General features: G+C 36.0%; 4 protein-coding genes, 1 long non-coding RNA gene and 1 pseudogene across 8 annotated transcripts in view; 3 read left to right on the top strand and 3 right to left on the bottom strand.

The window, feature by feature from the left end:
• The window catches only part of LOC146946296 (CBL-interacting serine/threonine-protein kinase 1-like), a 7,253-nt gene extending 4,440 nt beyond the window's left edge, over positions 1-2,813 (bottom strand). The window contains exons 1-2 of the mRNA XM_085744430.1: positions 2,225-2,813; positions 1,951-2,013 (exon numbers count right to left, since the gene is read on the bottom strand). Of these exons, the coding sequence (XP_085600556.1) occupies positions 1,951-2,013; positions 2,225-2,416 (255 nt within the window). The 5' untranslated portion in view covers positions 2,417-2,813. The remainder of the gene's footprint in view (positions 1-1,950; positions 2,014-2,224) is intronic.
• Positions 2,814-10,694: 7,881 nt separating this feature from the next.
• On the top strand, positions 10,695-13,463 carry LOC146946295 (uncharacterized). Its single transcript, XR_015028233.1, has 2 exons — positions 10,695-11,232; positions 13,259-13,463. It is a non-coding gene; the product is annotated as an uncharacterized LOC146946295 (long non-coding RNA).
• A 25,070-nt stretch (positions 13,464-38,533) lies between these two features.
• LOC146946294 (uncharacterized) lies at positions 38,534-40,298 on the top strand. The gene is made up of 3 exons (XM_085748186.1): positions 38,534-38,714; positions 39,067-39,716; positions 39,813-40,298. Exons 1-3 carry the CDS (start codon positions 38,534-38,536, stop codon positions 40,296-40,298), a joined length of 1,317 nt encoding a protein of 438 aa, XP_085604312.1.
• Positions 40,299-41,997: 1,699 nt separating this feature from the next.
• Positions 41,998-43,445, bottom strand: LOC146946293 (uncharacterized; annotated as a pseudogene).
• Positions 43,446-49,602: 6,157 nt separating this feature from the next.
• LOC146946292 (cyprosin-like) lies at positions 49,603-54,211 on the top strand. 3 transcript variants are annotated; one of them, XM_085744428.1, is made up of 14 exons: positions 49,603-49,656; positions 49,865-50,206; positions 50,326-50,386; positions 50,466-50,560; positions 50,662-50,774; positions 51,154-51,322; positions 51,404-51,443; positions 52,134-52,198; positions 52,277-52,390; positions 52,632-52,693; positions 52,786-52,942; positions 53,298-53,417; positions 53,659-53,756; positions 53,878-54,211. In XM_085744428.1, exons 2-14 carry the CDS (start codon positions 49,865-49,867, stop codon positions 53,960-53,962), a joined length of 1,521 nt encoding a protein of 506 aa, XP_085600554.1. In that variant the 5' UTR covers positions 49,603-49,656; the 3' UTR covers positions 53,963-54,211. The 3 variants fall into 3 exon arrangements, with proteins under 3 accessions (XP_085600554.1, XP_085600553.1, XP_085600555.1); XM_085744427.1 differs by having other exon boundaries at positions 52,632-52,696; XM_085744429.1 differs by lacking the exon at positions 53,298-53,417 and having other exon boundaries at positions 52,632-52,696.
• Positions 54,212-66,079: 11,868 nt separating this feature from the next.
• On the bottom strand, positions 66,080-70,345 carry LOC146946291 (putative WRKY transcription factor 47). Of its 2 annotated transcripts, none has more exons than XM_085744425.1 (6): positions 70,184-70,345; positions 69,727-69,810; positions 69,342-69,512; positions 68,646-68,897; positions 68,420-68,533; positions 66,080-66,979 (listed from the first exon to the last, which is right to left on the bottom strand). In XM_085744425.1, the coding sequence occupies exons 1-6, from the start codon at positions 70,301-70,303 to the stop codon at positions 66,434-66,436; spliced, it is 1,287 nt and encodes a 428-aa protein (XP_085600551.1). In that variant the 5' UTR covers positions 70,304-70,345; the 3' UTR covers positions 66,080-66,433. The 2 variants fall into 2 exon arrangements, with proteins under 2 accessions (XP_085600551.1, XP_085600552.1); XM_085744426.1 differs by having other exon boundaries at positions 68,646-68,894.
• Between the last annotated feature and the right edge of the window lie 1,744 nt (positions 70,346-72,089).

Raw genomic sequence — 72,089 nt, 5'->3', positions numbered from 1 at the left:
TTTGTGGTTGTAACAATATGCAAGAAATGAGTTAATTGCGGTGTTGGAAGTTACTATCTTTCGTTGTAAGTTGTAACATCTCATTCATATTTTCATATTCGGCTGAAGACAAAGACAAAACACATGATATAAACTTAGGGGCAAATGGGTCACACATAACGTGCATCCATGATGAGTGTATGTTGTATTATAGACATAGGAGAGGCAATAATTGTTTGAATTGTGGACCTAGATGCTTGGAGTGTTCACTATTAATTCAAGTAGGTTAGGTTACGTTGGTGGCCGTTCGATCAGATCAAATAGTTTGTATTTTAATGAATATTTGGATTTTAAAAGAAATTGAAATATTAATCTAAATTTGGAACGACTGATCTTGAACGATCTTGAACAACCGATCTTGACCAAACGGACACTAAATTTATGGAGGAGTAATTGCATTAAATGCAAATTAATGAGTGTGACATTGTCTAACAAGGGCATAGATGCTTCTTTCACACATTTTCCTATTTCTGGAATCTGAAAATCACATGCACTTGTATGCATAGTTTTTTAAAGAACAACACATAAAAAGCAAAAGTAACAAATAAATTGCTTCTATGGTTGAAATTTTAACAATTTTAGCAAAACCGGTACAATAATATATTTTTGCACCCTGGAAGGAATAAATTATTCATAAAGGGAGACAATAGTCCCTGCTAAGACAACTTTTACATTGATCCTTAAAATCTTCAAATTTCAGCCATAATTAATCCTCTTACCATAATAGACATAAAGTACTTCTTAAAAGAAAATTAGACATAAAATACACCAGCCTCTAAAGTGTAAAAGATTACTAAAATAAGATTTTATGGTTTTTAAGGGTGAGGAACTATGAAGCACCGACACTCTTCGGATTAAACGCATCATGGTGTCGGACTCGTGTCGTGTCTGATACGATACGACACATATAATAATACTCCTCGTATTATGTGATTTTCTCAAATTATTAGCGGTGTCAGTATTCGTGTTGTGTCTGTGTATGTGTGCTTCATAAGTGAGGGATTTTTAAAATAAATACAATTTTTACATTCATATATTTCATCATCCATACTTGTTTTAAAAATTAAAATATAAATAATCAACACATTATGGGCCTGTTTGGTTTGGCTTCTGAGAAGCAATTCTAGCCCAAAATCAATTCTCTACAGTGCCAAAAGCAATTCTAGCCAAAAACAACGTGTTTGGTTCAGCTTTTCAGAATTGCTTTTGTCCTCCAAAAGCAATTCTCCATGAAGCTACAAATCCTAGCTTCTAACTTTTCTAGAATCAATTCTCCTTGAACAACATGTATAGGTTTGTATATTTTATTATTACAACACGTTATTTTACTTTATTGCCCTTTATCAATTCTCATTCTTTATCAATTCTCCTTTAGCTATGTCTATTTTAGTAATTATACATTCAAAAGCAATTCTACATAATTGCATCCAAACATAAATCATTTTGTTTAATCAATTCTCCATAATTGTATCCAAACATAAATCAATTCTCTCAGAATCAATTCTGTCAGAATCAATTCTATCAGAATCAATTCTCTCAGAATCAATTATATTCAAAGCTGAACCAAACGGGCACTATATAAAGGTTAATGTTTATATAAACAGTTCTAAATTTTGGTAAAAATAAGCAATAATTTAGGATTCGCTTGTGTATCAAAACAGTGTGTCATTGAGGAAGAAAACAAACAACGTGGGAGAAACACAAAACCGTGTTTTTTCGGTGCCACCTGTTATTTTATACTGGAAATCTGTTCATCCATTCATAAACTGAAATTTATTTATTTTTTTTTTAAAACTCGATATCCGACCTACCTAAGATCGATGTAAAATTAGCAACCATTCAATTCAGATTTCTTATTAATTCCAGATAATTGCAGGGACATGCATGGTAAGATGAATCATAGGATGTTACCTCGTATAATCTAACAACATTTGGATGTTTCAGAAGCTTCAAAGTTGATATCTCCCTCTTTATCTGAAATTTTCAACCATCACAAATCAATACAAACTTAGTTTTTCAATCTTTCTATGAAATAAAATATAAAAAAAATTAAAGATTAACATGTTTAATTCTAACGTTAATCCAGAATTCCAACAAGCCATAATAGATACAAGAATATAAAGTTTCACAAATCAAGCAAAAAATTGTTTTCAAGAATAAAGAGATTAAAGAATGAAACACAAACCTGATCAGTGTTATTAAGATCAACAATCTTATTCTTTTCAAGAATCTTAACAGCAAAATAATTTCCACAATCAGTATCCCTAGCCAATTTCACTTTTCCAAAATTTCCTTCACCAAGTGTTTTTCCCAATTCGTATTTCCCTAATTGCACTACTTTTCCTTCAATCCTTCTTGCTTGGTTTATGATCACCATTCCCAACGACCCTCTTCTCTATAACACAAAATCAATGAAAACAATCACAAAATTCTATTCTTTTTGTGATTTTATTTCTTCTTGCATCTGGGTTTTTTGTTTTATGCAATGCTTGATTTATGGTAATTTATTTGCATTAATTGTGTAGTAATTGTGAGTTAAGAGGGTAACAACAAGTGTGCAACTAAGAAACAGGTGGAATGGTAATGGAAAACGAATCGGCTATAAATAAGGATAAAAATAACAAAGTGAAAATATTAAATTGAGAAAAAAAAATGATTATTAATAGGATTAGGAATAAGAATGGATCAAATGGTTGAAGAAAACAAATACAACCCAACCCAACACTTTTCTTTGCTTTCTTTTGTTGTAGGCAGCCTTTGTTTTGTTTGTATCTGCTTTTTGTTGCTTTGAACTAAAGGGCTATTTATACACTTCAAAAGCCATTTTGTGGCTGGATACATAATTTACCATATAATAATATTATTTAAAAAAAAATTAAAAATAATTTTTTTTGTTGAGAGCATTTAAATAAACAAGACTAAAAATTTGTTTTTTTTTCATTTATCTTACTTCTTTTTAGTTTCACCTTAATTCCTTTAGACTAAGGACATGATTGATCGATGTTGTTATATCTTCTTTCAGTTTAATATTTGATTTTTGAAGAGACAATAAGATATGATAAGTTACATGTTCTCTCAAAAAAAAAAGATAAGTTACATGAAAAAAAAAGTGTTAATCCCCTCTCCTGTAACAAAAACAAATGTTAATTATGTTACTTTATGATATTTTTAAATCTAATTAAATATTTGGGGATGAGTTAGGTTAGAAACCAAAATGGTAGTTGGTCCCATTTTTTATATTTTATGAGTTTTTTTTTTATGAAATCATGAAAAAATGACCTACTTACATAACTATTTTTTAATTTGAAAATATTTCAATAAAAAAACAAAAAAAATCATTTAACATAATATTAGTTTTACAAAATATATAAAAAAATATTTTCTTTCTTTTTTTTTTGAAGGATTTTCTTTCTTAGGAAGTCATTAGATTCTATAACTCATAAACTTATATTTTAGAAAAAATTGAAACATAATACAAATGAATTGAAAAGGAATTGAGAACTGTACTTGCAGTAAGTACAGTTAAAACTCTATAAATTAATAATGTCAGGACCAGAGAAATTTATTAATTTAGAGAGTTATTAATTTATGGATAAATTAATAATTATTAATTTAAAGAGTTTTTAAGTAATTATATTATACATACCAAACAAAAAGGTAAATTAGTCCATGCCTCTTAGAATTACGTTGCAGCAAACTTTGGGACTCAACGTAAATTAGTAACTACTATGTTCATATGCATTGGAAATCAATAATGACTTTTGAAGTACAGTAAATGTAAACAAGAGGAACAAATGTATTCAATGTATTCTTAATATATTTTTTTAGTTTCTATGAATTATTAATTTATGATTTTCTTGGGACCGAAAATTATATCTAGTTTTTCAATTATTATCTTATTATTTTATCTAGTTTTTCAATTTTTTACATTGACCCAAGTCGGGACCGGACAAATTTATTATTTTAGAGAGTTTATTAATTTACCGAGAATTAATTTAAAGAGTTTCTACTGTATAATATTGAAACTAGGATTTAATATCTGATTAGGCCATGTCTTGGAATGATCTCAAGGGTGTCATTTATGGCCTTTTTGGGCCTCTTATTCCGCGACTTACTCCATATATCACTTAAGATAGGGAAACATGTATATCATTATACATGAATATTCCAACCGAACATTTAGCCTCAAGGTTCGGGTTTGGGGGTTTCGGAGGATAAGGAAAGATGGGCACCTTAATGCAGGCATAGCAGACCCTTATCTGAATGTTGGCGGTCCACCCATCCACCCCCCCCCCCCCCCCCCCCCGAGCACTAGTCCTGGTTAAGGGCGAAATATTTTGTATTAATATTTGCGGTTCATGGCCCCCCAAGCACGAGTCCTGGTTAAGGTTAAGGGCGAAGTGGTTTGTATTAATATTGGCAGTCCACAGCCCCCCAAGCACGAGTCCTAGTTAAGAGTGAAGTGATTTTTCAAAGGTGTAGGGCGAGTTTGATTGAGATGGCGCGGGATCGCACATTTTGATCCGACGGCTCACCATCGGTGACTGTTCATTTCTGATGTTGTGTTGATTTTCCTTTATGGCTAATTTCTCTTTCTGACGCATGCCTCAATCAACAAACATAAACATATGGTTTCCCGAGGCGCCTTTTGATGTTTGTCCTTTTAAAACATTTTTTCTTCATTTCAGTCTTTCTTTTTCCTTTGTTCTCTACTAGTTTTCCCTCCTTTGGATCTTAGTCGCATTTCTTCTTATCGATGTGTTACTCGTTTTTAAGCTCTCTTTTTCTTCTTTCAGGTATCCCTTTTTTCCTATATTCTTATTCTAGTCTATTTTATTGTATTTTTCGTAAAAAATTTTGATTATAGAGTGTGGCGAATTGGGGAGGGTAATTAGTTTAGTTTCCTATGAAGAGAAATGTAAACTGTGGAATGCATATTATAAAGAACACTAAACGTCCTGACGAAACCATCGATTGGGTTATGTTTGAGCAAGCGTATTACAAGCATTCTTTGTTGGGCGAGCTTTCGAATGGTTCTGGTTGCTTTCGAGTGGTTATGATAGTACTTTATTGTTCCCCAGGCTAGTGTAGGAGGGGAATCTGTAATTCCATGTCTTCCAATGAATCTGACGTGGAGACTTCCGCAGAGGATGTTGTTCGTTTGGATTCGTTTTACACGGATGCAAAGCATATCACATTCGTTGTGAGTAAGATAGATATCTCGCTTACTGGGGGGAGATGATGTCATCCTGGAACCTTTGCGTACCTGGCGAGAGGGTTTGCTTACAGCGCCCTCGGGGAGTTAAGGACGATATCATCCATATGTATTCGTCCGTTTTTTAGGATCTGGAGGTAATGGTTCCTTTTACCCGCTTTGTTCCCAACTTACGCCTCCCATTATAAAAACTGGAAGGAGAAGTAATTTTGGGTTCGTGGAGCTAAGGATTGTCCAGAGGCTGTTGTGACTGTCAATGGTGAACAAAATTTTCCTTTGTGTTGGACAAGCAACCTAGCTTTCGTGATTGGATATGATTTTGATAAGCAGGCGAATTACGAGAAGGACGTGATCATTTTTATTAAGAGGATGTTACCTCTCAATATTTGAGAGTTGTTGAATAAGGAAGGGGAATACAATAGAGTTTGAGTCTTATTTACGTGAATATTTATCTTTATGTCTTTGTTTTTCTTGCTTGAATTATATGCTTACTCGTTTCCTTCATTTCTTTGTAGAGTCTATGACTTTTATGTCGGCCACTGAGAGGGAAGAATTTTTGGAGAAGTCACGTGACAGAAAGGATGGGAAAGCTGAAATCATGTCCTAAGTGATCCTTCGGGGGTGATTCACAAGAAGGTGAAAAGAAGAATGAAGGCACTTCATAAGTGCAGGTAGATACTAAAACTGTTCAAGGAGAGATGTCGCTTTTAAATAAGAAAGGAAAGGCCAACAAGGGCGAGACTTGCATGAAGAAGGCGGGGATATTTCAGGAGCCTGAGACAGGGGCGTCTCTATGAGACATGAACTTTGAACGTGCTACGTTTTTCAAGGAACACTTTGTCTTGTCAGAAGTTTTCGAAGATATGAGAAAAGTTGACCATTTTGGGTTGTTTAAGGACGTTAGTGTCTCTTGTCTTTGCTTGACGGTGTTGCTGGAGGTGATGGAGGAAAAGTATCCATCAGCTGTGCTGAGAAAGGAGAAGTTCAAGGGGCTCAAGCAAGAGAGTGAGGAGCTGAAAGGGAGGGTCAACTAAGGATGACCTTGGAGGAAAAGAAAGGCGTTGAGGATGCTAAAAAGGATGTTGGGTCTAAGCTTTTAGATCTTACCAATACGCATAAGGCCTTGAAGGAGGGTGTTGAGGAAAATGCCTAGAGGATTGCGTGGTTGCAAGCGAGCATGGACGGGGCGAAGATAGAAGTCGTCAAAAATATGGAAAAAGGTTTCAATATGTCTAAGTCTCAAGTTAAGCTTTTGTACCCTTCTTTTGATCTTACTTGGTTGGAATCATTCAATATTGTGCAAGATGGCGAGCTAGTTTATGAGACTTGATAGGTTATGTTGTAATTTTGCTCTTTTTTATTAATGGTTCTATAAACGCAATGACATTTTTATGTTTATTGATGTCTCATTTGTTTCTTATATTTTTATCTGGCTATGTCTTGATGTTTATGCTTTGGATCGTTTAGTGATGTCTCGTAGGTTTTTTGTTATCTTGGGAACTCATTCTCGTAGTTGTTTTTTTTTCTCTTGGCGACATTTATTATCTGGTCTCTTTTGAGTTTTTACCTTTATTGTCATTTTTAGTTGAGGTGACATCTTCCTGACCCTTGGAGGGGATTCATTTTTCAGTGATACCTCTTGGGCTTAGTATTTGAATACTTATATTCGTAGCGACACCTTGTGTAATGGCATTTTCAGGAATCTCTTTTAAGAGTTTCCGAAGCCATAATAATTTCTCAACGTCTTTATTGATTGGCTTATTTTTAGGGAAGAAGTCTTTTGGATTGCTCCTTTATAGGGGGGTATTATGGGATGTTCTGTTACATGGGGAGTCTTATGGATTGCTTTGTAGGGGGAATCTTATGGGTTGCTCCTTTATAAGGGGAGCCTTACGGATCACTCCTTTATAAGAAGAGTCTTACGGATTGAAAAAGAGAAGACAACGAGCGTGTGTTGGTTTTTAGTGATCGAATGAGTAAAGTTTTTTATTTGTTTGTTATAACACTATTATAAAACAAACTGTGTAAAAAAAATATTGGCCCCCTACATACATAGTCTGCAGGCGCATGCACCCCTAAGCCTAAGCTCAGGGTTTGCAAATGATATTGGTTTTAGATGTAGCCACATTGATTTTATCTTTTTAAACGACCAAATTGAAATATATTATCAAACCAAACAAGTCCTTCCGACACAAGATGTGTAAGAATAGACTTAAGGTTAGTCACACAATTACATTTTACAATAAAGTCGAAAAGAAAAAAAGAGAAACTAGCTAAGTTACATGTGTGAAACAAGGAATATGGTTAAGCCTCCAATAATGGTAGTCAAAATCGAACATTTCAACTACCAAAAAGACTGAAGCTTAACTTTTTCACTTAAAGATTGAAAGTGGTCCTCCTTGTTATGAAAAATTCGTCTATTTCTCCCTTTCCAAATAACTCACACAATTGATACCCAAGTAATATGAAAGAGGAATGATATTTGTACAACTAATTTTAAACAACTATAGTGACAACCACTTTTTCTCTCTTCTTATTGAATGAAAACAATAGAGAGAGAAAGTAGAAGAAATAAAATATAAACACATGTGAGTATGAGAGAGAGTTGTTTCAAAAGTTGTCAAAAACTGGTTGTACAAATATCATTCCTCATATGAAAAACCAATCTATCGTATTTGAAGAAACCCCCTAAACCGCAAAATTGAGATAGATGATCCAATAAAATGCCATGAAATGTCAATGAGAATCCTAGCCGGCTTGATATTAAAGGTCAAAGGTTACCATAGATATCACATCTCACGAATAAATGATCATTGTGTTCAAATTTTGCCACCACACCGATACTTGTCCTTCCCTATGTCTCAATCGCTCCCTTCCTCTCCATATCGAGCACATTAACACCTTATGCCATAAACTTCTCCATTCCTCCAACGCCCTCTAGCAATATAAAAAATATGTTTTATAGCTAGTTTCTTTTTTCTTTATTTGGTATTAACCCTTCGGTTTCTAGGAAACGAGTTTTGATAACCCGAAGTTCGATCGTGAAAAAAATATCATCTGACCAAGAGTTTCACTCAGAAATCTAACATCTATGAATTCTTCTAAACAATTCGTCATTTAATAAAACTCATTAACCTATTTAGCTCAATCAAAACTTTCTTATTTATTGTCCTCTCATTTTATGGGTCTATATCATATTGAAACCACTAAATAGACCTTAATTCAACTATATCATTTATTTTATTTATCTTTTAAGTTTGATATCTTAACTTTTAAAAATTTCAATTGAATCCTTGATATATATTTTTTTTTCAAAATAGTCCTGTGTATTTTACAATGTGATCCTTTAATATTTTACTAAAAGTGGTACCAATTTATCTCTTTTTCTAACCTAATTTAAACATAAACAACTACATTTGAAGCAAATAAAAAATTAAAAGAAAAAATTGAAACCTTTTTTATGACAAGTTAGTAAGTTATATTAGTTGTCCTCGTGAGCTTAGCTCAACTGGTTGGGACAATGCATAAAATATGCAAAGTCTGGGGTTCAAACCCCAGCCACTACCAAAAAAAGTAAGTTATATTAGTAGTGAGAGCTTGTGCTTTAAATCTCTAAATTCGGTCCCAGTTCAGCCACTCAAAAACAGCATAAATTTGGAACATAAATAAAATTTACAAGACCAATTCAAAACTAAAAAAAAAAAAAAATAGCGTAAAAGTAAAAAAATGTAATTTAACCAGTTTTATTTATTTTTCCATAAGCAAAGAATTTATTTATGGAAGTACAAGGAGACGTATATTTATGGAAGTACAAGGAGACGTATTCACAAAGAGATTATTTAACTAGTTATTTAACTAGTTTTATTTACAACAAATTGAATTAAATTAAATGGTTAAATACTTAAATGGACCATTCTGAAATTTTGATTGGTTCAACAAGGGATTCCCCACACGTAACCATACTACGCTTTCACGTTTCAACTTTGGAACATGATTCTTGAGGTTGCTTCATGTTAAGCGGTATCCGTAAATGTCATGACACATTAAAGAGTGTGTGTTGGATACATAAGAGTTAAAATATTCGATTATTTCTAAAGTGAGAAAAGTCATATAATTTACTTAACAACCTAACCAATTTGCTTTTTTGAAAAAGGCTGGTAATATATTTCATGACTTATTTTTAACACACGTTTTCCTTTTTTTTTTGTTTGGTACAATTTAACACACGTTTTCTTTTCTTGTTTGAATTGGAATTTGTACAGGTCTTTCTTTTTTGGACATAGTGGACAAAATTGACATGGAAATCTCGTTTTAGGATGATGGAAAAGAGAAGCAAAATCCCTTAGCATCATCAGCAATAAGCACCAAAGACCTGATCATATGTTTGCTTCTACAACCGAGAATATTAATAAGGGTGAGAAGAGAGATAAGGATGGAAGAAAATAGAGATTGTGGGAGAGATAGAAGAATCAAAGGACACATGGCAGATAGTGGAAATAGGTGGAACCTTTGATTAGGGTGAGTCACTACTTCAAAAAGAACTCTTTTTTTTGAAAAGACTAAATTTATTAATAACAAATCCTTGTTCACGACGAACAAAGACAAGTGAAACAAGATTTACAAAGCAACGGTGTCGTATATAGGCGGAACACCTAAAAAGAGACACGGACAAACCAAAGTCCATGTATAAAACCTCACAATAAAAGCCATATTGATCACACCAGAAAGAGCTACCAACAACACCCAAACTATTACGTAAAACAACCAAACCGAACCGCACAAACTCTCATGAACATTAACACTGGCCCCAACCCCCAACCTAATAGACCACTAAAATCTGTCCACATCTGCAAGCCACTGCATCAATATGAGTTCCAAACAACAAGCAAACAAAACCCATGACTAGAATCCATTGAGCAAATCAGCCCCTACCACAACCTTCCACCACATCCGCACTTCGTCCGACACAAGCCAATACAAAACCAACTTTCAAATTCCAACACAAGACCTCCCCACAACATCCCTAAAAACCAAACAAAAGCCACAACAACCCTAAAAACCAAACAAAAGCCACAACAACATACACCAACACCCCTACCATTGCCAAAACCCAAAACATAGAGACAAAGCCGAAACCACTTTCAACAGTCGCACCTCGTCTGACTACAAATCTATACCGGACAATCTTCCTTACAAAATTCATCTTACTCAAACTCCATCACCGCGTTAAAAATTCAAATCCTTCAACATTCACAAACACCATCCCTCGCCACAATAATCACAACCAAACAACCCCCCCAAAGCCAAACAAAACCAAAATGACGACCTCCGCAACACAATGTCAAAGGATTGTGTTCTAACTAACGATCCTTCTCCAACCAAGCGAACTTTGAAACAATCGCACCTGAGGCACGATTGAGAACATTGTGACGACTGTAACGCCCTACTTTTATTATTTATTATTTTATTGAGATTAGATGTCTTTTTATAATTTAGTCGACTTATTTTGATGAGTGATATTTTGTTATGTTATACGCTGGTATTTACTAGTATAATATATATGTTATTTGGTGTAGAAATATATTTGTTATTTTGTGTGGAAATATATATGTTATTTGGTGTAGAAATATATTTGTTATTTTGTATGGAAATATATATGTTATCTGGTGTAGAAATATATTTATTAGTAGCCCCTATTGTATATATTTAATGGAAGAATATATTTAGTGGAAGAATATATTTAGTGGAGAAATATAATTATTAGAATAAGTAGATTTGGGGGCTGAAATAGAAAGAAGAGAGTTATTGGGCCTAATTAGATTTAAGAAGAGAAGTTAGTATTATAAATAGAGGAGATATTTGGTTGAAAGACTAACATATGCCAAAAAAAACAAGGATTTGGAGAAAACAAGGTTTAGAGAGAAGAGAACAAGAGGAGAGAAGAACCAAGAGAAGGGCTGCCAATCGATGATTCTAAGGTAAGGGTGAGACTATCATTCGGTAATATTAAGTCTGTAATTCTGAATTAGCAATTAACATGTTCTAGGATTAGTTTGTGAGAATTTACGAATTAGGGTTCTGAGAGAGAATTGATGATTAGATGATGAGAAGTTGTTAGATTGATGTAGAAATTGTGTACAGACCTTAGATAATCCATGGGTAATCATAATCATAGAGCTTGAAGTGAATTTATGTTGTTCTTGAAGGTTTTCATGAAAAATGGGTCAAATGGTGATTTTTGTTGAAAGGGTGTTTTAGTTCAAGTTTTATATGGATTTAGGTGTCTTTTCATGTTTAGAAACGTTTAAACAAACTTTGGGACCAAATTTGGGCTTAGGGGATTCAAAATTGGGATTTTGGGATGAAAAATGGAGTTTTCCCGAGAGCTATCTCTGACAGCATTCTCTGTTTCATGTTTTTGCATCTTTTTCACATATTTCACTTTTGAATTGGCTTTAGGTGTAAACACGAAAGTTGTAGGTATGGATGTTAGCTTTTTAATGCCATTGGTTTGACTTTAAAAGGATTTATAGAACTTGAGTTATGGTCAAATTACTGCACGTAGGTCACAGTGAATTTTTATGGACTTTCAGCACAACTTTTCCGAATTTAAAATGAAAACTGGTATTGATCGATACAGAATTGGTCTTAGGCGTAAACATGAAAGTTTTAGATACTTTTGTTAGCTTTCCAGTGGCTTTAGTTTGACGTGAAAATGATGTTTGGTCTTTGAGTTATGATGAAAATACTACAAGAAGGTCTTAGCGAAATTGCACATTGACAGCATTCTCCGTTTCATGTTTTTGCGTTTTGTTCATATGTTTCTGTTTTGAATTGATCTTTGTTGTAAACATGAAAGTTGTTGATAATGGTGATATCTTTCCAGTAGCCTTGGTTTGACATGAAAATATGTTGTGCATGATTATTTATGTTCTTACAAAGATGCATGATGAATTGTTGATACTTGAATACGATGATATATGATGAATTATTGATGTTTGAATACGATGTTATATGATAAATTGTTGATGTTTGTATATAATATTAATGATGATCTGTGAAGTTGTTATAAGATGACTAAGAATATTAGTGATGTGCGATTGTTATATATGCACTATATGTGTTATTTATGATGCTTATGTTGATGTGATGCTTAAGATGCTATTATTATCATTTGATACTGTTATGTTGTGATGCTGATATGAAATGACTTTAATTTATAAGTGCTGCATATGTTGCCGTTGATCTTATTTAAGATGTAAATGTCGGTCTAAGTCAAAGAGTTGTAAGATGTTCATGAAGTTTCTAAGACGTAAGATGTTGAGTCCATGCATACTCATTTAAAGATGGGGGCTTATGCCCTGGAGCTTTTGCTCAACGACGATGAGGGCTTCGATGAGGGTTTATGCCCTAGGAGCTTTTGCTCAACGACGATGAGGGCTTATGCCCTAGGAGTATATTTATGCTCAACGACGATGAGGGCTTATGCCCTAGAATGGTACCACATGCATTTGCATTTCATGATGATTCGAGATGGTTTAAGACGTTAAGAGTTGCATAGTCGAGTCTAGATGCATTGTCAAGTCAAGTTGTTAAGTTGTGATGTTTTAACGAATTACCTTGTGATGATGTTATGATTATTAATGATGATATGTGATGATGTTATGATTATTAATGATGATATGTGATGGTGTTATGATTATTAATGATGATATGTGATGATGTTATGATTATTAATGATGATATGTGATGATGTTATTGATGATATGTGATGAAGATTAAGACTGTCATATGATAAATAGTGATCCTAATCAATGAAGTTAAGGTGTTAGATATACATTGCTAAGATGAATTGATGATAACGATGTATTTGAATATAATTGTTGAATTATATGAAGTTTATGTTGTTAAATGTAATTGATGAGTTATATGCTTAATATTGTTGCTTGTGAAATCTCACCCCTTCTGCTTGAAAATGTTGCTCTTCATATGGGTAACTTGCAGGTAACCAAGATTAGTTGCGGTCGTGAGTGGACTCCTCACAAGTGTGTCTTAGGTGCTCTGATACGTAACGGGATGGGAATTTGTTATTGCTTTCTGTTCCTTACGTATTATTTAAAAAGTTTTCATGAATTATTATCGAACTAAGTTGCTTTGAGATTTTATGTTGAGACCCTTGTGCCAAAGATTATTTAAGATGTTGAAATAATTTCCGTTGCGAAGTTTTAGATATTACATTGATGGATTTTGAAGGATAAATTATTATTTATTCCATTTATGATTTTTAAGAAATGTAGCATTCTGTTTAAGTTGTTAAACTCTGATTTTTATTAAGAAATTTTTATGTTGGGAAAACGGGGTGTTACAACGACCGCCGAAGAATGTTGTCCGGACCCATTTTAAAACAACGACAAAGGTATGGTGAAGCCCACCGGCAAACCCAACCAACAAACCCCAACCAATCTCAAAAACAGATAGATGAACACGACAACACAACAACACAAAGAAAATGACTCTCTGGTTAAGTGTGAGAAACAGAGCAATCCACGGCCAAAACGGCGCCGACAGCTGCTTAACAACCCCATATTGGGTTTCTTTTTGGGTGGTGTAGCAGAGCGACGCATACACACCACCGGTCTTGAGGCTACATCGTGAATACTAGGTTTGGATTCCAAAAAGAACTCTTTAATACCGAATTTGGATCCTTTCCATAGTACTTTTCATTTGATTTCTCTCTATTTTTAATCTCAATCATTAAAAATATCATTCACTTTTCTTTATAATTGTAATTATTTATCTATTTTCTCTTAAGTTGAATGGTTAAGATTTCACTTGAAAAATGAGAAAACTTGAAAGAATTCTCAATAAAGATAATCAATTTTCCACCAACCAAACATATTGAAAAAATATTATTAAATGAGTCACATTAATAATTATTGTAGTTTTTTTTTTTTTTGCTAAGCAAGGAGTAATGGCAGACATCGGGAGGAAACATCGACATACCAACTAGGTTGGCATCTGGGAAACCTCCGTCCTATGCCGCCAAACTCTAAAATTTTATTAAAAAAAGGAGAAAAAATATACAAGAAGAGGGGGGACTAGGCTAAAACCCTCAGAAAAAACAAACAAAAAAAACTGAAAAAAAAAACTACTACAGACTAAGAAAATCTGTAGTTAAACAAACCAACTCTATCACGAAGAAATCCATATGCAACTGACGATCAGCCGGAAGAGTATCTAACCAAAATAACTTTGAATCTCATGACTCATAGTCATCAATTTGTCTGCACAGCTGATACGGACATTCCAATATAACAGAATCATTTGGAAGATGGAAGAGCACCCTTTGCGCGGGTTTGATAGGACGTGCCAAGGACTTGCTTTTTACGAGTTTGCTTCTGAGCCTTGGTAAGAACTTGAGTGAAGCCTTCATCAGCCATTCGTTGATCATATTCACGGATTCTGGCCCATAAATCAAGACCATCTTGAATGTTCTTGCTAACATGTTGTTGTACGAGTGGGACCGGAAACGATAAATTTACCTCTGCCTCATCTGTGATATTGTTTGCTGCGTGTTGGAATAAAGAGGCCCCATCAATAGCCGCAACATCTTCTTTACAAGCATCCTTTCGGACTAAAGTAAGAACAGATTCAGTATACTGAGGCAGTGTACGCTGAGGGATCAAATTTTCCTGAGGAGAAGATGTATCCCCTTGTTGCGCCAAATTTTCATCTGCAATAATTATTGTAGTTAACTACTACAAAATGTGGAAAAATAAAACTTAAACCAAAAGTTAGTAAATTTAACAAAATAATATTGTGGGTTTTGCAAAATATAATAACACAGTTCACCATGCGAATGGTATATTATGTCGAAACATTAGTTTTTCAAACTAGATTGTTGACCCGTGCGCCGCACGGGTCGAATAGACTGTAATATATAAAAGTAAAGTATAAGAGATGAAATAATTGGTATCCCGTGGTATAAATATTACTTTTGTATCTTTAAATTTGTTCCAATCAAAATATTCTTTCTTTACCATAGCCTATCTTCATGCCTGTGAGGATTAAAATGAACAGCAAAAATAACAAATGTAATAATATTCAATTTCTTCTATAGATTCTATCTGAAGGCTATAAGATTTGTTCATGAATGTAAAAAAAGTATTGAATATGAAGTCAGAATAGAGATTTATGGTTTATGAAGAAAAAAAAATAGAGATTTATGCTACTTCGAGAAATTGAATTGTTTTTCTAGGCAAGCAAACTTATCATTTCATTAAGAATAAAATCATTAATACAACTTCTAAAAAAAAAAAAAACATGAATACAACTTGATATAGTCTCATAAACTTGCCTCCTAGTAAGCTCTACTGTTATTATTATTACCCCAAATTTTGCCTCGCAAGAAGTTGTTGTTCGCGAAAAATCATGGATAGGTAAAGAAAAAAAAGAGGAAAATATTAGGGTTTTTGTTGAGATAGCATGGATAATCACAAACTAATGATGCAAATTTAGAGCCAAATTTAGAGCCAAAATTTTAGGGTTGAGGATTAGCATTTAATTATGCAAATTTAGAGCCAAAATTTTAGGATTGAGTTGTTGCAAACCTAATAAGGGATTAGTGGAGGGAAAAAATTAGGTTAAGTTGTTGCAGACTTAACAAAATTAACTAGACTTTTGACCCGTGCGTCGCACCGGTTTTCTCGACTATAATAGAGACCAATAAATAATCTTTAACCTGTAAGATCATTGATATGATAGAAAATATTTTCTTAAAAAAAAAAAAGGCAAGCGGATAGGAATGAAATTGGTGTGCAATGCATTTTTTTAGATGGAATTTGTTAGGTTAAATCATTGCAAACCTAATAAAGCAAATGAGCGGGAAAAAATTAGGTTAAGTTGCTGCAGACGTAACAAAATTAATAAATAAGGATATATTTACAAATATTTACATTATAAAATATACTTCAAATTGTCCCCGTGAGCTTATCTCAATAGGTCGAGACATTATATAGTTTATGCAGGGGTCGGGGTTCGAACCCCGGACACCCCACTTCTCCACATTTAAATGTGTGAGCTCCAGCCACTAGGCTACTAGACCAAAAAAAATAAATATACTTCAAAATATAAATGTAAATATTGTATAATAATTAAATTTAATTAAAATTTATTGTAATAATTTTATACATAAATAATTTCGATCATAAACTTGGAGTTGAGGAAAATGGTAAAGGCTAACTATTTCGTTTTTAGAGATTTGTTTTAAATCATAAAAAGATTTTTCTAATTTGCACATTTTTGATCCAAATTTTTCATCAATGTCTGATGAGCCATCTGTGTACACTTCTTCTTTTAGATCATCATTGATAAGTGTTTTTTTTATACATTTAATTGATGTAGAGGCCAATTCAAATTTGCAACAAGAGATAAGAGGATCCTGATAATATTCAACTTTACAACATGAGCAGAGATTTCTAAATAGTCAATGTCATATATCTGAGTAAACCCTTTATCAACCTAATATGCGTCTTAAGACATATGATATTAAGACATATGATAAAGAATTCAGTAATATATATTAGGAAAAAATAAATCTTAAAAGTCATGCTTTTAATTCTTCAAGTTTTCTTTCCTTAAAAAAAATCATTAAGTTTTTTTAAATTATTGTATTTTAAATACATAAATTTTATTTTTAAATTCCTGCCACAAGTTAGCAAGATCCAGGAAAATTGATCAAATGATCGCTTTCTCTCTCTAAAACAGATCCTCCCACCTCTCTTTAAAAAACTCAGTCATCCTCAATCTTTTTTTTTTCCTCTTCTCCCAAATAAAAATCGGTTTATCCATGATGTTGATGGTACGACCGGTGGTGCTTACCGTTCTTATGGCCACACCACCCTTTTCCCGTCGGTTGTCGTGTTTGCTGCTCTAATACTTGCTAGCTAGATATGCCGCCTTCCTCTGTTTTCTGGCGCCGCGTGCTCTGTGTTCCGGTGAAGGTGTATTGTTTTGGTTCGTTCTGGATCAGCTCTTGATGTCACGATGGGATCTCTTTTTTTGAGGTTTGTTTTGGTGGTCGGCAGCGGCGCCGTTGTTCTGCCTTGCTTCCTTTCTATTTCCGGTTGGAGGTGGCAAACTTCTCGGTGGTGGGTCGTCGCGAACTGGGTGGTGCTTTTGCAGCTCTGTTTTCGGTTTCTTTTTCACCTTGGACTGCCTTGGAGCTCTGGTTTGTTTCAGATATGTTTAGATTTGCAGTGTCCCTGTTGTTGTCTTCGCTGCTACCGCGCCGGAGAGTTTGGAGGTTGCTTTTGTTTTTGTTTTTCTGTTCCGTATTGTGTTTTATTTTGTATTGTGTTTGTATCTGTTGTTGGCGTTGTATTTCCTTGTGGATCATAGACTGGTGGGATTGGATTTGGTTTTTTTTTTTTTTTTGCAGTGGTCTGTTTTCGTGAACCTGAAAGGGTCTGGTGTGTTCTGAAACCCGAAAGGGTCTGGTTCGTTTAACCCGAAAGGATCTGGTTGCTGACGCATTGGACTCGTCCCTCGATCCGAGTTCTTACACGTTGTTTCGCTCGAAAGAGCATTTTAAGCTTGTTGTTGATCGGAGAGTTGTTGGCACTTGGATTTTGCACCGTGTTGGCGGTCGGTCCATTCGCCTTAGTTATACTCTAACTGTCTGATGCAGATGTTCACTTTTCATTCTTTTTTGTAAATTGGTTTCACATCCGAACGCGGGTTCGCTGGGTTGCGCTTTTGATTAGTGAATTTTTGTTATGATAGATTAGAGTTGATCCACTTGGACTGATTTATCACTTTATATTCTCAATTGGATTATTCCTGGGTCAGTTCTTATGTCCCTCAGTCTTTGTATCACTTTCTTTTTATTTATTATATTTACTATTTGCCCTAAAAAAAAAAGGCCCAAGGAAAATTACATTTTTTGCACCAGTCATGATTTTCAATCTATCCACCGATATAATTTTACGTGGAGCATGGAGAACGCAACCATCCAAAAAAAAGCTAATCTTGTCGTTGGATGAAAAATCAGAGCAAAGACATTATCCAACTTGTATGGACCATTGTACACTCATCAAGAGACTTCAAATATCAAAGATTTTTGTTCTGAAAATGTATGGCAAATAATACTCCTATAGTGATATTACCAACCCTTTATGGTTGGAGTTGAGGATCCATATAATTATTTGATGCGGGTCCATGGCTTTAAGTAGTGCCATGTGGTGCACTATGCACCCCAGCTCCACCACCAAATTTAATTTTCTTCATTACTTGTTGTGGATTGTTGAGTTTACACACAAATTAACGTGAAATTCACATGGACGGTTTGTTAATTTGTAGTTGAAGGAAATGCGTATGTGTGGTGTCAAATAGTTAGTAATCAAATGCATGTCCCTATATGACCATCCAAAAAAACAATGATTTGCTTTTCAAAATATAGTATCATTTTAATTAAGAAAAACAATGATTTGAATCATAAACCGAAATGACGAACATCAAGATCAAAGTTAATAATTCATCGATTCGGGAACGCAATCAAACCATTCAAATAATCAAACTATGAACAATACTAGAAAAATATTAGCACATTCTTTAATATATATTTGGCTTAATAGCAGTTTTAACCCTTTAACTTTCCCAAAATTGCGATTTTGGCCTCCTAAGAAAAAAAACTACAAAACCGCCGTAAGTTTTGCATCTGTGGCAGTTTTGGCTCCCAAAGCCAATTTTGACTCGGTCTACGCTGACGTGGCAGCTAGGCATGGCAACAAAACCCATACCCGCGGTTACCCACCCGAACCAAACCCAATTTGACGGGTTTTCCCCGTTTTGACTGGGTTTGGGTATGGGTATGGGTTTTCCCCGATTTCAAAACACGGGTATGGGATGGGTAACGGGTATATAGGTACCCACCCCGAACCCATACCCAAACCCGTCCCAAATGTAAAAAATTATTTTATGTTGATATGTCGATGTTATTTTGTTTGATAATTGTCATGTTAATAAAAACTACCATTGATATTTAAAGATCAACTAAATCATTCCGTCTAACAAATGTTAAAGTGAGCGCATTGTTGGATAATGTATTACAACATTGCTCTTGGGGATGCCAAAAAACTTCTATTTTTTAATTAAAAAAATTATTCAATGCGGGGATGGGGATGGGGCGGGGATACCCGAACCCGTCGGGGACGGGGATGTGATTCAATTTCTCATCCCCGTTGGGTATGGGTAGGGTAACGGGTAAGTATATGAGAATCGGGTATGGGGACGGGGAAGGTAAAACCCGTCCCCACCCCGCCCCATTGCCATGCCTAGTGGCAGCCTAAGTGAGGTACCACGTGTTATTTTTTATTTTTTTTCTTGGGGGGCCAAAACTGCTACAGTTGCAAAACTTAGGGGCGGTTTTGTAGTTTTTTTCTTAGGGGACCAAAATCGCAACTTCGTGAAAGTTAGGGGGCAAAAACTGCTATGAAGCCTATATATTTTTCAATCACGGTTTTTTATTTATTTATTGAAATTCATGAGTTTGCAAAATTTGGTGGATTACATATAAATTTGATGAAATACATCTAATTTTTAACAAACAAAAAAGAGTGTTTTTTTTTAAGGATAAAAAAAGAGTGTTAAACAACGCATGTTCAAGAGTAGTATGTTGCTAACATTTAAAACGATATATATTCACGGTTGAGCAGTTGACCAGTCCATTTGGTTTCGATTTTTAAAACATTATTGGTTTTAGTTGTGTAGCCACAAACCCACAATTTGTTTTGTTGGGAACATTATTTATTTATTTATTTATTCATGGTTGCTCATTATATCTATACATATAATTTACACGTGAGCTGCCTTGTATATTTAGATATATAATTGATGAGTAAATTAAGGCCAAGTAGTCTACATACATCCCCTTCAAATATGAACCGTGCACGTGATCTTGCAATTGTATTGTAATAATATGCATGAATATTGCTTTGAAAAAAAATTACGGCAGCATTGGTTGAGTTGCATTCGCTTCCTTTTGGATGATAAACAAATCGTCTTGCATTCACTTCTTATGTTCCACTTTATATGTCATTCTAGTAATGCACATAGATTAAGAAATGTAGTTAATGTTGTATAGTAATTGTGAGTTGTTTTATAAAAATATCTTTAATTTAGTGCTATGGAAAATATAAATTAAAAGAATCGAAAAAAGATAAATTAATAAATAGTAAGAGGCATAATAGAAAAAACATTAATAATTCTTTGATATTGTAAAATAACATATAATTTGGAACAAAGAAATTTTACTAGAATGAAATATAATTTAAAACAGATAGAGTATTTTACTAGAATGAAATATAATTTAAAACAGATAGAGTATTTGATAAAATAAAATTTTAAAATCAATTAAAGCAAAATATTTGTAAAGAGGGGTGACAAAAACACATGTTGATATATGTACAACTTCCCTGCTTCCTCTTTTTAAGGAAAGTCAACTTCTCTGTTTTGTGGGGTTGTGTTGGCTCAACCACAATTTAATGGAAAAAAATACATATTGATATATTTTATTTACTAGAGTGACGATCCGTGCGACGCAGGAGTCTTAGTGATTGTAATATAGACCAATAAATTATATTATTTATTTCCATTGATGTTAGATAAGTCATAAGAAAAATTGTATTACGACTAACATAGTACGATAAACATTTATATTTTCTTGAAAATGAGGTGCACACAAACATTAATTTTCATAAATTACAAAATACTTCTATATTATAGTTGATGAGACCTGTGGGTTGTCTTACAAAATACTTCTCTATTACAGTCGATGAGATCCGTGGGATGTACATATCTATTATACTATTTTGTATTTACTATTGAGTAAGTTATTATTTGTATATAAATATATGTTAACTAAGAAATTCTATAGCGGGAAAATGGGATCTGACTTTTTCTTTGGAGACTAAACCACTGTTCATCATCTTCGTGAAAACCATCATCTAGCCACCGCCATGCCTTCAACTTCGATTCCTTCTCCCAAACCCTTCACTATTCCCTGGAAATGCCTTCATGATGATGTACCAGTATTGTCCGCACCTGAACCCAACCCCAAAACCAGAAATCAAACCTTGACCCAGAAAACTTTCGCACAAGTTCTCTCTAATGTGTGTGATATTCCGGATTCTCAACTTCCCAGACCTACTCTGAAAGGTGATAAGTTCTCTATTCTTATCCCTGATGATGAGTACGACATCGGATTGGATGGTTGCAAATACAACCTGCACGCGCGTGTTATTTGGCCTAAAGGCTCTTCTCCTTTAACAGTGATGGCTCTGAAGGAGAAGCTGAAACTTGCTTGGAAGGATCTAAGTCCTTGGGGTGTCACATCAATTGGAAAAGGGTATTACGAATTTGTCTTCACATCGATTGAGGATGCTAGAAGGGTAAGATCAGTTAACTCTTGGCTTTTGAATCCTGGAATTCTTAAATTGTTTCCATGGACGAGAGATTTTAGTCCTAGTCTACAAACCAATACCTCTGTGCAAGTATGGATGCGAATCCATGGTTTATCCCAAGAGTACTGGAGAAAGAGAATTATTTTCGCAATTGCAAGCAGTGTAGGAACGCCGATCTGTGTCGATTCAGTGACAAGTAAACCAGCTATTGAAAGAACCTTTGGCCACTATGCTAGAGTGTTGGTGGATATTGATGTGTCCATGGATTTAAAATACGAAGTTCTGGTAGAGAGAAAGGGATTTGCATTCTTTGTCGAATTTGAATACGAAAATCTGCCGGAGTTTTGTAGTTACTGTAAAATGATTGGTCACAATGCAGCTGTTTGCAGGAAGGCCAATAAGAAGGATGAAGCTCGCAAAGGAAAGGCTTCAGTCACGGATAAAGGGAAAGAAATGGTGAATCAGCAACAGAAAGAACAGGCACAGAAGAAGCAATGGTCCCAAAAGGAACCTGCAGTTGTGGTTTCAGAGAATGAAGATACAAACAAATTTGCAGCTTTGCAAAATGAAGACAATGATGCTCCAGAAGGGAGAAGTGAGCCAGCAGACATCACAAACCACATGGAAAATTTGGTTGAGAGCCCTATGCCTGCTGAAGTTGATACCAGAGGTTATACAGAGAGGAATTTGGAAATCCACCAGCTAGACCAACTGTCTGAGTCCGATAATGATGATGAAAGTTCTCAAGCTTCAGAATTTGTTGACGCCACTCAAAGATTAGACACTGAGACCATGTTGATCGAAAATGCTGTTCCTGTCAGAGTTCAACAAGACATTCAATTTCTTAATGACGCATGGGCCAACCTGGAGGATGCAGATGAATCTCAAATCAAGTCTCAACAACAAGCAGTCAGTGACAAAATGGATGCGGAGGCAGACATTGATCAGCAAATTCAGCATGAGGTACAACATAACATTGATAATTCTGGTTTTCAATCAGTTACTAGAAAATCAAATAGAAAAAAAACAACCAAAGCCTTGACCTCTTCCAAAGCCAGCAATACCCACCTTACAAACTCTAAGGTTCTACCTAGACATTCTCAATGAATTGTCTATACTGGAACATTAGAGGGCTTGCTAATCATCCCTCAAGATTAGCTCTGAAAAACCTTATACTAGCAAACAAACCTAATTTCATTTTTATTTCTGAACCTTGGATTCACTTTGATAGCTTCCCCACTAACTGGTTTCATAATTTTAACTATAAACCTTTTGCCTTTAATACTAGACCTGACAACATTCCTAACTTATGGTGTTTATGCCTAAATCATATTAATCCCACAGTTATATCATCAGATAGTCAACAAGTTTCTTTCACCTGTGTCCATAACCACCAACACTTCTGCATCTCTGCAGTCTACGCTTCCACCAACCATATAACCAGAAGACATCTTTGGCTTACCCTTCAAACTTTACAAACTAACCTTAACATGCCTTGGTGTGCAATTGGAGACTTTAATTCCATTCTTGGTTCTCATGAGAACAGAGGGTCATGTCCACCAGTTAGAGCTCCTATGAATGAATTCTTTGACTGGTCTGATAGTAACAACTTCATTCACCTCCCAACTAGAGGAGTTCAGTTCACTTGGTCAAATGGTAGAGATAGACACAGACACACTGAAAGACGATTGGATAGAGTGATTTGTAATCAAGACTGGATTGATGCTTGCAACTCTTTGAATGTGTCAACTTTGGTAAAACATAAGTCCGATCATTTTCCATTACTGCTTGAATTTGATAACTCCACTCAGAATTTTGTATCTCAATTCAAATTCATGCAAATGTGGACTAAGCATAAAGACTGTCACAAGGTGATTCAAGAAGTCTGGAACACTACCATAGTTGGCTGTCATATGTTCATACTTAGTCAGAAGCTCAAATTGTTGAAGACAAAGTTGAAAGTCTGGAATAAAACAGTTTTTGGCAATGTGCATAATTTGGTTAGAACTGCAGAACAAAACCTTGCTCTTCTTCAAGCTGATATTGATATGAATGGTCTTACTGAATCCCTGATGGAACAGCACAGAGATGCCCAATTTCAACTTGAAAATGCTCTGCAAATTGAAGAGGAATACTGGAGAGAGAAATCTAAGGTTGCTTGGCATTCTGATGGGGATAGAAACACCAAATATTACCACAGACTTACCAAAATTAAAAACACCTCCAAACTCATAACCACCCTCATGAATGGTGATGACATGGTTTATGATCCAGATGAAATTTCAGGTCTCATTACAAATCACTTTAAAAATATATTTGCTACTAACAATGTTGTGCAGGACTTGCAGGTTAATCAGATGATAGATGAATCTATTCCTAGCCTCATCACTGATGATGTGAATACTCTTATGACCAGTCTTCCCACTCCATCTGAGATTCATCAGGCTGTGCTAGAAATGAACAAAGAAGGAGCTCCTGGTCCTGATGGTTTTGGTGCAGTCTTTTTTCAATGTTACTGGGACATTGTGAAGAATGATGTCATCAATGCGGTTTTAGAGTTCTTTACCAAAGATTGGATCCTTCCCAATTTCAATGCAAATACAATTATCTTAATCCCCAAAGTTCCTGATGCTATTAATGTTGGCCAATACAGACCAATTGCTTTAGCAAATTTTAAATTCAAGATAATCTCCAAAATTCTAGCAGACAGACTGGCTCCCTTTATGAATTTGATCATCTCTCCACAACAAAGAGGCTTCATTAAGGGTAGAAATATCAAAGATGGCATATGCATCACGTCAGAGGCAATCAATCATCTTCACCAAAAAGCCTATGCTGGTAACTTAGCTTTCAAGGTAGACATTTCAAAGGCTTTTGATACATTGGAGTGGAAATTTCTTCTCAGGGTGTTAAGCAAATTCGGTTTTAGTGATAGATTCTGCTCTTGGATACACACAATTCTAAACTCTGCTACTCTTTCAATCTCTGTTAATGGTAAACAAAATGGATATTTTCACTGTAAGAGAGGAGTTAGACAGGGGGACCCTCTATCTCCGCTTCTTTTTTGTATTGCTGAGGATGTGTTAAGCAGAAGTATCTCTAATCTCGTGCAACAAGGAACTGTGGAGCTCATCAAAGGTTCAAGATCATCTTCTGTTCCTTCACACTCTCTCTATGCCGATGACATCATGATATTTTGCAAAGGTAAAATCTCCTCTATTCATGCCCTCATGCAGCTTTTTAACTCATATGCTCAGGCATCTGGTCAAGTCATAAATCCTGCTAAATCAATTGTGTTTTATGGATCAATTTCTACTTCAAGAATCAATCAGATTGTCAATTTAATTGGGTTTAATAAGGGTTCCCTCCCTTTTACTTATCTAGGGGTCCCTATTTTCAAAGGGAAACCTAAGAGATGCCATCTTCAACCTATAGCTGACAAAATCAAATCAAAACTTGCATCTTGGAAAGCCTCGTTGTTGAGTATTGCAGGCAGAGTTACTCTGGTCAAAAGTGTCATTCAAGGCATGCTGGTGCACTCTATATCCGTCTACTCTTGGCCCAAGAAGTTGCTTAATGACATTGAAACCTGGACCAGAAACTTCATTTGGAGTGGGGATATCTCCAAGAGGAAATTAGTGACTGTTTCATGGAAAAAAGCCTGCAAACCGCTCTCTGAAGGTGGCTTAGGCATCAGGTCTTTATCACTCCTCAATGAATCAACTAATCTGAAACTTTGTTGGGATTTACTGAGTTCTAAGGAAGACTGGGCTATTCTTCTCAGGAGTAAAGTCATTAGAGGCAGCAGAGTAATCTCTCATCATATCTTCTCATCTATATGGAGCAGTGTAAAGAAGGAGTTCTCAATTATTCAATCTAATTGTGGTTGGCAACTTGGTAATGGCAATAACATAAACTTCTGGCTTGATAATTGGTGTGGGATTCCAATAGTCTCACAGCTGAACATTCCTCATCATCTGCAAGAGAACTTAAACGCTAAAGTCATTGACTTCATCCTTAATGGTCGGTGGAATTTATCAGTGCTTAACAGATTACCTCATGTCAAATTTCTCGCTGAACAAGTTACAATCCCTTTTGAAATATCTGAAGATAAAAGAATCTGGCAACCAAGTAACAATGGAGTTTTAACTTTTAAAAATGTTTATGAGTTCAAATATGGTGTGGGTCAAAATATCAGGTGGGCTAAAGATTTATGGTGTTCAGACATACCTCCAACCAAGTCATTACTGGTTTGGAGAATCATGCATAACAAGGTTCCAACAGATGAAAACCTTTGGTCTAGAGGTTTTCAGTTTCCCTCAATGTGCTCCTCTTGTTTCAAACATTGTGAAACTACTTTCCACTTATTCTTTGAATGTAACTTTGCTAGTCATCTGTGGAACTGGTTGTTCTCTATTACTAACATAAGCATGCAATTCAGCAACTCTCTAGATTTTTTGAAAATTTTGGATAGAAATTGGTCTCCTCAATGCAGGACTGTTATCAAAGCCTGCATGTTCAATATTATTTATGCTGTTTGGATCAGAAGAAACCATGTGAGATTCAAAGATAAGCACATGCACTGGAAACCTGCTCTTAACATGATTATTGCGCAGACCTCTCTTGCAGTTAACATCACCAAAGAAGTTTATAGAGGGGACATGCAGGAATTCAGAATTCTTAAAACTTTCAAGGTGAACATTAAACCCCCCAAGGCTCCCATAATCAAAGAGGTAATCTGGGCACCACCGATGACAACTTGGATCAAAGCAAACACAGATGGAGCAGCTACCAAACACCCTAACAGAGCAGCGGCAGGAGGCATCTTCCGAAACTCAGAGAGCATATGCATTGGTTGTTTCACTCAATCACTGGGGGAGCAAAACGCTCTATATGCTGAGCTTGTAGCTGCCATGACTGCTATTGAGATTGCTCACAACAACGGCTATTCTCACTTTTGGTTAGAAACAGATTCGCAATTGGTCACTTTAGCTTTCAACTCTTCTTTTGTGGTTCCTTGGGTCCTTAGAAACAGGTGGCTTAACTATATGTATAGGATTAGACAGATGAGATTTTTTGTGTCGCATATTTTTAGAGAGGGCAATGCTTGTGCCGACAGTCTAGCAAATATTGGTCTTTCTTTAACTTCTTCTGACTTATTTTGGTCTGACAGTTTACCTGACTCCATTAGAGGAGAGTACAATAGGAACAGGTTGGGTATGCCCAACTTTAGATTTGCTACCTTTTGAAAAGGTTTTGGTTTGGTCCCCCTTTTCTTTTTGTACTCTTTTTTTGTTTTAATCTAATGGTATGATGCTTTTGCATCAGTTTATAAAAAAAAAAAAAAGAAATTCTATAGCCTTGTATTTACAATTGATAGTAGAAATAAGGAAATTAATAATAGAAGAAGTTCATTCCCTAATATTATACATATTGATAAGAATGATAAATGTAGAGGGTTCTAATTAAAAGGGGTTTTACGAAGAGAGAGGGAGTAGATGATGAGTTTTGTGAAGGTTGAGAGATATTAGCTATTGATTGATGATATATATATATATATATATATATATATATATATATATATATATATATATATATATATATATAGAGAGAGAGAGAGAGAGAGAGTAAATGAGAGGAAAGGGATCATATAGAAAGAAAAGAGAGAGGGGGAGAGAACTAAAATGAATTATGGGTAATTGATGACAGAACATCATATGATATTTTTGCTATCCTTTTAGAGTTTGGGTATGCTCCATTTAGTCCATTTAAGTCATGGATGCATGGCACATGGCAAACAAATATCCAAGGGTTGAGATTAAAAACATGCTCCCCTTTCTATGCAATACGCTTCTTTCTATTGTCACTCACCCCTCATAACATGTTTCCTCTCCCCTTTCTCTCAATTATAACGTCTCCACCATGGATGTTGAATTTCTTTTGATTTTATACCAAATAGATTAGTATAACGTCTCCACCATGAATGTGAATTTATTGATATGAAGAATTTTTGAATCTGTCAAGTGAAGAATCGTTAATTTATTCATATGAAGAGTATATTCATACTCATATGAAGAATTGTTAAAATCGATAAGCAAATTATGGATGCTCAATTTCTGCAAGCTGGAATTTTTGAATTAATTGTTGCTTTATTCTAAACGGCGGCGAGCGGTGACAATAGAAAGAAGAAGCGTACTGCACAGAAAGGGGAGCAGTAACGTGTTTTTCTTTTTAACAAATATGTAATCCTCAATTTTAATCTCAACCCTTAGATATTTGTTTGCCACGTGTAGTACATCCATGACTTAAATGGACTAAATGGAGCATGAGGTAAATGGAGCATACCCGAACTCATGTTTTTAGTACTTTTTCTTTGTATTTGAAGACAAATAAGATGAGAGATAGAGGAGTTGTCAATACATATTATATTGTTTTGACTCGAGTCGTTGTAATATAGTTTTATTCTAGATCATGCAACTTCATACGTGTTTTGAGTGTTTTGTAGTGAGAAATCATGTAAATCATCAAATGAAGACATCATGTGAAGGATCAAGGATAAAGAATTAAAGATTAAGGGTTCTTAGAAGGTTATTGAAGACAATACAGAGTGAAGAAAATTCATTTCAAGTTCCTAGGAGTTTCCAGATGAAAGAACGATTGAAAACGGGAAGAAAACTCAAGAAATCGCACATAAGGGGCTTCCTCAGGCACCCCTGCACCTGCATCATGTGCCCCTGCGCCTGGGACAGCATTCCATGCTGCCTGAGGTGCCTCTGCGCCTAGCATGTGTGCCCTTGCGCCTGGCAGCGGGTAAAAACTGCTTTTTTCTTGTTTTCTAGATCGACGGATAAAGCCCAATTTTCTTCTCTTAATCCCTAAGTAACTTAATGCTATAAATATAGACTCTTTCATTTTATTCATTCATAAACATTGATGGTTCAGAGGAAGGGTCAAACATCAGAGATTCAAGGCGAAATTTCTCCTCCTTTTATTCTTTCTAGGGTATGTTTTTCTATTGTTTTGTTGTGATGTTTGTTGCTATGAGTAACTAAACCTCTTGATTAGGGTTTCACGATGAACCCATTCTTATTTGTTGGAATTTATTGATAAATTTTTCATTCAATTTATTCTTTTTATCGTGTTGAGATTTATATTAGATTATAACCTTGTAAATCGATCCGTAGACTTAAAGTAGGTATTGACAACCCAAAATTTTATCAGTTTATTGACTTTTCTAATTATTACTCCCTCCGTTTCAAAATGAGTGTCGTTTTAGGTGTTTACACACATATTAAGAAATGTAATGATTAAAAGAAAGAGAATGGTTATTTTACCAAATTATCCTTATTAACTATTGATTAGTTTTAAAAGTAATACATTGGAAGTAGTGTGCAGAGTATTAATTGGAGGGTACAATTGAAAAGAAAAAGTTATTATTGCATTGGAAACTAAAAGTGATATTCATTTTGAAACAATTTTTTTCTGGCTAAAGCGACACTCATTTTGAAACGGAGGGAGTACTTCTTATTAGTTCATTAGCTTTTTTAATTAATGGAAAGTCCAAGTTGACTCCCAAGGAGAGGATATAGTGTTTAAGCTTGGACGAATATACAAGATAGAAACTCTCGGTAGAGAGGATATAAAATTAACATCTTGGTTTAAGACATTTCAGAAATTGTTCTTGTTTGACAAAGGTTCTTCGGTATTCTCTTAATTGTTTCACATTCACCAACTTCAATTCTGAGGAAGAATTTTCTTATATAAGGCCTGTAATCAATCTGTTGATGAGCTTGTTATCACTATAGACATTGTAAAAAATCTAAGTTGATGTGCAGATCGAATATGGAATCTACTTTGCGTGATCTAATGTGATTCATAAATGATCCTTCTATATGATTGAGTTGCGCGTTTTCTAACCAAGCCTATACCACTTTAATGTGCTTATGGAGATTCTTCCTTCTACTAATGAACAATGCAATTTTTGTCTTGGTTGCATCAAAGAGACCATATAAAGTGATCAACATAGACCAAAGGATAATCGATAAAAGAGGATTTTAAGTTTTCTCAGTGCAGTGGTAGGTATACCGGTTTTTATCAAAAAATAAAATACCGAATTCACAGAGACCACACTTGGTTTGATTATGTTTTTAACACAGATTTTGTGAACAAAAGTTTTATAAAAGTGACATGAATTAAAGTAAACTGAAATAGGATAGATAAAATTGTGCTGGGATTAAATTTCAATAACTATTCCTCGTATGTTTTCTCTTAATCGATTGTATATTTTTTATGATTCAGATATAACACCACCTATCACTCAATGTAAGTCTCCTGCTAAGGTTAATGACACAAAACCCATAGAAACAATTGACTCCCGATGCATCAACGGAAAATAGGCGATTATTTCTATGGCATAAACTCAGAAAGTTATACAAGAATATAGACCTACCCGCAATTTCTCGGGCGATAGCTCCTATACATAATTTAAACCATGTCTCCTAGATAGCTAGGTTTACTAGGCTTTGACTAAATCAAAGATCAATTGCAGAACACTATGTGAATCGCTTTCACCATGCTCAACTCGCCTAGAGAATCGTGATTGTTTCCTTATGTCTGTGATTATTTTTTTACTCAACATTGGTGTTGTCATGCTTAAAACCTATAGAAATGTATGGGAAAAAAACATAATAGATTCCTGGTATAGTTTATGAATATTAAAGAGTCTCACATTGAATAAGAGATGGTTTGACAATGTGTTTATAAGTGGGGGCAATCCTCACCTTACAGACTGATTTTGTGGGATTGTGTTAGACTCAACCACGATTTCTAAGATGATATCAGAGCCTCTTTCACGATCCATTCGGCCATCTGCTATCAAGTTTCCGTTATCAGGCCACCCACCATTTATATCCACTCTCCAGATGTCCAGTCCTAGGTGTTAGGGGGTGTGTTAAAGAGTTCCACATCAGATGAGAGCTGATCTAACAATGCTAATAATGTGAGGAAATCCTCACATCAAAAGGCATTTTTGTGGGGTATAAAATGTGAACAAATGCCATCACTAGGAGTAGGAATCGAACCGAAGTCAACAAGCATAACACTCACGTGTTTTACCCCACTGGACCACGCCTTCATTATGTTAAAGTTACAATGCTACAAGTATATATTAGATTTTTGCTCTACACCCAGCACTTTTCGCTCGCACCCTGCAACCATTCCGAAAATACCCCTGCGCTAGTTAACTAGCGCAAGTGTAAAAAAGTGTAACGAAAGCGGGACTTAAATTTTACACTTGCGTGACTTAAGTCACGCGGCGTGAGTTAACTCAAGCAGAAATTAACTCTTACGTGAGTTAACTCACGCAGAAATTAATACTTACGTGAGTTAACTCACGCAGGTATTGTTTTTCATAGTAACCATCATCTTCTTCATTTTGTTTTATTTGTTTTTCTTCATCTGCAAAGTTGGTGTGCCATCAATATGCAAGCAACCACATCAAACTACTACAAATTTCACATGCAGCATAATTGTTTGTGGTCTTCATCTCCTCTACCCCACCCAAACCACCAACCAGAAACAAAAACAGTAAATAAAAAACTCATACAGTTTTCATCTACCAAGTACACTCTAAGGAAAAGGCCTTTCAAGTTGAGTAACGAAACAGTTAACATAAAACAAAGGAAATTTGCTCTGCTATCACTATCGATTTTTAGTTTTAGCAGTGTAATTTGATGATAATTTTATTTTACCTGTCATAATTTTTTATCATTGTCAAGCAAAAAGGCAAGGAAATTATTAAAGTAGGATAAGGATGTGTTAACAAAAGATCAAATGTAACACTAGATAAATGGTGCAGATTTTGGGATTCCAGAGCAAAAGAAGAGGTTATAAGATTTTTTTTTTAAAGAAATGCTAGTTTTAAGTTGAGGGAAATTGTAGACAAAGCAGAAAAAGTATATAACTTTTGAATAGAAATAACAGGCACAGATAAAGACCTGCGTGAGTTAACTCACGTAAGTATTAATTTCTGCGTGAGTTAACTCACGTAAGTGTTAATTTCTGCGTGAGTTAACTCACGCGGCGTGACTTAAGTCACGCAAGTATAAAATTTAAGTCCCGCTTTTTTTACACTTTTTTACACTTGCGCTAGTTAACTAGCGCAGGGGTATTTTCAGAATGGTTGCAGGGCGTGAGCGAAAAGTGCTGGGTGTAGAGCAAAATTCTATATATTAACATTTTTTGTGCGTTATATATTAAAAAAAATATTTTTGGGCCCCAAAATTGGGGAGGCCCAGCTCTATAGAGCTGTTTGCACCTCCCTAGGGACGGCCCTAGTTTTTATATTGGCAAAATAAGTCGCTAAATGCCTATGAAAAATAACAATAATTTGACACTTTATCAATAACCAGGGCCGTCCCTATAAAACTGGAGGCTCGGCTCTCATAGTAAAAATAGACCTCTAATAAAAAAGCGCACAATTTTTTTAAAAGATTAATCTTCTATTTAAATTGAAAATAACACTCGTATAATGATTATTAGCCACCGAAATCAAAATTAGCAATTATTTTTACTAAAACTTGTTTTTTAACTTAGAAATAGAAACATGGAACATGATTTTTTACTTAAAAATTGAAACATGAAACATGTTTATTTTTCTTTTTTGAGTAGGAGTGGGGATATTTAGCAATAATTTTTATCTTGAGGCCCGTCACTTTGGGAGGCCCAGCTCGGTTGAGCTCTTTGCACTCCCCAAAGAACGGCCCTGTCAATAACTCAAGTAAGTATAAGTTGCACTAAGCCAAATGATGAACTTGTTGTATCACACATGCTTTTGTGTTTCACCTCTTGTCAACAAAAGGTGAACCCGATCGCGAAGACGATGTTTCATGGTACTAGACACACTTTGTGCTTTACTTAACTAATGTCAACAGAGTAAATAAAACAACTACGTTGCGCTTTGGTGACAGGTACATTATGTTCATTACTTATTGTCAAGAGACAGTAAGCACGAAAAATTTGCTGCTCTTTCCTCCTTACCTTGATTTAAATGATAATGTTATCTACACACTTAAAACCAACGAGGATAAATTAATGTTCTCTTATACTCCTTCCGGTTCTTTTTATAAGAAACAAAAGTGAGAATTTTTTTGGTCCTTTTTATAAGAAATATTGACCAAGTTTTAAGTATGTTTAAAGCTAAATTGCTTTTGTGCCCTTATTTATTACGAGAGAGAATAGTAAAAGTAAGTAAGTTGATAGAATAAAAAGTAATTAATTTAGGGATATTCATGGAATTTTTTTAAATGTGGAGGTGTATTAAATGAAGATGACTATTTTCAATGTATTTTCTTGGTGTTGATGTTTTATGTCCTTTGTTTCTTGTATAAAGGACCGGAGGGAGTATTACTCGCTTCTATCCTATTTATAAGAAAAATTTGACTTTTTAGATTCATTGAGTAATTGATGTATCTTGTCTAGAATATAGACAAAATACATCATTTATGCAATGAATCAAAAAAGTCAAATGTTTCTTATAAATATGATCGGAGGGAGTATAAGGTGTGTTATTTGAACAACCATTTATGTGATAATTTTTTGTACAACCATAAATTTATAAAGAAAAGTAGGTATTGACACGAAAATGAAAACAATAGAAAGAGAAAATAAAAACATAAAGTGAGTAAGAGACAGAAAGTTGTTACAAAAGTTATCATAAAATGGTTGTACAAATATCATTTATCTATATTATTACCATCATAATAGTAAAAAATATTAAAGTTTTAAATCTGGGCTATAAAACAATACATTTGAATTTACCTTTTTTGGGTGTGCGTTGTTATTGTGGTGCAGTGCCTTTACCATTGGTGTCTTTGTTCCTATCTCTCTCTTAACCATTCATTCTCTCTCATCTAAATAATTTATTTTAATCATTCATCCAACATTCTCTCTCATCTAAAATGAACTAAAGACACCCAAAGGCACCAAAGACAAAGGCACTGAAGTGCTATCCGTTTGTGGTGTTTTAGCTTTCGAACCTTTTGTTTTTTTACGAGGTGGTGTTATTTGGTGGTGTTACATGGCTGTTAATGGTGTTTTTTTGCATGGTGGTGAGATTTGGGTGTGGTAATGATGATGAGGAGTTTGTGAGTTGTTATGCTTTTTGGGTTTTATTTTTTGTTTTTCTTCTGATATTTGTTCGTGGTAACCTCCGATATGGGTCCATCTTCGCCCTCGCCTTGGCTAGCTCTTTTTCGAGCAGGTTTTGTTTACACCACCACTCCACCTGTTGGTTGCCTTGGGGATTTGCCTTCTGGATTCTCATGGGACAATTGGGTTAGCTTCAAGATTGGATATTAGTGTTTAATTTCAAGTTTTTGGAATGGTTATGGTGTCTTCTCAGGTGAGCTGGGAGTTGATGGGTGCCTTAATGATTTGTTTTTGGAGTCTGTCAGGACGATCACTTTTGGTTCGAGATCGGGAGTCACTATATAGGCTCAAGTTTTGGGGCTTGTTTGGTGTATTCTCCGGCAGACTGGGGTGGATTGGTGATGGTATCCAAATTTAGAATAAGCAATTTTCGGGTGTTTATTTGGGCTCTACTGTGAAAGAGAATTTAAGGGGTTTTAGAATATGCGTTTTGATTGGATTTTTGATTTTTTGGAGGGTTTTTCATGCAAGTAGCCAGAGTTAGGAGTTTGAAACTATCGTTTGTGGTTCTTCCCGATGGAGATTGACGATTTACCCCAAATTTGGTTTATGTTTGTATGTGTAGGCTTGACTTTGATTTTAGTGTTGACTTTGATTTTGTATTGATTTTTGGTGGTAGCCCTGAGTTGGGTGGTGTCTTTGTTGGTGTTTTGATGTCGGAGGTGTATAAGATTTCTTTTGGGTGTTCTGCCTATATACTACGTCCTTTGTTTATTGTTTATATTTTATCAGTCTCCATTTGTCTTGTATAGGGACTTAATTGTTAATAGATTTTGACGTTAAAAAAAAATATATCCTCTTAATGAAAGTAGAATACTTAACAACACAAAAATCAATACAACGAATTGATTCAAGTGGTAAGTGACTTGTGTCCCTTATAAACATGTGGTCAAGGGTTCGTTCACGACTCTTACGTTTAAAAAATTCAGTTGAGAGGGAAGAGAAGAACTCACCTTATAATTATATGTCCGATAAATTTTTATGACGGAGATTAGTTAATGATAAACGGCGGAATCCTCATTGTTCTGGACCGGCCAAAAGGATCTTTGGCCCATTTACTTAGGCCCAATACCATCATAAGCCCAAACTCCACGTTTGGCAGCATTATTGCAACACACCTCCTCTCCGCGAGGAGGGTGCACGAAGCAAGCGAGACCAGTTCAAACAATCCCCAACGTCTCTTTGCACGTTCCCGCAATAAACTCTCTGGCGGTTACACTTCCCACGATTTCGTAACCGCCAGAACCAGGTGTGCCATTACAACGGCTCTACAGCCCTCCACCTCTATAAATAGGGGACTCAATGCAGTCCCCAAGGTAGAATCTCTTCCCCCCTCTAAACCCTCACTCTCTGATCTCTACTGACTTGAGCGTCGGAGTGTCTACAGATACGCACCCCCCATCCGCTCTAAGAAGCATTCTGACGCATTCCACCACCATCATAACCACCGCACTCAAAGCACCGACAGTCACCTTCTGATCAGGTACGATCAGTGGCGCCGTCTGTGGGAAAATATAAGCTCTCCCTGTTTTTATATTCCTAAAAACCAAAGCTTTCCAGGAAAATACACCATGGCTGCTAACGGTGCCAACTCCCAGATACGAAGTGAGATACGCATCCCTCAACGGGATGGCATGACATCTTCACCTTCACCTGTGGATACACCCAAGGAGGAACCAGCTTAGATAGTTTCTCTCCAGCAAAGACCTCTGCAGGGTCCCCTGCGGTCTACAGATACACTTGAGGATGCTACACCAACTGACGTACTCATCAGTAACCTGATCCGCACGGTTCAATGACAGACGTTGTTAATCGAGGAACAGAACCGACGCCTGATAGATCTCGAGCAGATGCGCCCACTAGTTCGAACCAAACGGACTCCTTCCCCAATACGCAGTAGAAGAGGAGGGAGCCCTCGCCGGTCACGCTCTAGATCCCTGCGACACTCGGTAAGCATCGAATCTCCATGTCACACCAGGAGATCAGGAAGAAGGAGATCGCCCCGACGGTTTCCACCCAGACAATCTCCACCAAGGCGAACTCCGCCTAGGAGATCCCCTCCACGCCGGACTCCCCCTGAAAGATCTCCACCCAGGCGTAACGGGCGCTCTTAGTCATCCTCCAGTTCCGAGGACACTCGCGATACCCGAATTGACTGTAACGCTTACGGTCCGTTCACACGGCGTATTCGAGAAACTCCTATTCCCCGTGGACTGGAAAAGCCTCCACAGATGAACTCGTACAACAGGACAACCGACCCAGACGAGCACATCGAGAACATAGAGGCAGTTCTCACCTACAGATCGGTGCAAGGCGCCGTCAAATGCAAGCTCTTCGTCACCACACTTAGGTTAGGAGCCGTTACATGGTTTAAGAACTTGCGGAGAAACTCCATCAGCTCATGGAGCCACCTCTGCCACGAGTTCACAACCCACTTCACTGCGTCAAGGACGCAACCAAAAATGGTGGCATCCCTCGAAGCCATCGTCCATGGAAGAAACGAACCCCTCAGAGACTACATCGAGAGGTTTAACAAAGAAGCTGTTCAGGTACGAGGTGCTGATGAAACGATGAAGCGGTAGCTCATCGCAAAAGGTCTGCGCGAAGGCACAGACGTGAAGAAGGTTGTCTGCCTGGATCGCCCAAGGACTCTCAATGAGTTCCTAGCGATCGCCAAGATCTACATTGCTTACGAAGAAGAGCTGTATGCGGACAGCCTCAACAAATCCAGGAAGGAGGAGCCTGCTGCTGAAACCTCCAAAAGGCCCTTCCATAAGAAGAAGAAGGAAGGCAAAACTGCTCTGGAAAGCAAGAGGCATAACAGTCACTTTATCGAGTACACTCCCTTGGCCATGTTAAGAGAGAAAATCCTCGCCGAGATCGCCGTAGCCGATCTGAACGAAGCTGGCATCAAGCCACCAAAAGCTCCGTCGCAGGAGAGGAAGGGGGTCGACAAAACAAAGTACTGTCGATTCCACAAATGCCACAGTCACACCACCGATGACTGCATCCATCTTGAAGGATGCAATTGAGCTCCTCATCTAGAGAGGTCGGCTCAAGCAGTTCGTCAAGAACCCAGAGGCGGAAAGAAAGACCGTCGAGCTCATCGACGACGGTTCTGAACCTGGCAAAACCATCGCCATGTCCGTGGAACATCTCGGTGATTTCCCTGACAACGTGGAAATCACCCCCACTCATGCACCTGGGAGCAGTTCCCCACTGCCAACATCATCACTGGAGGAACACTGAATGTCTCCATGGGAAGCATGAAGAGGAAATTTGAAGAACTCATGAGTGTCAACTTGCTGGCCCCCTCCAACCACGGAGGAAGGCCACCTTTGGCGTTCTATGATTCAAAACTTCCTGGTGGAGCTTCAAATTCCGCTATCCCTTTGCTCATTCGAGCATTGATGGCCAACGCAGACGTTCGACGAGTCCTGATCGACACAGGGGCCTCGTGCGACATCATGTACACCAGCCTATTCAAAACCCTCCAACTGACGGAGAAAAACCTTTCTCCCTATGTTGGAAATGAACTCTACGGCTTCAACGGTTCGTCTACTCAGCCGTGGGAGTACGTGGAGCTGCTGGTCACCTTCGGAGAAAAGGAGGCCAAGAAAACAATAAAGGTCCCTTTCTTGGTGATCGATTGCCATTCTCTCTACAATTGCATCATAGGGAGAACCGGGCTTGCCCAACTTGGGGCCGCATGTTCAACCACTCATCTGAAGTTGAAGTATCATGCGAAGGATGGCATCATCGCCTCTCTCAACGGAGACATCGATGCTGCAAGAAGATGTTTCCTCCAAGCTAACAAATCCCAGAACTCGGTTTCCCAATCCTGCAAACCTGCTGAGGATAAAGGGAAAGTTGCTGCGAGCACTCTGGACACCAACTTGGTCGAACTTGACCCCAGGTTCACCAAGGAAAACCATAGAGAACAAAAACGGGAAAAGAAGGATCCGCTCAACGCGAAACTTCTTAGACCTATTCCTGACGGTGAATTTGAGCTGGTCCCCTTCGAAAACGACCCCTCGAAAAACTTCAAAATCGGCAAGGACCTTCCCGAACTTGTCAGGGCACAGCTGATCGCCTGCCTCAGGGAGAACGCCGACCTTTCGCATGGAGGGCGACCGACATGCCTGGAGTCGACCTTAGCGTCGCTTGTCACCAGCTGACAGTAGACCCCGGAGTTAGCGTTGTAGCCCAGCGACGTAGAAAGCAGTCTCCTGAAAAATCAGTGCCTGCAGAAAAAGCTATAAAAGACCTCCTAGAGGCAAAGTTTATTTATGAGGCCAAATGCACTACCTGGCTCTCAAATGTTGTACTTGTCAAGAAATCTAATGGAAAACGACGTATGTGTGTTGACTATACCGATCTTAGTAGGGCCTGCCCTAAAGACGGATATCCGATTCCTAACATCGATAAACTCGTAGATAATTCCTCCGGCTATAAACTTTTATCCTTGATGGACGCCTACTCTGGGTACAACCAGATACCCATGGCTGAAGAGGATAAAATTAAAACAGCATTCATGACCGAATCAGGGAACTATTACTACAACGTAATGCCCTTTGGTCTACGAAATGCGGGGTCCACTTATCAATGAATGATGAACAGAGTCTATGACAAGACACTTCCTGGCGACATCCTTGGAGTCTTCATGGACGACATGATCGTAAAATCCCAACAAGAGGTGGATCATGCCGCTCACCTCAGAAGAGTGTTCGAACAAACTCGGAAGTACAGCATGCGACTCAACCTAGAGAAATGCACCTTCGGAGTCCAAGCGGGTAAATTCCTTGGTTTCTACCTAACAGAAAGAGGAATTGAGGCGAACCCGGATAAATTCCGCGCATTTACCGAGCTCCAAACGCCCCACTCCAAAAAGTGCATCCAAACGCTCAACAAAATGCTAACTGCCCTCTCCAGATTCGTGGCTAAGTCCGCTTAACACGCCCTTCCTTTCTTCAAACTCTTGAGGAAAGAAACGAAGTTCGATTGGACAGAGGAATGCGAGAACACTTTGAAGCATCTCAAAGAGACCCTCTCGGCGCCCCCAGTGCTCTCGCGACCCGACCAAGGTGAAGTACTATACTTGTACCTATCCGTTTCTTCTGATGCGGTAAACGTCGTGCTCATCAGAGAAACGTCGGAGGGACAAAAGCAGCCTACTTCACCAGCAAAGCGCTTCTAGGGCCAAAAACGAGGTACCAGAGAATCGAAAAAGTAGCTCTCACACTCCTCACAGCGGCTCGAAGGCTGAGGCAGTACTTTCTAGCTCATACGGTGATAGTCAGGACAAACCAACCCATCAAACAGATCCTGGTCGCCCAGATGTAGCCGGTCGGATGATGAAATGGTCACTCGAGCTATTCGAGTTCGACATACATTACGAGTCTAGAAAGGCACTGAAGGCACAGGTGTTCGCCGAGTTCCTTGCCGAGATGACTTTCCCATCTGAGGATGACTCTGAGGAATGGACCGTCTTCGTAGACGGATCATCCAACTCCAAGGGAAGCAGGGTCAGAATAATTGTAGAAGATAACAAAGGTATCGTTGTCGAAATCTCCCTCGCTTTATCTTTCCCTGTAACCAATAACACTACAGAATATGAGGCCTTCCTTGCTGGCTTGCGAACCACCCAAGACATGGGGGCCAGAAAGGTGAAAATCTTTACCGACTCGCAACTCGTGGCTTCCCAAGTCACGGGAGAGTTCCAGTTGAAAGAAGACCACATCCAAAAGTACGTTCAGTTAGTACTAGAGAAGATGAAAGAATTCGAAACTGTCGAAGTAACTCACGTTCCTCGCGAATAGAATACTCGGGCAGACATTCTTTCAAAACTCGCAAGTACGCGAACTGTAAACGGGAACAAAACCGTAATACAGGAGGTTCTCGACAAACCGAGCATCCAACAAAAAGAAGCTCAATCGCAAGACATCAACTCAATCATCGGGATGGAAGATTGGAGGGGCCCTATTTCTCGATACATAGAGAATGGGGAACTCCCTTCCGATCCGCACGAAAAAACAAGGCTGAAACGAAAGGCTTGCTCATTCACTTTAGTCAAAGGAACCTTATACAAAAGGGGTTTCATTACACCACTTATCAAGTGTTTGGGACCTAACGAGACGCAAGAAGTCCTCGCCGACATCCATGACGGCATCTGCGGACAGCACCTTGGCGTCAAAGCCCTCACAAAAAAGGTCCTACGAGCTGGATATTACTGGCCTACCATGTTAAAGGACGCCCAAGATTACGTGAACCTTTGCGACAAATGCCAACGACACGGGGGCATGCACTTAGTTTCCCCTTGGCCCTTTGCATGGTGGGGCATCGACCTTCTGGGACCATTCCCTAAAGCCGCTGGATAGCTGAAATATCTGGTAGTTGCCATCGACTACTCAACAAAATGGATCGAGGCCGAACCACTGGTTAAGATCACGGCTAAAAACGTACTCCGTTTCTTCAAAAGAAACATCCTAGCAAGGTTTGGAGTACCGGCTCTAGTCATATCCGACAATGGTACACAGTTCACGGACCAAAGGTTCCAAGACTACCTAAGGAATATCGGCATAAAACAAAGCATCACCTCCGTCGAACACCCTCAAGCCAACGACCTCGCCGAGGCCGGAAACAGGGTCATTCAACGAGGGATGTGGAGAAGGCTAGACGCGGCCAAAACCCAGTGGGCTGAAGAGTTGTACGCGGTCCTCTGGGCCTATAGAACTACTCCCCACTCCACCACTGGCGAGTCACCTTTTCGGCTCACTTACGGGACAGAAGCGGTCATACCAATTGAGTTGATAGAACTCACATGACGAACTGACGCCAACACCGACTTCCCGACCAACACGGCCAATCTGCGTGAAGAGCTCGAATTTGTCGACGAAGTCAGAATAAACACTACCTTGCGGGAGGCAGCGCTAAAACAAAAAATAGCCGCTCACCACACCAAGAAAGTCAGAAAAAGGGAATTCGAAGTGGGCGATCTCATTCTCCGGCGAAATCAAAAGGACACTGAAGAAGGAAAACTCACCGCCAACTGGGACGGGCCCTACAGGATCCGAATGAAAACCGGGACGGGAGCTTACGGACTCGAAGATCTCTACCAAAACACAATTCCAAGGACTTGGAATGCAGAAAAACTCAAAAAGTATTACACTTAGATGACAGACAAAGTCAATTTACTCTAATGTACATACTCAGTTCTATGCAATGAACTCATCACTCTCCAAACGAGCAAGTAAACGGAAGAAGAAAGTGGTGCAAATCCGAATCCAAAAAGAAAAAGGATAAGAGAAATTTACACAACAAATTATCTTACTCCTCAGTATGTACGCTTCCCACTGCGACATCACTGCTCGACATGTTAGGTAGAACCCCAGCTCGGGATGGGTGATTCACGCCTCAATGCGTTGAACTTAGAATGATTTCTTCGTTCATCCGCTGTTATACGTCCGAAACACAACTTTGGACACGCATTCATATAAACGATCTCTTAGATGTGCAATACTTCTAACTAATACTCCGCGTAACAGTTGGAATCCTCCTGCCCAAACACTTCCTTGCAAAACAACGCAAAGGTAAAACTTTCTGAACAAAGTAACTAATTACCCGGGAAGGGAAAGGAAATTTTTTGATTTCAACAAGTTAAAGTAACAAGCGGCTAGGCGGGCATGCTAAACTCTCCAGTCATTAAATCACTTCGTTGAAGTAATGACTACAGGGGGGGGGGGGTAGTCCATCCCGCCATAGCAAAACAAACTTCGCCTTGAAAACCTCGCATTTTCAAAGCGAACAACAACACAAGTTGAACAAGCGAGAGCATACGAATTATTGCAGTCTGTGAAACGCACAAGATAGATAGTTCGCTCTCAACAAATACTTCAAACAATATTAAAAAGCCTCACACAACGAGCAATCAGATTCAAAACATTATACTTGAAAGTAAATCATGCAAGTGTAATTGACAATAATCTAATTATATTATAAAGGTGCTAAAACCACAAAGAGCGCACAATGTCATTACAAGCATTGTTAAAGAAGAAGATATTAATTACAAAGGCCTCATCAGGCCTGGGCTTCATCAACATGCCCATTGTCTTCCTCAAGACCGGGAAGGGGAATGATCACTCCATCATTCACATCACTAAGGGGATGAGTTCCTTCGACGTTCAAATCAATGTCCGGGTTCACCACCTTCAGCTGAGCCACCGCCCGGTCAAAACCTAGCTTGACGGCATCCACCAAACTTCCTTCCAGCTCACCAACCCTGTCCCACAAGGTCGGCGCGCCGTAGGACAGCAAGGTCTTCCGCCTCATCCTCTCTAGGAAGGTTCGCCTTCTTTAAAGCTTCCTCCAAAGATGCCTTCTCCTCAGCCAGCTTCCGGGAGGACTCAACCGCTTGCTCAAGAGCAGTCTGAGCCTCTATCAACTGCTCCTTCAAGACAGCAAGTTGACGGTTACGCTCCTCGGCAACTGACCTCTTGCTCCTTAGATCATCCTCAAGAGCAGTAACCTTAGCAGTCAAAGCATCCGTCTCCTGCGCCAGAGCATCGACCCAAACTTCACTATCCAGAAGCGTTGTTCAGGGCAGCAGCGACCTCCAAAGCCTTCATGGTAGCAATAACCCCATCGGTTATCGCCTTACTCCGGTCAGCTGGACCCAAGTCCTGGATGATCTTCAGCTCGAGGTCATCCAAGAAAAGGGTCGACTGGGGACCACACAGCTCTGGTTCAGACCATACTTTCGGAAGCTGGAGGAAGTCTCCTTTCTCAGAGCGGACGGGAGCGGCCTTGATCGGTGTGATTGGGTCCTCAGAGGGAGCTCTCACCTTCTGCCTCTTCGCAGAATCATGCACCAATTCCTCAGAAGGATCCTCGCCTTCTAAGTCCACCACATAATTAGAGGTTGAGCCAGCACCGGAACCAGCTATGTGGTGCTCCAGAGACTGGACGTTCTTGCGCCGTTTCTTGGCGGATATCTTCTTGCTCACCGCATTCACAAGAGCCCCCAAATCTTTCAATTTTCCTGCAAAACAAAGAAAGGGAAATTTTGTCAGATAGGGGAAACAAAACAAGAATAAGGTAGGAAGACAAGCAGCTGAAAGACGAGAGGAAAATATAAACTAGCAAGGCAGTCTTCAAAGTCCTCAGAAGTCAACAACTCATAAGTATTGATGAGGTGGGGCTCTGTTACTGGGGTCCCGTCCGCACTCATCAAAGGGTTTCCTCGTTTATCAGTCTTAACCCTCCGCATGAGGGACTGAACAAAAGGCCCAAAGTTGTTGACGCATGCCTTTTTCTTCATCGGTAAGGTTAGCAATGGTTCGGCCAAAATCCCTCGGCTTATAAGCAAAATGGTCCTGAGACCAGCATAAATGGAAGGAAGGACGACGCTCCTGAACGTCATCCTTCGCAGCCTCCAAGAGGTTATCTAGAGCAGCCACACTTTTCGGCCGAACTAAAAAGAAGCGTTCTTTAAAGCTCCGAACTTTCCAAGCGAATATCTCAAACATCTTCTAGGTTTGGCGAAAGGAAACCCAATCCGCACCCCGTTGCACGGTGAAGAAGGAGAAAAAGACATTCTTGGAAGCAGGGATGCGGAGATAATCGTACAACAACTCGAAGGCCCTCATAAAGGCATAAGAGTTGGGATGGATCTAAGTAGGGGACAACTTGGTCCAACGAAGCATCTCTCGCTGGAAATTGGAGATGGGAAAGGCATAGTTTTCATACTCCGAACACACCCGGTCGGACGTGCTCGGAAGAATCATCCCCCAGTCTTCTGCTTCGCCGATGGTCCCGAAGGGGGCCTCACCCACGCCGTCGACAGCAAAAACAGATTTTGTTTCTAAAGGCTCTTCTCCTAGCCAAGAAGCAGCTGACGCGACAGCTCCCTCATCCGCCATGAAAACCTGAAAAAGCAAGGGAAAAAGTGAATCTAACATTCAGATCCACCCTTCCTTCACCCATCAGGTCGGCCACAGCAAGGAATGGATCGAGCGCTACCGCTAGAAGATAAGGGAGACAACAAATCCGATTCACGCATCGAGGAGACCAACTCCCGGCGAACAGACCCAAAACTTATGGATGAAGCAAAAGCCTGTCGCCAATGTTCTTCTAAATACTAATAGAAAACAGATATCATATCTTAAAAGTCTTTTGATGCACGGTGGGAACTGCCGTAGCCAACGACGGAAACCACCGAGTCAGAATCACTTATACCCTAAAGGCATGCATTCCTACGGTTTCTAAAAAGAACAGAGACTAAAGAAGTCACAAGCACAAAAACAAAGAGATGAAATCATCAAAATGTTACCTGTTACGATGAATGGATTGGACTTGGAAGTGAAAAGTTGAAGGACTGGAAAGACTTCGCCTTTGAGAAACTCTGGAGAAAAACTTCTAAGTCTCTGAGAAAATGAAACGTAGTGATGTTCCAAACAATGTTTGGACTATTTATACTCATTTCATAAAACCACTCAAAAGTCACTATGTTCTATCCAATGCAGTCCTTCACATACAGCTCTGCCTTCAAGTAGCATTCCTACGATCCAGATTTGATCAAACAATTCATCTAAGGGCCCTGATCTTTTGTAGCGGTTCCTTGAACGTCAGGATTAAATCAACGGTGATGATGACACCTCAGAAACACAAACCGAGAACACGCTACAGACTATAGGTACTCAAGTACTACAATAGCCTTTACACGTGTCATACAGAAACCAAAGGTCATGTCTCTTCAGTTTTTCCCTCGAGATGTGGGCATTAATTGCGGAATGACATTCGACCAAACTCTCTGGCAAAGGAATCCTCTCGATTGATCTTGCGTACCGAACATCAGAATGCTGAACATGACTCATCACTCTGGCGAACTGACTCAGGTATAGGGCGAATAGAGCTTAGAGGAAAACGAACCCGCTCGCTTAACCCTCTTAACACTCTCGATCGTCCTCGCAAGCTACTCCCTGAGTCAAAGATGTCTTCAAGTCTGGCGAGCAAGACTCACCTTATCCTCAAACGGGAAAGGTGCTCAAAAACAAACCTCCTCCTGCGGTCGGCAACGAATGATCAAACGCCCACACTTAAGTCATCACTCTTCGCCAAGAGCAACGACTTGGGGGGCTACTGTTCTGGACCGGTCAAAAGGATCTTTAGCCCATTTACTTAGGCCCAATACCATCCTAAGCCCAAACTCCATGTTTGGCAGCATTACTTGCAACACATCTCCTCTCCGCGAGGAGGGTGCACGGAGCAAGCGAGACCAGTTCAAACGAACCCCAACGTCTCTTTGCACGTTCGCGCAATAAACTCTCTGGCGGTTACACTTCCCACGATTTCGTAACCGCCAGAACCAGGTGTGCCATTACAACGGCTCTGTAGCCCTCTATCTCTATAAATAGGGGACTCAATGCAGTCCCCAAGGTAGAATCTCCCCCCCCCCCCCCCCCCCCCCCCCCCTCTAAACCCTCACTCTCTGATCTCTACTGACTTGAGTGTCGGAGTGTCTGCAGGTACACACCCCACCATCATAACCACCGCACTCAAAGCACCGGCAGTCACCTTCTGATCAGGTACGATTGCTCATGATTAAAAAAAAAATACCTTAACAACAACAAAAATCTATATATAAAACTCCTCTTTCCTCACGTTCATTTATTTTTATCAAGTGTTAGATTTTTACAAGAAATGGGTTCTTGATTTATTTCAATTCGGAAAAATAGCATATAAGAAGATTTAGTTATATTAGAAGTGCCATATCCATAATAATAATAATCCGTGTCATTCTCACCCTGGTCCCAAAGGAAGGTATACCATATTATATCTGTGGCTTTGATTTATTTACTTGAGAACGTCTATTGCTTTCCCTCGTTATTACAGTCATACAGATATTTTTTTTTTTTTTAATTAGTCTAGTGATTAAAAATTCATCTTTTTTAAGATAAATAAATGAGATATTTACGGTTCGAACTCTGATTCTACATACATATAATACATTGTTCCTATTAACCGAGCTAATCTCCCAGGGACGTCATACCTATATATTCTATTTTCCTTCAATTTTGAACCACGAATCCGGTTTATAAATGCAAATAATTCGATATAATACAGATGAATATCCAGTCAAGAATAATAACATCATTACTTATAGGGTGACCTATTTTCTTTGAATAGTTTTGTGGGGATATTGAAATCGCAACAACACTAACATGCATGACGCAACCCACAACCGCAGTGGCTGCAAATCGCAATTTAAAACCATGACAATGTTTGTATTGAGTAAAATACTTGAATAATGATTACCAACTTTAATTACCTAAGAATGAACAAATGTTATTTAAATTTTTCAGTACAAAAGACAACATTAATTGTGAGGCTTACTAAAAGATCTTGTGTGTATCGATCATGCTGATTTATGCAATCAGATAATTTTGTGTAAGGACAGAGAAGTCTGAGTTAAAACCAATAACACTAATCAACAAATAAAAACTTTACACTCCTCTTTCATAATTTCAATTTCTTGTTTGGTAAAGTGTTAGATTAATATTGAGAGGATATAAGAAAAGGTTTCAGATTTTTTTTCAATCCTTGATTATACAAGAGAAAATTAATTACTACAAAGCTATAAATCCATAAACCATGTCATTCTCCATGGCCACACATTGTTTTCTTGAGAACATCTATCGCTGTTCTTCATTATAGTCATACCACAATTAATTAAGTACGTTTTTGTCAAATAATTTAGGTGAAGATACAAGAACTGTTGTGAACCGTTGTTATTTAAGCCCACACGATTATTTTGATGTGTGGGGCAAAATTAGCGACAATCAAAACTAAATAGATCACAAACTATAAGATAAGATAAAAGGAGAAAAAGAACACAACAATATTTATTTATTCAATTCCATCCAAATTTGACTTACCTCGGGGAAGAAATCAACTCTACAATTCACTTTATTAAAGAGTTTTTTTACAAAGAGATAAGGATTACAAGAAATTAACCTTCAACAAGTTCTTTTAAAACAAATCTTAATTTCAACCCTTTTTTCTGAATCTCTTCCCATGGCTAAGAGACTCGATGATTTCATATCAAAGGTGTTTGAATGGTGTTTTCAAACCCTAGAATTTTCCCGAGCCACCTATTTATATGAATCCTCCAGCCCTTAAAACTTGGCGACCAAGAAAATAGAAAACTCGCGCCTATGCCTCACGTATCCCTCCTACGCCTTGCACGTAATAGACAGTGGTTGGACATCCTGCAATCCTTCACACCTAGGCCTCACGTAGCCTTCATACGGCTTACATAATAGGCAGAACTGGAACACTATGAGAAACAAGATTTTCAAGCATATACAACAAGAAGTCAAGAACTATACACTATTTTCCATCAAGTCTGAACCACACATGTGATTTTTTTTATTTTTATTTTTTTGGTGATAACCACACATGTGATTTTAGTGCAAGAATTGGATATAGTCACACATATGAATATATTCTCAATAATATCAATGACATTAATATTTAGACGGTTACTTGTTGCTTTGCATCATTTGGTGGGAACTTTGAAATGTGGACTTGTGGGAACATTGAAGAAGACGTTGTTTTATTTCTGACCTGATTGAAGAATACGTTGGTGAAAATTTGTACTTTTAAGGGCGAATATTTTTGAATTATATATATTTTTGAATTATATATATTAGCATATCTATATTAGCATATATATATATATATATATATATATATATATATATATTTTTTGGATTTCGCACCGGTTTTCGACCCACCAATGGTGGGCGACTAATCTGGCTCATGCGTAGAGGCATGCGCACTGGCCAAGCGTTGTTCCCCCGGGAGCACATTTGTTTTGGCTACAATCTATATTAGCATTTATCACACAAAATTCTTAATTTGACATGTACTCGATTTATTAAAGGATAATTAGATATCTCATTGAATAAGTAATTAGAAATCTGACAGACATATTTTGTAGACACCGTTTGATTGGTAGTTGCAAGGACAATATTGTATAGGGGTCGTGGTTGGAACCTTAGGCTCCTCATTTCTCCACATTTAATAAAAATGTGTGAGACGAAATCTCAAAGATATTATTCTTATGCAATCCCTAATACTCATCCAAACCCATGAACTCTCGACTAACATTCACTCCCATAACATAACTCTTAGCAAAATTAACTTTAAGACCAGAAGCAAGCTCAAAGCACCAGAGAGTGGATTTTAAGACCCACATGTTTCTCGCTGACGCCTCACCCAAGAAAAGGGTATCATCTATAGACTGGAGATGTCACACAAACAGGCCATTGCTCCCCACCTTGAGACCTGAATAAGTTTACGCTCTTCAGAAGTCCTGACAGCCCCACTAAGACCCTCCACAACAAATCGGAAAAGAAATTGAGCCAACATATCCCCTTGTATTACCCCTCTCTAGATGTTGATTTCCTTAGTCGGGTACTCATTGAGTAGCATCGAGAGGTTCCCAAAGAAAACATACACTCTAATACAACTACGCCATCTCTCCCCAAAACCCATCCTCCTCATCATATAGTCAAGAAAGCTTCGTCTAACTGAATTATATGCCTTTTCAAAATTAACTTTAAAAATGAGACACTCACTCTTAGTCGTTCAGGCCAAATCGATAATCTCATTAACGACCATTTCACCATCCATAAGTTGTCTTCCTTTAAGAAAGGCCAATTGATTTGGCGAGATAAGTTTAACCATGACCAGCACTAATCTACCAGCCAGGACCTTAGCAACCAACTTATAGAGAGACAACACAAGGGAAATTGGCTGGAGGTCCCCAATACCAAAAGGGGAGACCACCTTAGGAAAAAGGAACTGCATATATATTTTGTACTTATTGTGTATATGGGTGTGGATCCTCTGGAACCTTTGATTGATCACACTGAGTAAAGATGTCATGGACTTGTTTATAGTAGAGAAAGTTGCAACACATAATCTTTATCTTTATTATATTAACATTAATTAGTGTTGATTTAACCCAAATCCTGCCCTTTTTTATTAGCTTAGAAAAAATTTACGAAAAAAAAACTCCCACATAGTAGATTCGAACCCAATAATAACATAACATAAGCTCATGCTATCCACTTTATACCACTGATATATTCCTTCATCAATTTTTCTTAATACTTGTAAAGTGTTATTATAAAAAGAGACCGAGGGAGTACTAATTACTTTATCACGAACCCGTGTATTAATATCTACACTATTCTTTTTAAACTTTAATGACTAAAACACTCATATAAGTTAAGGGAGTTACTTTTCCACTCTATAAGTTTCTCACGCACCCTGTTTGGATTCTAAAATCCAAAATGTTTCAATGTGTTTGGGAGTATTTTATAAGTTCTTTATGCCGTTTGGATTCTATAATCTGAACTGCATAGACACGCGAGAAACTCAATAGGGTGGAAAAAGAAGGTTCTATAAATTAATCATTCAATCATTTAATCATATCTTTTTCAGAGAATTCCACTTGAGAGAATCCACTCCCCTCGTATTTGACCCATAATTTTGACATAAAAAACAGTCAACTTTGTTTTTTGGCCAAAATGGCAGTACTAAATTTTTTATTGTTCAAACAACATTCATATCCAGTAGCATGGTATATTACTCCACTATATTGTAGTAGAACACGTATCTTAGTCAAATAGTTGCCAGAAAAGTCAACATCATCATCATCATCATAAGGTATGCACAGAACCTTGAATTTCTTTATGTCTTGCTTCTGGTACTAAATCAAATTATATGATTGATGCTAATACTCAAATTTTGTGTTGTTTAGAAACTGAAAACTATAAATATGGTATTATTTTTTGTAATTGTAATTACTCAACTCAACTACTCTTATATGTTGCTTGAGCTGAAATTATGTAAACCATGTTGAAATTTGAAACAGATGAGTTTGAAGTATATGCTGGTTGTTACATGTCTTTGGATTTGGTCTCTATCATTGGCTTTTACAGTTTCTAATGATGGCTTGATGAGAATTAGTCTAAAAAAGAAGAATTTAAACATTCAAAGTCTTAATTCTTCAAGAATTAAAAGGGCAATTCAAGAAAGAGATTTAGAGAGTGTTGATACAAATTATGGCTCAAAAGATGTTGTATATCTTAAGAATTACTTCGATGTACAATATTATGGGGAAATTGGTATTGGTTCACCACCACAGTATTTCAATGTTGTGTTTGACACTGGTAGCTCTAATCTTTGGGTTCCATCTTCAAGATGCATCTTCTCAGTAAGTTACTTAATGATTTGATTCTTATATCGAATTGAATTCATGGAACGAACAGTGAATCTTTTTTGTAAAATTGCATCTTCGGTCGTTTAAGTTATGTGTTTATATGACTGATGCAGATTGCTTGCTATTTTCATTCGAAGTATAGGTCCGGGATATCTAGCACCTATAACGAAATTGGTAACTTTCTTTTTATGTGAACAAACTGTGTTTGTTATGTTGTTTGCATGCTTAAAGTAACTTTTTGGATAATATTCAGGAGTACCATGCGAAATCCCGTATGACGAAGGATACATTTATGGATTCTTCAGCCAAGACAATGTAAAAGTTGGGGATATAAATGTCAAAGATCAAGTCAGTATTTTTTTTCTTTTTTGTATTTTTAGTTAGTATTGTGATAAAGTTTTGTATGCTTCTTTGGTTTTATTGATGTCTGGTTGCTTTTCATCATTCAGGAATTTTGCGAGATTACAAGGGAAGGAAATTTTAAACTTTTAGCTCTTCCATTTGATGGTATACTTGGACTTGGATTTCAGGATGTTTCAGTTGGGAAAGTCACACCAGTGTGGTAATATTTGCAGATAATAACTATTTTAATTCATTTTACTGATTAGTGATTTTTCATATTCAAATTAGTGAAAAGTGATGAAGTATTAGTGATGTGATCTAGTACCAAATACTTAAGATTAAAGGCATGTCCAGTCTCTGTCACGTGTCAGTGTCAAACACCGATACTACACTGACACATGTGGTTACATTTAATTATACCACTTTCTCAAATTATTACCAGTATCGATGTATCAATGTCAATGTCGTGTGTGGTGTATGTGTTTACGATTCGTGTGATTATATTTTGGTTGCAGTAGGGTAGAAGAAATATAGAACTCCGATATATTCTCATGTTTTTAGGCCTAAAAAGCATGCAGTGATTAAGTCTGTTTCTACAGGTATAATATGATAGAACAAGGGCATATTTTGGACAAAGTTTTCTCCCTATGGTTAAATAAGGATCCAATGGCAGAAGTAGGTGGTGAGATTGTCTTTGGTGGTGTGGACAAGAAGCATTTTAGAGGTGACCACACTTACTTTCCAATTTCTCAAGAGGGTTATTGGCAGGTAGTATTATATAACAGAAACTAATGAGTAGCTTTTGTTATCAACCATGTCATTCTTTACTTTTATTGTTTGTATCTGCAGATTGAAGTGGGGGATATTCTACTTGCAAATAATACAACAGGTCCTTATGCATTTCTATTTAGCATGATACTTAAATTATAAGCTTAAGTTTTTTCATTCTTTCTTATAGTTGTTACCTGTGAGTGAATAGCATGAGTGAAGAGATTGAAGTTGCTAAAGAATGCATGGTATTAGGTGGTTAATGGTTAGATATTTCTATATATTTCTTGAAAGGCATTCAATTTCCATGGCTATTGTGTAGAACTAAAAGGGTTTGATCATCAATTGTTGATTTTCAATTTAACTTGTCATATTGATTCATTTTTCACAGCATAAATGTTAAGAGTATCGCATTGGATGAGAAACGACTTGAAAATGAGTTCATAAGTGGGAGAACTCCCAACCTTACGAGCTGATTTCGTAGGTTTGAGTTAGGTTCAACCCAAATTTTCAGTTCGTTTTAGTGTGTATCCAAAATACGTTAGGCCCCCCGCTATCATGTTTCCTCGAGTCATGCTTCAGATGTCAAGTCTAGAGGGTGATAGGTGTGTTTTTAGAGTCTCATATATAAGATGAGATATGGTCTAAAATGACTTTATAAGTGGGAGGCATTCCTCACCTTACAAACCAGTTTTGTATAATTTAGTTAGCCCTATCCAAATTTTAGATGAAATACGCTGGTGCCGTTGTTGGCACTCATGTTCATTATACTTGAGCTGCCACAACATAAACTTGTGTAAATATTTTACAGGTTTATGTCAGGGTGGCTGTGCTGCAATAGTGGACTCGGGGACTACTTTAATTGCCGGTCCAACTGTATATCATCTCTAAAATTATACGTTCATCTTAATAGATTGTTTTGCTCCCTTTCTTCTTACTAGTTCTTGTTTTCAGGGTGTTGTGACGCAAATTAACCATGCCATTGGAACAGAAGGATTTGTTAGTTATGAGTGTAAAAACATTGTCCATAACTACGGAAATTCGATATGGGAATCATTGATTTCAGGGGTTTGTTTTCTTCGTGACTGCGCTTATATATATTCTCAATGACTATCCACCTACGAAGCACGGATACGAACACGGACACTGACACACCGACACCGCTAATAATTTGAGAAAATCACATAATTCAGTGTAATTATGTGTCAGTGTCCGACACCGGGACACGCCTAATTCGAGGAGTGTCCGTGCTTCATTAATTCAAATTTTAAGCATTCTTTACTTATCTTTGTATGTCACATGTCTGCAGTTAAATCCTGAAATCTTATGTGCTGACATTAGACTTTGTTCAGATAATGGATTTCAAAGAAAGCAGTACAATTTTCCATCTTCTTATTCTTGATTCCTTTATGACACATTCCTTAGCTACATCTAACTTAACAAAACTCCAATTTTACTTGCAGTGATGTTATTGAAACAGTGGTGCATAATGAAAGTTGGGATGGAGTACCATTAAGAGAGAGTCTCTTTTGTAGTTTTTGCAATATGGTTGTCCTTTGGATGCAAAATCAGATTAAGCAAAGCAATGTAAAGGAAAAAGTATTAAAATATGTCGATGAGGTAGTTTCTAATAACTTAAAATAGTTAGATATCTAAACTGTTTTATTTAAATTACAAAGGTTTGAATATTTTAGAGTAAACATAGATATAGGTCCTTGAATATATAGTCTCTAAATGTATTAATACTACAAAAATATTCCCGAAAGTGTCTTCTAATAGTTAGTTTAATACTCAAATCATGTGTGTTATGTTCGTTAATTTGCTTCATGAAATTACTAATAGAAGACGCAATCAAAGATGTTTTCAAGTTTCGATACAAAGATGTTTTCAACTGTTTACTCAATATTTTTTACCTTTATTTATCCAATGAGGAACTCAGAAGCTTTTTCATTATCTAAACTTCTTTCTTTCAAAGCTGTGTGAGAGGCTTCCAAATCCGGTTGGACAATCATTTATCAACTGCAGTAGTGTCTCAGATATGCCACACATTACATTCACAATTGGAAACAAGTTGTTTCCTCTCGCTCCAGAACAGGTTTGTATTTAAAGTTCGTGTTGTTTTGATATGCTCTCCATTTGTTAGATCAACGTGAATTTCTGTTCGCCTCACTTATCTTCATGAGTCCTGCATTCATTGATTTCACATTGAATAGAACCATTTTCCTTCCTGTAAATGTTAGAGTGTGTTGAAAAGAGTGTGATAAAATAAAAGAATGTATCAGTAGCGTATCCGGTTTCTTTATCAAGTAATTTAATAGAACCTCTTTCCTTCTCAGTATGTTCTTAGAGTTGAATCAGATGATGAAGATTGTTCTCCTGTGTGCTATAGCGGTTTTGTTGCTCTTGATGTGCCTTCCCCACAGGGTCCCCTCTGGTAATGCATACTTATCATCATATTCATAAATCTTAATGTCTTTCTTAATGCTTCATGTTTCATGCTCTTGTTTTTCTCTCAATTACATAGTGTATGACCGTAGTGATATATGTATGTGCAGGGTTGTTGGAGATATTTTCTTGCAGGCATATCATACAGTGTTTGACTACGCCAATCTCCGTATAGGATTTGCAGAATCTGCATAGTCATTGTTCACATGATTCACAGTAGTAAACAACATTATAGATTATGTAAGGTATGAGTTATGTATAGTAATATGTAGATAATGTCTACTGGTTTAGGTAAGAGTATGTAAGGCTGTTATAGCCATAATAGTGAGTGTGAGTATTTCTTGTATATAGTCAGATTATAAATTCAACTTCTTGGTTAAAAAACATATATGGAAATAAATCAATTGAGTTGGGAATCTGTGGCTTCCCTCACCATTCCCATTATTCATTCTTGTTTGAGAATCTGTAAACAAATTGAGAGGCAGAAAATCTAGTAGGATGCATTAGTGTACATATATGCAAGTTGAGCACAAGAGGATATATGTAGCTGATGGACTACCTCAAAGTGACCTGTCTCTAATCAAATGGATTCTGAGCAATTTGTGTATGACAGATTGTTATCCAACTAGAAAGGTGATGCTTTTAACAGGCACAGTTGTTTGTCGGTAGTATGGTTAGTTGCGAAAGTTTATGGTTAATTAGCATGCGTCGAGATGCAGGAATATCAGTTAAATAGTGTAGAGACTCAGAGGTAATAAAGGCTAAATATGATACATTAAAATCAAACTGAACACAACCATAATAACAATAGAAATAAAAAAAAAAAAAAATCCACGTAGAAACATCGAGTGCAGAAAATGAAATATATGGGAGCTGGTAACAAAGGACTAAAATGACATTCACCTTGGCAAATTTTAGAGATTAAAATCACAGATCGTTACAATTTCAATGACAACGTAGTGAGTTACTCTAATCATAATATCCGGCTAGAACCAAAAGCCAAAAAAAAAAATTACTAGGGCGTAAACTTGATAAATCAAAACAAAGCCGTTCTTTTAGTTATAATTTTCTAAACAAATTCAGATGCCACGAATAAAAAACCTACGACTGAGTGATCTGTCAATTGAAGTGGACACTACGGTGGGGTTGACGCCAAGGGATGGGATCAAGTTGTAAATTAGAGATGAGAGCCACGAGACTCTAAAGCATCGCATTCAGGAATAAGGATTGCCAAGGAGATGTAACAAAGGTGTGGTCAAGACGTGCTTCTTTGTAGGAGGCAGTACCGATACTTTTGAACCAAGTGAACTGATATCCAATAAGAGGTATATCAAACAGGTTGCAATCTATAACAATGTTTTGAAAACCTCTGATGAGCCAGGAAGGGGGTTCAGGGCCGCCTCGCTTGTCTGTTGTAGAAATGTGATAGTTGAAGTCGCCAATTATGCACCACGATCGTTAGAGAAGTTACTGAGATGGCGAATTAAGTCCTAAGATTATCTTCTTCTTGAGTCTGAGTAGCCATAGAATGATGTGAGTCTCCAGGTATCAATTGTAGGGTCCTAAATTAGCAAGTTAATGTAATTTTGAGAATAATTTATCAGAGAACAATTTATAGAATTGCGCGCTGCTTCGACCAATTCGATCAACGGAGAAATGATTGTCAAAACCAATGATGTAACATAAATCAGATATTTTATTTCCATGAACTAGAGTTTCAATAAGAATTACGATGTCCGATTATAGACACGGACCAACTAATTCGTTTCTTGATGCTCCATGTTTCATGCTCTTGTTTTTCTCTCAATTACATATATAGTGTATGACAGTAGTGATATACGTATGTGCAGGGTTGTTGGAGATATTTTCTTGCAGGCATATCATACAGTATTTGACTACGCCAATCTCCGCATAGGATTTGCAGAATCTGCATAGTCATTAGATACATGATTCACAGCAGTAAATAATAGTGGTGTAAGGGAGTATGTAAGGCTGTTATAGCCATATCAGTGAGTGCGAGTATTTCTTGTATATAGTTCGTTTAAACATTCAATTTTCCTGATTAAAAAACATAGATGGAAATAATGCAGAAAATGAAATATATACAAGCTCGTAAAAAAGGACTAAAATGACATTTGCCTTCACAAATTTTATGTATTAAAATCACCAATCCGTACAATTTCAATGACAATGTAGTGAGTTACTCTAATCATAATATCTGGCTTGAACCAAAAAGCCAAAAAAAACTACTAAGGCGTAAACATAATAAATCAAGTGAAAGCCATTTTTATAGTTCTAATTTTCTAAACCAATTCAGATGCCACAGATCAAAAACCTACGACTGATTGATCTATCAATTGAGCGTCGTTTTTCTGTCATAGCCATCAAGTGAAGTTTCACTAAATCTTTGACTTTTTTTCGGTTCGCCCCTGAAATTGCCGCTGATTCATTAGCATATGATCCATCTCCTCCCTTCTCCAACTCTACTGCCACAGCAAACAGAGTTGGAAATCTCGAAAGATCAAAATAGAAAAGTTCAGAAACAGAACAAAGATGATTGAAAAACTGAGGATACATATGAGATGTAACAGCTAAACAAGCCTTCTCAAAATTATCCGCCTCAGATAAAACTCGAGAGTCAGAGAGAACAGGAGAATTAGTCCTTACCAACATCTCCTTCATAAGAATAATCACAGACATGTCTCCAGACCAAGATAAAATATTGATGCTCATATAACGACACAGATCATTCATTTTTTGAAATTCTTTGTGAGGAATGTAATTGCAGTTTTGCGAAACCAGTGTTTTCTCCAGTTTCATTTGGAATATAGAAATTGCAATCTGTCATGTTTCCCATCACATTGATTTCAAATTCCATATTTGACTGATTAGTTGAAGAAACGATGCTGAGATTTTGAATCAATGCATTTGCTTCCTCTTGGGACGTACCAATGCTTTTGTTATTCATATTATAAATAAAGAATTAGTGATTTACTATGCGTATTACTATTGGTTTAAATAAACTGTACCAAGAGCATGAACTATATATATTGAAGAGTATGGGAAAATGGGGATATTACAATGTTGAGTCCATCAAATATTATTTGAACTCAAGGCTCAAGGAAACTCACTAATTTGATATGTTTGTTTGGCTTGACCTTAGCTTTGCGAAATTGTAGTAAATGCATGCATGTTCATGAAATCTTGAAGTTCAAGTTGGGAGATGCCCCACTCTGACATTGACACTTGAGAATGGGTTATGGAGTTATCTATTATGCTACCTTATTTAAGTTATGATGTATTTTTGAAGGAAAAAAAAAAGTTGTCTTTATTTATTGTTATAACAATGATTTAAAATTTGCTCAAAAAAAAATGATTTAATTTAGTTATATTTAATTATGATATATTTAAGTACGATTATGGTACCTTAAACCCGTTGTGGTAAATTTTTTATTGATTGACTAAATTACATTTTAGTCCCATAACTTAATTTTAGATAATAGTTTGATCATTTATCTTTTTTTCATTTCAATTTTGTCCTTTTGGTTCATTTAGATATGAATTTTCAAACTTTAAATTCTTGATTTTATTTTCTTATGACATTTCAATCTTTAAAGCTATGGTATTCATCTATGTTTGCATAAGAATATTAGATTTGAAGGACAAAATTGAATGAAAAAAAGATCAAGGACCAAACTGTTATCTAAAATTAAATTAAAGGACTAAAATTGCAATTTTGCCTTGATTATTTTGTATTTCATAATTTTCTCTCAATAACAAGAAGCCTCTGAAAAAGTATTTTTGAAAATAAATCTTTAAATTTTAGGGCCTCTGAAAAAGTATTTTTGAAAATAAATCTTTAAATTTTAGGGTCTCTTTTTGGGAGAGTTTAAGAGGGCCAAGTGTGTATTAAAAAAAATTAAAAGAACATCATGATTAATGATCAAATAATAGTTCAATCTCATTTATTTATTTAAAAAATACTTTACACTGTTTTTAATTTAAAAGAGAAAAACAATCATCACCTTTTAAAACCCCCATCTAAACAAACTCTAAACATTTGCGTTTTAGGGTTTAGTGAGCAAATTTGATCATCTCATATGCTCTTATCATCTTTGTCTCCTAACTCTATCTCTCTCAAAATTTCACTCTCTCTCTCTTGTGTGTGTATTAATGAAGAGAAAGAAAGTGTGAGAGATAGAGAGGGAGAAGAGGAAAGGAAAGAAGATTGAAGGAGAGGATCTATATCCAATTAAAGTGTGACAAGTAATATTGATTCATGCAAACATGAACGTCATTGAGAAGCTAAAAAGGCTCTCATTAAATATATTTACTAGATCATGTAGTACAATTTACTTAGGTAAGCTATATATATATATATATATATATATATATATATATATATATATATATATATATATATATATATATATATATATATATATATATAATAATAAAAAAGAAAAAAAGTCAGGAGGTCATATACTTTTTTTTTTTAGGTTTTCAGGAGAACATAGACTAAACACCGGAAAAAATAAAATATATTACATTGTAGGTATTATAAACATTTGCATTCTTTGATGTTGTAGTATGACTCAAAATTTGATGGATGGAGAATATTGTTGCTAAAAATATAAAAGATTTGTTCCAAATATATTTTGTGCTGAAAATATATTTATGGACAATAAATATATTTTTGTACCGTATGAAGGAGGAATTGATGCAAATATATTTTGAAAGGGAATATTATATTTTTGATGCAAATATTCTTTCACTGAAGGAGAAAAAAAAGAACGTATCTTCAATGTGATATTCGTTCCAAATTTACGAGTTATATTTTACTATAAATATAGACATTGGGTTTAGAAATATCAGAGTTAACTTTGAGATAGAGGGGGCTGAAACAAGGGTTTAAAAATCAAACTAGGGTTTGTATAGAGTTTGCTCTTGGCAACAAACACCAGGGTTGGGTTGATTCACCTTGGGAAACACTATTAGGATTGAGTCTCTTGGTCATGGGAAGAGATTGGAGTTTTGAGTAGAATTAGGCGGGAGACTTATTCTTGTAACCCATTGATATCTCTTTTGTAAAGTTATAGTGAAACGGAGGGCTGCCCTCTCCCCCAGACTAGGTCAATTTGGACCGAACTGGGTCAACAAATTCTTTTGTGTTCTCTCTTTCTTTCTCTCGTTGTTTTCTATTTTTGTTTGTGATTATAACTTCCATACACTTTGTTTTGGTTGCTTGATTATCCCTTGCTCCACACATCAAGTTTGTTATTGGTGTGATTTTTTTCATCGAATTCATAACATTTGATTTCCTGAAGCATAAAAAAAAACTTGATGACAAGTTCTGTAAAACCTTGGTTATCCTCGTTGTATGGATCAAAAGTTCTAAAAAATGAGCAAATGATCATGCGTAACAGTCGAATTTAAAACCTGAACAGAAATGGTTTGATGATTGTCCTCTTCTTGCACTAAGTAACCCTATGGACCTACGATACACATATCTGGAATTTCAAGTACACTTTCTCCCCAAAGAACTCATGAGTAGAAGTTTTAGGACTCTCTTCAATGTCAACACAATTTACTGACGCTTCAAATTTTTCTTCAAATTTTTCTTCCCTGTCCACAACAATGTTTAAACCACTTTGTTCAACAATTTGAGCACCCATATGTCTTCATGTTTCAAGATATCAACAATAACATTTTTCTCATAAAAAATGCTTTTCAGTTTACTGTATCTTTATTTGATTTATGATTATTATTATCAACAGTACACATTCATGAGCGGCAACATTACTAATACCGTGTTAAACAAGTCTATCAATCGTTGGATTATATATATTATGACACCACAGTTTCAACATACAAAAATATAGCCCTTGAATTTGAAATGTGGAATATGTTGAAATATTTACTCTAAATCGCCTTTGCATGAAGAGCGTTTTGATGAGAGATGACGCGGGTCTCTTATAACTTAATTATGGTCATGAGCTCAAATCTAACATTGGGTATGCAACAACGTTAAAAACTCCTAGACTATGAACCATTCTCATTTTTTTTTCCTTCACAAAATGAACCATTCTTACTTTATAAGCTAAAAAAAAATATACAAACAAAAAGTGATACATAAATAGAAAGAACCAATGACTCATGCGAGACACATGCATGCGACCTGTTGTTTTTGGATTTCCAAACTGTTGTATTTGGATTTCCAAATTTTATTATCTACCGAAGTTGTTACTAGGTTGAGTCACGACCAGGTCGCTCTCTTTAAGACGTTTCGTGGCACTACCCAAAATTGTGCAAGGTAGACTATCAACCACGCCGCCTCCTGGATAAAACAAGCCCAGCTACAACTGTTCGATTAACTACTGCACTGTAGAAAATCGTCCGAGATTTACACCTTCGAATATGGTACTAAGACCACTCTTTAATACTGAAACCACTTTAATATGGTATTATTACCATTCTATATGGTGCTAAGACCACTCAAATATGGTGTTTCCACCATTCTAACCTTTAAGTTCTCCAAACTTTCAATATGGTACTACGACCACTCAAATATGGTGATACCACCATTTCTCCTCAAATAGAAAAATATTTAAATAATTTATATACTGTTAAGATCATTCATAATTCCGACGGGACATTATTATCGAAAGGGACTATGATCTTAATAGTACTCTTTATTCCGAAGGGACTTAGATTATTGAAGGGACTATGAACTTAAGACCACTCTTAATTCCGAAGGGACATTAAACCGAAAAGGGACTATGGTCATAAGAACACTCTTAATTCCGAAGGGACAGAAAGGAGTAGAAGCAGAAGAAACTCGTTAGCACAAGTCGGAGGGAGAAGAGAGAAACCGCACAGGAAGCATCAACTGTGCGATTTGGTGTATTTTTTTGAACTGAGTGGTGTCCTCTATTTACATAGAGATTCTGTAACTGTTTTAGCACAAATTGCGACAACAGTTACTCTTAATGGATAAAGTTAAAATGAAGTTTATCCATTAATCAGTTGAACAACACTTGTGGATAGGATCAAAAGAAACAAATCCACAAAAGTGGAGGAAACAAATTATTGGATTTGAATGAAGGAAATATAAGAGATTTAATTAAATTCTTATTCTTATAACAACCACCATAAGCTAAATTTATGGGAAGTGATATTCTCGAATAAAAATAATATTACTATTATTTTTATCATTATCAAGTATTTAAAATTAAATACCGCAATTTAAACACTACTAATGTGTGTGTTCTATTTTATGTGGGACCCCCACACTCTATTTTTTCAATTCACACAACATTAGATCAAAGTATGATTACTTGGTGTTTAATCTTCCAATTTATTTTCCAGCATCACACTAATGTTCCAACAATCTCCCACTTGAATTTAAAAAATGGTTTCAATAATAACGTCAAAACGTTTCTATAAGGTTGCTAATAAACAAAGGTGTCACCTACAACTTGAACCTCTGCATAGCGAGTAAAATTCTGATTAACAAGAGTTGCTTACAACATTGAACTCTATCTCAGACATAGAACCCACACACAAACCTTTTCAAAAGGTGTATTCTAAAAGCCCGTGCGTTTATGGCCTTGCACGTGTATCCCGGTTTTAACGAACGCTCTAGGTATTCTGCCCTGAATACCATAGGAACCGGCCCTTAGTTCCACATTCGTATAGGTGAGTCTATCAAGAGTACTCATGTAGCTATGTACTCCACTCCAAATAGAGTATAGATCTCATTAAGAGTTTCTATTTTCTCATCCTTCTATCGCTGCAGGAATCATGCTTTCTTACTTTTAACATAGCATGTTCTATCACTTGTGACTTGTTATTACCCATTGAACCTATTTCTTGGGATCTCCAGTCATGTAGGTCGGGTTACCATCACTTGTGACCTTTGGGCATTAGTCTCATCCTATTGGATGTGTTTAGGACTTTCTTTTTAGTAATTCCTTTCGTCAAAGGATTGACTGATTCTTTTTCAATACGTACATGATCTAGTTTAACCGTTCCTTTTGAGAGTAGCTAGCTCTCCAATACTTTATGTGTTCATGACTTAATAATCATCTCTTACCATTGTGGTAACGATTCTCAGTTTTGTAATAGCTGCAGACAATCACAACAAATTAACACTTCTGGAAACGGTTTTATCCACTAAGGGATCTCAACTAGCAAGCATCTTGTCAACTTGCTTCTCCACTAGTTTTCTATAGTCTTCTCATCTCAGATTCATTCCATAGTGGACTGAGTCAATATCATTTGGTTTAACAAACAACTCCTCTAGTGATGCTCAATGTGCAAACACTAGTCGATAAATATTCATCTGAAAGATGTTCTATTTTATATCTTGTACCATTTAAGTACAATAGGTTACTCCTAGTGAAGTAATCCTAGAGTCATAGTCTTCTTAAGGCACCTCATGACTCTTTCTATAGCATGGCAATGCTTTTCTTTTGTCTACTAGTAAACTTGCACAAGAGTTTTACGACATCGACAATGTCGGGTCTAATACATTCATTGGCTTACCTAAGGACTGTCAATGATGCTCGCATATTCTATTTGTTTAACTTCATCTCAAGTGTTCTTACACTTGGATCATAATATATGCTTGCAAGTTTACACTCAAATAATAACATTTTCTTAAGATCTTCTCAACTTTGTGAGATTTATCAAAAAAGGTTTCTTTTCTGATCTAGTAATCTTGAAACCAAGAATTACTTCAACTTTGTCTAGGTCTTTCTTATCAATGTTGTTGATAAACAATGATTTCACATAATTCATAACATGAATCTTTAAACCAAATATGAGCAAGTTGTCTTCATAGAGACATATGATTGTGCAAATATTATTTGTCACTTTCATTCACTTTATACTCATTCGATAACATTAAAATGTCAAATTTTTTCATGTCATTCCTTAAGAGTTTGTTTTAGACCATACAAATAGTTATCTAACTTTACAGACATTGTTTTCTTGTCCATGAATCGCAAAACTTTCAGGTTGTTTCATATAGATTTCTTCTTCTAGTTCACCATAAAAAGGGGTAACTTTCACATCCATTTGGAGTACTATCGAGTTATGAACGACGGCTAAAGGGACTAGTACTCTTATGGATATGATTTTCGTGACTGGTGAATGAATGTCGAAGAAGTCTATATTTTTCTCTTTGTCTAAAACCTTTGACTACAAGGAAAGCCTTGTATTCATCAACCGTACCATCAGGTTTTAGTTCCTTTTTCCAAAATCCAAATACAACCGATTGATTTTGCAACTATGAGACAAGACAACCAAGTGTCATGTTTTGTTAGACTCTAGAAAATTCATTTCATCGTTTATTGCTTTTTGCCATAATTCAGCATCCAATGAGGATATAACTTCTTTCAGGTTTAATGAATCTTCTTCCAATGTATAAACCAAGTTCATACTCTTTAACAATTTTAGCTTTCTTACCTCTTTGAGGTTCTCTAACATCTCGTATGATGTTTCCATAACTATTTCTAATTACATGAATGTGATTAGATATAGTGCCCCCACTAGTTCTTAATTTTTAGAAGGGAATATATTTTGCCCCCCACTAATGCCGTGCTCCCATTAGAGCCTCCACTAGTGCCCCCACTATTCTTTAGTTAAAGGGGTAAACATTTACATAGAAATCGACATCTTTTAAATTCTATGATCACTTTAACATTTAGGTCATAAAACCTATATGTTTCGTTATTTATCGCATACCCGATGAATACACATTCATAGGCTCTACTAGTGAGTTCAACTCTCTTGGGTGCGAAATCCGAACTTATGTCAGATAATCCCAAGTTCAAAGATAAGACAAGTTGGATTGTCTTTTCTTCAAAAAATTCTTAATTAGAATTTTTGTTCATAGACTTGGGTACTCTATTCAATATAAATTTCAATTTTTTTTTTGTTATAAAAATTGAACATATCAAGCGTATCAATTTTATTTTTTCCAACATTGACAGTCATCAATAAATATGATAAAAATATCATTTTATCATTTCTAATTTATGTGTCATCAAATTCACACATATCATAATTTATTATGTTTAGAGATTCATATTCTCTAAATTCTGATTTATATGAACTTGTGGTTCATATATCTTGACTGCAATAAATAAAATTGTCTAATCATATAACGTTGGAATTAAGTCCAAGTTACTCAAGTTTAAAATTAAACACTTGTTCATGATCAATTTTGATATGTCAAATATTAAAATCACACAACTAATGAAATAGAAGGAGAATTTAATTTTTAACATACCATCAAAGTGCAGTCTTTTCCCACAAGAATGCATGGTACAGAAGTCTTTCTTTAAGTCTGAGTTAACTCAGTCTTATTCAATAGAAATCTGAAATTCAGATTCTTTCTTATTTTTATATGAAATATTTGAAGCAAATTTCTCATATAAATTCTTGCCGTTTTAATATGCTGACCAGCGACTATGTATACCCAATTTGTCAATGGTGTAATTTGATGCATAAGCTTATGGAACTTCACGTAAATTGTTTGAAAAATACATCATGTAAGAGTATTAAGTTTTATATAAAAAAAAACTTTATCATTGTAATTCTTGTTACTGTTCAGTAACAAATGAAACAAATTATTTTTCTTATTAGTAACAAGAGTGCGTGACGAAATCAAATTAGTAACAAATTATTTTCTTTTGCGGTCCAAACATTTTTCATATGTTTTGTAACAAACTAAACTTGTTTGGTTCTGTAACAAATAATTTGTTTTGTAACAAATTATTGTTTCACTATATGGCTCTGATTTCGAAACCATATTTCAAACAAATTCAACGTATTTGAATTTTTAGTGTTGTTATTTAAAAACAACAATCACTTCATCGTTTCAGTCAAAAGATGTATTTCTATAGCTTGATTTACCCTTAATATATTTAGAGACAACTTAACCTTAATAAGTAACTTCTTCGGTAAGCATAGTAGATCGAAACGTCTTAAAATTGTTGTTTTTGGATTTCGAAATTCTATTATCTACCGAAGTTGTTACTAGGTTGAGTCACGACCAGGTCGCTCTCTTTAAGACGTTTCGTGGCACTACCCAAAATTGTGCAAGGTAGACTATCAACCACACCGCCTCCAGGATAAAACAAGCACAGCTACAACTGTTCGATTAACTACTGCACTATAGAAAATCGTTCAAGATTTACACCTTCGAATATGGTACTAAGACCACTCTTTAATACTGAAACCACTTTAATATGGTATTATTACCATTCTATATGGTGCTAAGACCACTCAAATATGGTGTTTCCACCATTCTAACCTTTAAGTTCTCCAAACTTTCAATATGGTACTACGACCACTCAAATATGGTGATACCACAATTTCTCCTCAAATAGAAAAATATTTAAATAATTTATATACTGTTAAGATCATTCATAATTCCGACGGGACATTATTATCGAAAGGGACTATGATCTTAATAGTACTCTTTATTCCGAAGGGACTTAGATTATTGAAGGGACTATGAACTTAAGACCACTCTTAATTCCGAAGGGACATTAAACCGAAAAGGGACTATGGTCTTAAGAACACTCTTAATTCCGAAGGGACAGAAAGGAGTAGAAGCAGAAGAAACTCGTTAGCACAAGTCGGAGGGAGAAGAGAGAAACCACACATGAAGCATCAACTGTGCGATTTGGTGTATTTTTTGAACTGAGTGGTGTCCTCTATTTATATAGAGATTTTGTAACTGTTTTAGCACAAATTGCGACAACAGTTACTCTTAATGGATAAAGTTAAAATGAAGTTTATCCATTAATCAGTTGAACAACACTTGTGGATAGGATCAAAAGAAACAAATCCACAAAAGTGGAGGAAACAAATTATTGGATTTGAATGAAGGAAATATAAGAGATTTAATTAAATTCTTATTCTTATCACAACCACCATAAGCTAAATTTATGGGAAGTGATATTCTCGAATAAAAATAATAATTACTATTATTTTTATCATTATCAAGTATTTAAAATTAAATACCGCAATTTAAACACTACTAATGTGTGTGTTCTATTTTATGTGGGACCCCCACACTCTATTTTTTCAATTCACACAACATTAGATCAAAGTATGATAACTTGGTGTTTAATCTTCAAATTTATTTTCCAGCATCACACTAATGTTCCAACACGACCATTGTTCTTACATAGTCATTTACCATTTATTGTCACAAAACCCATAATTTGGCCTAAAAATCAGCCCTTGTACCTAAGAAATTAAACTAACATTCATTACGTGTCATTTAAAATTTCCTTTCTCCTGCTCAAAGATATCCATTCACTACTATATAATAGCATTTGAGTCAGATACAAAATTATATTACATGACCAAGAACCAAAAATTCTTCAATAATTTATATATCGTGCCAAGATGGATTAATGTCTTGGAGTGAAGATAATGTAGATTTCTCAAAAAAAAACTTACCTATACATGTATATATGTGTGTATATACATATTCACCTATTCAGCTAGTACACAAGCCACATTTACTGCTTGATTATTAATTTATATGACAATTTTTTGGATTCTGATCCTCTCCCACGTTGCAGCAAATTTTTGCTGCACCGTTGTACAATGGGAGAGGATCTGAGTCCCAACTTTTTATAATTAACCACTACTCTTACTAGGTAATTGGCTTTGGTTATTAATATTTGAAGAATCTCCATTTGTGAACGAGGACATGGCTGAAAATAATGCTTCCTTGAGAGAAGGATCTTTTTCTAGAGCTTCACTCACAACATCAACCAAAGCAAGTTTTCTCTCATTGTTTATCATATTTGGAAACACCTCAAATGATGGAGGGTAATGACCTTGGAATGGAAAAGGGAGCAATGATGATTGTTTATGATTTTTGAATTGTAAATAGTTACTTGGAGGGAGTGTAAAATCAAGTGTAATTGTAGGGCATGTTGGAGATGGAGAGAAAGTAGCTATAACATTTGAGTTTGGTGGAGATAATGGTGAAGAGAAGAGGAATGTATTTGTTAGATTGTTGCCATATTGTTGTAGATTTGTTGATGAGGTAGGAAGGAATGTGTTGAGTGCTGATGATGTTAGGTTTGCTATTGGTTTTGCTGCTGGTGGAAGTTGATGATTATGGCTCCCTTCATAGGTTGTGATGAACACACTCTCATCCTTGAAACACCTTTGCACCTGTTAATTGCAATGTAATTAATATCATATATTGAGTTAACAATATGCAAAAAATTTCATTCATATAGACACCATTTTAAAACAGAATTACACAACAATAATTTGATCCTTAAAATAGTCTCATCATTATTCCTTATGATGTATTCATGACTTTTTATGAAAAGTGCACTTACAATTAGTAAATGAGACAAGTTTTCATGGTTTTGAACAGAAGTACATATTTGAGACTACAAATAAGTGAAAAATTTGTTAAAATAATGTTTATTCAGAGTGTTGCAAAATTCAAGAACTAACTATTGGAGGATAATCAATTACTGCAAGAATATGAGCTATAGAAATTCTCATTTCATTCTTTTAGGTTGAATGTGTAGGTATCAAAGCTCAAATAAATAATTGTTTCCTTCCCATCATCATCTTCCTTATAATGCTAATTAGTGGCATAAAGAACTTTAAATAGATAGTTTATTAAATGAGAATCCATAAAGAGTGTCTTTAGAACACTCGTTTAAAAAGACCCTAATATGAGAAACAATACCCTTATAATATTTGAAAATAGATGAACCCCATTTTCGAAATATTTGAAAATGCTAAATACATCTTTTTTCATTAACTTTGAAAATGTGTTCTTCCTAGTTCGCTTCCCACCTTTCCTTTCACAAACATTCATTACATGAGTCTTCCATTTTATTTATTGTTCGGTTATCATGTTATTAATACGAAACTTTCACCTCCATCTTTTTTGGTTGTGTTCGGGTTCGAACCCCAGACCTTGCTATATTATCAATTGAACTATTCTTTCACCTCCATCTAGTAAGAACTAATAGTCTTCCATATCTTTGATAGAAATTTAAAATGAACATAAAATTTTAAAAGATAAAAACTGAAAAAGTTTTTGTAATGTAATTGGAGCCTAAGTTTGAAGTGCTTTGGAATGTTCCTCCCCTTTTTCAATGCATTAAAATTGTTGTGATGTCTCATTGTAGTGCATCATCAATTAAGGACGAACACCAGAACAAAGTAACATATTTGCTCAAATATCAAGATATAAAATATTGTACTTTCTCCATTTCTATTATACATATAAAAACAAGACAAAAAAAATTGCAAATCAAAAATATATTGACAACATTGTATTTTTTTCTTTAATTTTCCCCTCAAATTAATAGTTTGTCCGCATCATTCTCAATAGAGAGGAAACAAGTGAAGTGATACCACAAACATAAAAAACAAAAATTGTTCAATTTTTGAAATAACATTTTTTAGAATTTAGGTTGGGCTAACATTTAACGATTTCCAATTGAAATTCTTATATTTTGCATAAAAGCCAACTCACTTCTATAAAATCGATTTATAAGATTTAAAAAAAACTCGAACTTATGATAGTTTTTAGGTTATATCATATCAAAATGGTACGATCTATGAAATTAAATAATAGTTTACCTGCTTACGAACTGGGCATGAAGTCCCCATACTGCAACGATAGTAGGCTCGTGGACAAGGGTTGCCCTTGGCTGTCTTTTGTCCATATTTTCTCCATTGACACCCATCAACCATCTAAACATTACAAATTAATTAACACTTAAAATACAAATTAATCATTATTGATTACTATATTATTAGATTATTGTACTAATTAAAAAAAGAAGAGTTGCATGCATGTCCTTACAAATGCAAAATCTGATCGTGCCCTTATGGACACTCTAGCTCTCCTGCACCCAACCTCAGATGATTGGTCCTCTATTTTGCTATTTATTTCACCTTCATTAATGTACTCACATGCAAGATTTCTTCCCATGTTGTTTTCATTGTTTTCCACTATGGCAAATCCATTATTTTTGCTACAATCTGAAGGTGAAGGCTCATCAAAGAACTGACGAGTAGGTAACACTGGTTTCTCCGCATCTTGTGTATTTCCCTTCTAATTAATTATGAAGAAAAAATGTACAAAGGTTAATATATGCAATTATATTTATTACAAGTTGAAAATATCATAGGTTGAAAAAGTTTAATTGACCACATTCACCAAATCCAAAATTAGAGTTTAATTTATCATATTGAATGTGTCTAACCAATTGATGATCGACAACACTACAACATATAGGCCATGTTAATTACATAAACAACAAAAAATTATACGTTTCAAATTTTTTATTATCATTAATTATTTGTTTATTTTTTGTGTTTATCTATTTGTAAGTAGACGGGATATAATTAATTAATTGTAGCTATAAGTATTGAAAATATTAAGACGTGTTGACCAAATACATGAGATCATTAAATATTTCAAGCAAATTTAATAGAACAAAAAAATGAGTGTGAATCAAATAAGGATATGTGAACAAAATTTTGAAGTCAAACTTACCAGCAGCAAGTTGTGATTATTTTGAGGCAAGGAAGATGATTGATGCATATGCATAGCCAAAAGTAAACGATTCTGAAGAACATTGCATCGATCGTTGACCAGATTTAGCATACCTCTTAAATTTTCATTCTCCTTCTTTGCTTCATGAAGCTTCACTCGTATATTGCCAATCTTAGAGCAATTATCAAATCAAAAAATTACTTTTATACTATCATATAAATAAATTTAAATTTATGTGTGAAAGTTAATTAAAAATAACACATGCTCTTAATTCACTAATAAGATTAATTACTTTATATACTCTCATATAAATAAATTAAAATTTATGTGTGAAAGTTAATTAAAAAAACATGCTTTAAATTCACTAATAAGATTAATCACTTACTTGGATTTGGGGATTTCCTTGAATTTGATGGGGAAGTTGTGTTGTGTTATTAAGGCTCAAACTTAATAAAAGAGTAGATCCTGGCTGCATGATTTTCCCATCAAAATGTCAAGTTATTAGGTTAGGTTTTTTTGTTAACAAAATAAGTAATTGAGATAAAAGAATGATGAGATGAAATCTTTGTCCACACCCATGATTTTCATCATAAGCTAACAAAGAACAAAAACTACTTCAACTTCTTTAAAAAGAAAAAAAACTACTTCAACTTATAAAGCATTAGATGCTCAAGTCTATTTACCTAAACAAAGTATATGACTCTTTATAAAGCATTAGAAAATAAAGCAATGAACAAAATTGTAAATTTTATGTATGAATCGAGATCATCGAGGCTAATAATCAAATATCAAATATGGAAATTAATCCAGTATACACAAACATGGCATAAATGAAAACTTACAGTATTCTTATGGAAGGAAGAGGATTCATCGATCTTGTTTTGTAGATCTTTATTGTTATTATCATATGGTGGCCTTTCATCAACTTCCAGCAATTTCATTGTTTGAACTTTTTCTTCCATTTTATGTAGCCTTTGTGTTGATTGCTGCTCTATAGTTCATGTGAGGATCTAACTTTTGATGCATAAACTATATATATAAGGGGAGTGCAGCCAGCAGATTCAGTTGATGGAACTTCTACACACCACTAGTCTTTGCTAAGTCTATTTTTCCAGCTACTTGTTCCCCTTTAATTTCCATGAAAAATTAATTATACAATTGCTTTTAAGTCATATTTTATATAAATTATAAAAAATGACCTCAAGTACAGGTGGCTTGAAAAAAAAAAGCTAACAAAACGAACATAGTTAGGCTAGCGGAAAGACTTAAACTCTCAGAGCGTGACGAACTAAGATTTAAATATCAACTGAGATAATGAAATTTAGTGACAAACACACCTCAAATAAGATTATCTTAATTGGAAAAAATTTATGAGAAAGTAAAAACTACCGAGAAATGTGTGGAAGAAGATAGGTGTGTGTGTTCATAAAAGGTGTCTTCTAGCAAAACTATATATATATATATATATATATATATATATATATATACACACACACACACACACAAGCCACCCTTTGGTGGTGTCTTTTATCAAGTCACACCTCAAGGTGTGATTTTCACTTTTTAGTTATAACTTTGATAAAAGACACCTTCATAAAAAGTAGTTGGTGTCTTTTAACAAATGCTCATAGAGTAACTTGATAAAAGACACCTTCATAAAAGGTGTCTTTTAACAAAGTTATAACTAAAAAGTGGAAATCACACCTTGAGGTGTGGCTTGCTAAAAGACACCTTCATGAGTGGCTTCTAGCAAAACCCATATATATATATATATATATATATATATGACATATATTTTAATTTAAATTAAACTATTGCACTTTAATTGAAATAAAGGTTACAATAATAATGTTTTAGTTTTTATTTGTTTAATATTTGGGTGTTCTCAATTAAAATAAACTTATGATTCTACACTTGAGAAAAATTAAATTTCTATAAATCTATAGTTTTTTTTACCAAAACAAACTTAACTCATTTCATTAATTATAACAGTATCAATACAAGATGGCATATAATCATGAACGTGTGAACTGGTATAAGATAATGACGCCATTGATGACAAATGGGAAACAATATTTGCTTCCTAATGAAACCTAGCTTAAAGTTTTGATAGATTCTAAGTGAAGTTTTGCAAATATCATTGATAACACCAAACATGGAATTGATGTTGAGTCTTCTAGTTATGCAGTCAACCATTTGCTCGCAATCAAGTTCAATGGACACCTTAGATAGACCCATACAATCAAGCAATTTTATCACTTCCTTTAAGCCCCTTGCCTCCGCTTCGTGTGGTTGTGGTAATCCGTAGAACCAAGTTATTTTTTCCTTCATGAACTCTCATAGGCTACCTCTGATGTACATTCCTTTTCTGTAACACCCTTGTTCCTTGAAGATTGCTGCATCGATGAACCATAATGATATAACTTTGCAAAATAAAAATAGGGGTTACAAATATAATATAGTCCTTAATGTATTATATTCTCTTGTGACAAAAATCTCATGTCTATCATACTCGTACACAGGTTTTCCTTTTTAGTTAATTGTCATTTTTTTTTGCGTTAACCCTCCTATTCTTAGGGTAAAGGGGTCACAGTGATCCGGAGTTTGACCGAAAGGTAAATAAAGTCTAGTCAAGAATTGAGCTCAGATTCTCCTGAACAATTTACCATTTGCTAAAAACATGTTCAACCCTAGTTAATTGAATCAATAAAGAGGATTTTTAGAGAGGTTTATGATGTTTTAAGGGAC

This window comes from Medicago sativa, chromosome 2 (assembly GCF_051527215.1).
Source record: "Medicago sativa cultivar Bolivia chromosome 2, Bolivia_mono, whole genome shotgun sequence".
NCBI classification, from domain to species: Eukaryota; Viridiplantae; Streptophyta; class Magnoliopsida; order Fabales; family Fabaceae; genus Medicago; species Medicago sativa.
This window is presented reverse-complemented; position numbering and strand designations above follow the sequence as displayed.

Coding starts and splice junctions, on each gene's coding strand:
- LOC146946294 (XM_085748186.1), top strand. CDS start 38,534: ATGAACAGAGTCTATGACAAGACACTTCCTGGCGACATCCTTGGAGTC. Junction 38,715..39,066: donor CACCTTCGGAGTCCAAGCGG/GTAAATTCCTTG, acceptor CGTGCTCATCAG/AGAAACGTCGGAGGGACAAA. Junction 39,717..39,812: donor AAGAATTCGAAACTGTCGAA/GTAACTCACGTT, acceptor ACCGTAATACAG/GAGGTTCTCGACAAACCGAG.
- LOC146946292 (XM_085744427.1), top strand. CDS start 49,865: ATGAGTTTGAAGTATATGCTGGTTGTTACATGTCTTTGGATTTGGTCT. Junction 51,444..52,133: donor ACTTGCAAATAATACAACAG/GTCCTTATGCAT, acceptor AATATTTTACAG/GTTTATGTCAGGGTGGCTGT. Junction 52,199..52,276: donor CTTTAATTGCCGGTCCAACT/GTATATCATCTC, acceptor TCTTGTTTTCAG/GGTGTTGTGACGCAAATTAA.
- LOC146946291 (XM_085744425.1), bottom strand. CDS start 70,303: ATGGAAGAAAAAGTTCAAACAATGAAATTGCTGGAAGTTGATGAAAGG. Junction 68,898..69,341: donor ATAATCACAACTTGCTGCTG/GTAAGTTTGACT, acceptor ATAATTAATTAG/AAGGGAAATACACAAGATGC. Junction 66,980..68,419: donor CATGCCCAGTTCGTAAGCAG/GTAAACTATTAT, acceptor TGCAATTAACAG/GTGCAAAGGTGTTTCAAGGA.